The sequence below is a fragment of the Stegostoma tigrinum genome, chromosome 14, assembly GCF_030684315.1.
Source record: "Stegostoma tigrinum isolate sSteTig4 chromosome 14, sSteTig4.hap1, whole genome shotgun sequence".
Lineage (NCBI taxonomy): Eukaryota > Metazoa > Chordata > Chondrichthyes > Orectolobiformes > Stegostomatidae > Stegostoma > Stegostoma tigrinum.
The window spans coordinates 59,879,347-59,940,294 of NC_081367.1; the positions used below are offsets into that span (position 1 = coordinate 59,879,347).

General features: G+C 42.3%; 1 protein-coding gene across 1 annotated transcript; it reads right to left on the minus strand.

Moving 5' to 3' along the window:
• Positions 1 to 38,787: 38,787 nt before the first annotated feature.
• LOC132210495 (membrane-spanning 4-domains subfamily A member 8-like) lies at positions 38,788 to 57,788 on the minus strand. The gene is made up of 7 exons (XM_059650839.1): positions 57,719 to 57,788; positions 52,904 to 53,113; positions 50,263 to 50,391; positions 43,261 to 43,317; positions 40,493 to 40,597; positions 39,963 to 40,076; positions 38,788 to 38,901 (listed from the first exon to the last, which is right to left on the minus strand). Exons 2-7 carry the CDS (start codon positions 53,096 to 53,098, stop codon positions 38,788 to 38,790), a joined length of 714 nt encoding a protein of 237 aa, XP_059506822.1. The 5' UTR covers positions 53,099 to 53,113; positions 57,719 to 57,788.
• Positions 57,789 to 60,948: the final 3,160 nt, after the last annotated feature.

Below are 60,948 nucleotides of genomic sequence, written 5' to 3' on the forward strand. Positions count from 1 at the left end.
CCCTTTCCATCTTTATTCTGTGACCTCTCCCTCCTGTCATCACCACTCAATTATGTGTTGGAAACATAAATACAACAGTGGTCCTTGAATGGGCATTGTGTTGTCAATGACCACTGCCTGTTGAATGATTCTGCTGCTAAACGAGGCTTCTAACCTCTGAGTAACTGATAGTTCTTAGAAGTTTGGGCTTGTGCTCGCAAAATCCTGGAGTAGGCTCACCAGCATCCAGGGTCTGAGTAGTGCTTAATTTGGAAAGTTTTTCTTATGGGAGGCGACATGAAAGTTCAGACCTCTGCCCAGCAGGAAGTTAAGAGCCACATTGATTCCATTCAATGCAGCCTTTTGTATCCACTTCACATGTAGCTCTCTAGCTTTGTATTATCAGCAATTCTGGCTACAATGCAATCAGTCTGTCTCCTCATTCAAGTCATTAAAATAAATGATAAATATTTGAGGCTACAGCACAGTTTGCTATGATACTCCACTAGTTGTTATTTACTGCACTAAAACAATTGATTTGTTCAAAATTTCCGCTTCCTAATCATGCTTACTAACATATTACCAAAAGGCTGTACTCTTATCTTGTGTATTAAAATTTTATGTGGCACCTGATCAATCACCTTTTGGAAATACTGATAAACTAAATCTATCAGTTCCCGTTTGTGCGCCCCGTACTCTACATCCTCACAGAACTCTCATCAATATGTGAAAGTAATCATGCTTCCCCTCTGCATCTGTTTGATTGCCATCTATAAACCTTCAGAAGTACAAAATGTACGTGTTATAATGCAATTTTAGTGATTATATATTTATAATCTAAAATCACAATTAACTTCTAGTATTATTCTCTAGTTTATAATTTCAGGAGTCACATCGATAATTTCGGAAAGGAAACCAAAGAAAGCCATTGTAAGTTACTCAATGCATGATACATTCTCAAACTCTGGAGGCTTTGGGTGGGAGTGGTGTGTGAAATTTTAACCCTAATTCCCCAGATGGGTAATTATGTTGCCAGTATGACACCTTGTTCAATGTTACTTTTGTCAAACATGACAGGAGAATTTACATGGAATAGGTTGTGCAGCAAGCATTTCAAACAATCCCATCAGACTTCCCAAGGAGGCTGGATGTGTGCTCAAATCTTTGCCGACTTGAACCTACACTTTTCTGATTCAGAAGTGAAAGTGTTACTATTTGAGCCACTGTTAGTGCCCAACATTGTCCTATCCATTTATTTGATACTTTGCAGCTCCACAGTTGACATAAAACTGGCATTAATAAGATAGGAAATTAACTTTTCTTCCCAGCAGCAGGAGATTCAGTTGACATGGAGATATGTGTATTGATATTTCATGATGGGTGATGGGAGGTTACTGGAATGCAGCTAGGCCAAGCACTTGGCATAAATGCCCTTTGCTGAAATAATACAACAATGGGGTCTGGTGGATCTTGTTCTGCTTTGCCATCAGGCCTGCTTTACCCTCCTCCTATATCCCATTATTCACTGATTTAGTGATTCACAGCATCATTGCAGATGAATTGTGTATGTGCTGGAAATGGAGATGAGATTCTTTTTTGTTACATTCTCTGTCAACATGTCCACTGTCCCCATACCCCTTTGGGGCTGTTTGTTCTTTCCAGCCTGGCAGTTAGACACACCACTGCTCTGTCATCCTCACATTCCACTCACTGAATCTGAACTATCAATATCTTTTCTCCCCCAGCACTCCAACACGCCCACCCGCCAATATTGCATTAATGCTACTCCCGCCACGCTTCACTTCAGCTCCGAGGAAGAGTCATCTAGACTTGAAACATTAGCTTGCACTCTTTCCATGGATGCTGCCGGACCTGCAGTGATCTTCAGTATTTTTTGTTTTCTTAAGTCTCTTTCAGTTTGCTTTCTATTCATTTCTAAACCTGCGCACATGAAGTGGCTGCTCGTTTATGGTGCTTATCTTGTACCATTGCACAATAAAAATTTTATCTCATTTATATCTTTAAACTGTTTCTCTTTCTAGTGGGTATACTTTTTATTGTCTGTCACTGCAGTCATTTAAAACCATCCCTTTTTCCGTTACACTCTTTATAGTTCATTCTGCACTCCCACAATCACATGCATAAGTCTCTAACCTTTTCGTTGCCTTATGTTTATTTTTAAAACTGCTCAGTTTCCTTTTTTTTAGATCTGATGAAAGATTGTGATTGTTCTTGGAAACTCTGCTTCATTGCCTTTTCCCATGCTTGTGGAGTGGTGCCTCTCCAACGATCTCTCTAATAGAAGGAGATGCCCATGGCCTTTCGTGCACTAAAGCTGAAATTGTTGGCAAAGGGTTAGACATAAAATGGTCTTCTTAGCCTGATGGCAGATCAAACTCTGAACAAATAGGACAAGGAGGCATGTTTTGAATCCACCCCCATTGGGAACAGGGATGAAGCCCTTTGATGTTAGCACCAGTCTGATTCACATGGTTGTCTTGTCAACTGAATCAGCCAGATACCAAGGAGTCTAAGTCGTTGCAACAACACACACTTTTACATAAATATTGTAACCTGGATGTCTGGATAGTGATGGCAGACACCGCAATTTCTTTCCATCATATGGCTGACCAGGAATCTGTCCCACTCTCACCACCTGCCATTTGATGAAAGGTGTTACAAGTTGGTTCCCCAGCATGCCCAGGTTTTGACTGTACTTTTCTTGGCCATTGAGTGAAATTCAACCCCTGGGCTTCTGGCTCAGGAGCTATCATTATGCCACAACACCCTTTAAACGTTAAAGATTCATGTTTTGCAGTCCTCGCCACTGACCTCAAATTAAGCTGTGGACTTACCCAATGTGATGGTGTGAGTGAATGTTGAATCACCAGGGCAGGGATGTTTGGCTTGCAGAGTGACCCTCTGTTCTCTGCAATGTGGACAGACGGCATGGTTCATGTGGTGCAGTAATTCGAAACTCTAACCACTGATTCTGACAGAACTGACCTGCTGTAGTAGCTGTCATGTCAAAACTTAATTGGAACAAAAGTTAAAATAAATTAATTTGGTTATCATAATTTTAATAAATCGTAACATGTTTATATAAATGTATTTATTTGCTTAAAAGTTATATGAATCATTTTAAAATACAATATACTCTAAACATTTATACAGTTTGATAAATGACACAAAAATGCGTATACACCACAGCAATTAATATCAGATACATTTTGCTAAATCCATTTGAACATTTGATAAGTTGTATAACTTAGACCCAGAGAGTTGTAAAATCTGTTGGTCTTTGACAGCCATTTTCATGTTTCAGTTTTAGTGCTGGCGGCTCATTAAGTATTTGTGTATTAATAGGAAGCTGTTAATGCCTTAAAACACCAGCCTTAGATATCTTGGTCAGAATATTTATTTGTTGGTGGTAAATCAGTGAAGATTCTTGCTATTACCATATCATTCGTTTTACTCTGCAGATTACTGATGCTGCAAGTTTCACCGTTATAGCTTACTCAAAATCAGGATCATTATGTTTGTATTATCCTGTGTACTCAATCATTCCTAAATAGTTAGACTGGCTGCAATAACAAACGTGCAACAATCAAATAGCGTATTTAGTACTTATTATTAGCTACGTAGCTACACTTTCCCATTTCACAACAATCTCAGTCAAAAGTGATAATTCATGTGTTTTCAGTTGTTCAATTGCATACTGGATATGACAAAGGGGATCTCTGTTTGATCTGTTGCCTCACTAATGAAGAAAAGCTCAGTAGCACAGCTCTCTTCTGATGCTGCACTGTACTGTGGAAACAGGTTATGACCTCAGCTTCTGGAAAAAAGCCTGAATGTTATTTACTGAGTAAATTGTTACACATTGTTATTTGCTCTTGTACCTTATTGTTTGCTGGACAATTTCAGAGGGCACTTAAAAGTGAACTACATTGTTGTGAGTCTGGAGTCACATAGATGTGCCTGGCTCAGTGACGACAACAGATTTCCTTTCCAAATAGGGATTCGTGTAAAGAAAGGGGCTTTTATAAAACTCGCCTTGCGACTTACTTTCAATTCCAAATTATTTAATTAAATTCATACCCTCACCATCAGCAATGATGGGGTTTGAACCTGGGCTCTTATCCTCCCAGTCGCGAACCATTTTAACTCCCCATCCTACTCCTCAGATGACATGTCCGTCATGGGCCTCCTGCAGTGCCACAATGATGCCACCCGAAGGTTGCAGGAACAGCAACTCATATTCCGCTTGGGAACCCTGCAGCCCAATGGTATCAATGTGGACTTCACCAGCTTCAAAATCTCCCCTTCCCCTACCGCATCCCAAAACCAGCCCAGTTCTTCCCCTCCCCCCACTGTATCCCAAAACCAGCCCAGCCTGTCTCTGCCTCCCTAACCTGTTCTTCCTCTCACCCATCCCTTCCTCCCGCCTTATGATATATCATAAGCAAACTTTTAAAATGCGAAATAAAAATAATGCTTTGTTGCTTTAAAAATCAAAAAAGTTACTTATTTTTCTGAGAAAATGACTTTGCACACTTGCAAAATTAATTTTTAGGAACAGCAAAGTTTTTCATCAATAATTTCAAATTAGAGCCCCACTAAAAGTCCCATTACTCCTGATTGAAAAGGGTTAGCATTTTAGTGCTTTTTCAGTAAAAAATGTTTCATTGTAAACTATCAATTATATGTTGATTGCATCTATGAAAGCTGCAGCAGGGAGGGCCAATGAGGAACGAGGTATTGGTAAAATTCTGGATTTTTGCCCTTAACTGTGCATGCATAGATGCCAGAATCATCTGCTGATTTTGTACAGCAAGATGGCAAACCATCATTGCAATTGCAAATTCCAGACTCGGATGCCTTATTAGAATGGTGCATAATATATAATGAGGAGGGTAGCCATCAATTGCAGGAGGCTATCAATGGACTTGTTCGGTAGACAGAGCAGTAGTAAATGGAATGCTGTTCCTAAAAATTAATTTTGCAAGTGTGCCAAGTCATTTTCTCAGAAAAATAAGTAACTTTTTTTGATTTTTAAAGCAACAAAGCATTATTTTTATTTCGTATTTTAAAAGTTTGCTTATGATATATCAGCTTCTCCCTTAATCCTATGTGTATGTCTCAGTTTTTATTTAACTTCATGGAATTCACAGAAAGGAGTGAGGTAACGCACTTGAGGAGAGCCCACAAGGTAAGGCATTACATCATGAATGGTAGGATCTTGGAAAACAGATCTGGAAGATTAGAAGGTACACAGATCCCTGAGAATAGCAAGCCAGGCCGCTACATAGAAACGTAGAAAATACTGAAGCAGGAGTAGGCCATGAGGGACATTGAGCCTGCTCCACCAATCATTATGATCCTGGTTGATCATCTAATTCTGTTCCCATCTTTAAAACTACACCTCCGCAGAGGATTCTGATCTTAAGTATGAGCATTCTTAAGTCAGACATTTGTACTGGAGACCCCTCTATAAAATGAAACCATAGAAAGTAGGAGCAGACCATTTGGTCCTTCTGCTCTGCTCTGCCCTTTACTTTGATCATGGCTGATCATCCAACTCTGTACCCTGCCCCCCCTTTCATACCATTTCCTTTCATTCCTTCAGCCCTAAGAATTATATCTATTTCTTTTTTAAAAGCATTCAATGTTTTGCCCTCAACTGCTTTCTGTGGCAGGGAATTCCACATAAGATTATGACGGGCTCAGATAGAATGGATAGGAAGGTAACATTCTCCCTTAGTAGAGGGATAAATAACTGAGGGGCATAAATTTAAGATAAGAGGCACAAGGTTAAAAGGAGAGTTGCAGAGAAACTTTTTCATGTAGAAGGTGGTATGAGTCTGGAACTCATTGTTTGAATTAATGTTTCATGGAATCAGAGTCATGCAGTACAGGAAAGGCCTTTTGGCCCATCAAATCTATTCCACCAAAAGTAAACTACTATCTATGCTAGTCCCACTTTTCCACACAAAGCTCATAGCCTGAATACTATGATGCTTCAAGTGCTCATCCAAGTATTTTTTAGAGGTGAAATCATTTCCTACCTCTATTACTCTGCCACTCAGTGCCTTCCAGGCAAATCATGTACTCTTGTTATTGTTGCTGAGTCATAAGCTCTCTTAATATTTAAGTAGAGTTCGGATAGTTACTTGCATTGCCACAACCTCCAAGGTATGGGCTAAAAGCTGGAAAATGGGATAGGTGTAGTCAGATCTTTGTTGATGTGGTTCTGATGGGTCGAATAGCCTCCTTCCATGCTGTAAATCTCTAAGAGTCTATGTATCTATGATATGTTCAGTATCACTCCAAAATGATTTCAATGTATAATAACAGGCTTGTTCTTTCAACTTTATTAATAGTTCAGGACTTCTGCGATTATGAATCTATTCAGTGCTGGAGCAGCCTTCGCTGTCTCTCTGTTGTTTTCCATTGATCTGCGGCAGTGGGTACCCTTCCTGGATCCTAAGAATGAAAAGTCTTGCAGCAAAGATTATTATGGCCTTTCTGTAAGTAAAGACCATAATTTCTCTGAAACATAATAATATTTGGACGATAGTTATAGGTAGGCATGAGGAGTGGAAAGTCCTTTGAATTGATAACATATCTCCCTCAAAGCTGTTTGAATGATGACCACAGGCTCGAGAAATCTGCACCTGAATTTCTAGGCTACACAGTCTATCTAACAGTCAAATTCTGCTTTGTTCTGTTTGGATTTGGTGGGCTTGGACATCTGAAACAAAGGCCTTTTAAAAAAATTTACGCTATATTGATTAATGCTAATTTAAATTGCAGATTCTCTCTTTCTCGTTGAAATTTATTCTTAGTTATGGAATTAAATATTTTTGCCTTCACCATGCACCTTAGGGACAAACGCTTGAACAATCCTGTCCTGTTATATTTCCCAAATATTAGCTGGCCAATTATTTTAGAATTGGGCTCAATGTGTTGAAGCTGTACAGTCCGAGTCATTTTTTAAAATCTTTATTTGTTAGCGGGATGTGGGAGCACTGGCTAGGCCACCAATTATTGTACATCCCTAACTGTCAGAAAGCAGTTAAAAGTCAATCACACTGTTGTGGGTCTGGGGTTACATATAGGCCAGACCAGGTAAGGACAAACTGGATGGGGTTATTTTTAGAGACCAAAAGACATAGAAGCAGAAATTAGGTCATTCAGCCCATTGAGTCTGCTCTGATCAATCAACAATGGTTATGTGATTGCCATTAAATCATTTATTTTTTAATTTCAGATTCTTAATAAGTTCAAGTTCTGCCAGTTACCAGGGTGTGATTTTGACCCATGTACTCAGAATGTCAGTCTGAGGCCCTGGATTACTGGACCACTGATCTTACACTATGTTGCTTCCTCCCCATTTTGGTTCATCTGACTGGATTTCCATCCAAACAACAGTCTCAAAATTACCAGAAATTGGCTGGCTCAATTTTGACGACTTTCTTATAGAATTTCTCCACATGAGCAAGTTTTCTCATGCTTTCTCTGTAGATCAAATCATTAGCCAGAATGTCACTACAGTGCCATTATTGGAGCTATTATTTGCCCACCAGGAGTGGCAGTGTTCACCAATGTGACATTATATCTACAATGCAGCTGTTTGGCAGGTCAAGCCCTGAGAGGTCACATATGTACAGTTCCTGTTTCTCAAGAATTCTCCCAGAGATGGCAGGTCAAGGCATGTTGGTTTCATGCTTTGTTGACAGGGATCTGGAGTTTCTGGTGGATGGGACTGCATAGAGGAGGCCATCTTCTTTCATCAGGACCACCAGAGAAGATGCTGGTAGCTTAGTCTAAGTTGCCATCCAGGCTGTGCCATTTCCACAGTCCAGAGCAGTGCCACAACAACATCAGTGGCTTAGTGACAGTAAGAACTGTCAATGCTGGAGTCAGAGATAACACTGTGTGGAGTTGGAGGAACTGAGCAGGCCAGGCAGCATCAGAGGAGCGGGAACATAGAACATAGAACATAGAACATTACAGCACAGTACAGGCCCTTCGGCCCTCGATGTTGTGCCGACCTGTCATACCGATCTCAAGCCCATCTAACCTACGCTATTCCATGTACGTCCATATGCTTATCCAATGACGACTTAAATGTACCTAAAGTTGGCGAATCTACTACCGTTGCAGGCAAAGCATTCCATTCCCTTACTACTCTCTGAGTAAAGAAACTACCTCTGACATCTGTCCTATATCTTTCACCCCTCAATTTAAAGCTATGCCCCCTCGTGCTTGCCGTCACCATCCTAGGAAAAAGGCTCTCCCTTTCCAACCTATCCAACCCTCTGATTATTTTGTATGTTTCAATTAAGTCACCTCTCAACCTTCTTCTCTCTAACGAAAACAGCCTCAAGTCCCTTTCCTTGTAAGACCTTCCCTCCATACCAGGCAACATCCTAGTAAATCTCCTCTGCACCCTTTTCAAAGCTTCCACATCCTTTTTATAATGCGGTGACCAGAAGTGTACACAATACTCCAAGTGCGGCTGCACCAGAGTTTTGTACAGCTTCACCATAACCTCTTGGTTCTGGAACTCGATCCCTCCATTAATAAAAGCTAAGACACTGTATGCCTTCTTAACAGCCCTGTCAACCTGGGTGGCAACTTTCAAGGATCTGTGTACATGGACACCGAGATCTCTCTGCTCATCTACACTACTAAGAATCTTACCATTTGCCCTGTACTTTGCCATCCGGTTACTCCTACCAAAGTGCATCACCGCACACTTGTCTGCATAAAACTCCATTTTCCACCTCTCAGCCCAGCTCTGCAGCTTATCTATGTCTCTCTGCAACCTACAGCATCCTTTGTCACTATCCACAACTCCACCGACCTTAGTGTCATCTGCAAATTTACTAACCCATCCTCTACGCCCTCATCCAGGTCATTTATAAAAATGACAATCAGCAGTGGACCCAACACCGACGCTTGCAGTACCCCACTAGTAACTGGTCTCCAGGATGAACATTTCCCATCAACTACCACCCTCTGTCTTCTTTCAGCAAGCCAATTTCCGATCCAAACTGTTATATCTCCCACAATTCCATTCTTCTGCATTTTGTACAATAGTCTACTGTGGGAACCTTATCGAATGCCTTGCTGAAATCCATATACACCACATCAACTGGTTTACTCTCATCTACCTGTTTGGTCACCTTCTCAAAGAACTCAATAAGGTTTTGAGGCACGACCTTTCCTTCACAAAACCGTGCTGACTATCCCTAATCAATTTATTCTTTTCCAGATGATTATAAATCCTATCCCTTATAACCTTTTCCAACACTTTACCAATAACTGAGGTAAGGCTCACTGGCCTATAATTACCAGGGTTGTCTCTACTCCCATTCTTGAACAGGGGAACCACATTTGCTATCCTCCAGTCATCTGGCACTATTCCTGTAGACAATGACGAGTTAAATATCAATGCCAAAGGCTCGGCAATCTCCTCCCTGTCTTCCCAGAGGATCTGAGGATAAATCCCATCCGGCCCAGGGGACTTATCTATCTTCCCCCTCTGAAGGATTTCTAATACCTCTTCCTTGTGAACCTCAATCCCACCTAGTCTAGCAGCCTGTATCTCAGTATTCTCCTCGCCAACATTGTCGTTTTCTAGAGTGAATACTGTTGAAAAATATTCATTTAGTGCTTCCCCTATCTCATCTGACTCCACACACAACTTACCACTACTATCCTTGATTGGGCCTAATCTTACTTTCGTCATTCTTTTATTCCTTAAATACCTATAGAAAGCCTTAAGGTTTGCCCTGATCCTATCCGCCAACAACTTCTCATGTCTCCTCCTGGCTCTTCTGAGCTCTCTCTTTAAGTCTTTCCTGGCTACCTCGTAGCCCTCAAGTGCCCTAACTGAGCCTTCACATCTCATCCTAACATAAGCCTTCTTCTTCCTCTTGACCAGAGATTCCACCTCCTTCGTAAACCACGGCTCCCGCACTCTATAGCTTCCTCCCTGCCTGACAGGTACCTACTTGTCTCGGATACACAGGAGCTTTTCCTTGAATAAGCTCCACATTTCTAATGTGCCCATCCCCTGCAGTTTCCTTCCCCATTCTATGCTCCCTAAATCTTGCCTCATCTCATCGTAATTGCCTTTCCCCCAGCTATAACTCTTGCCCAGTGGTATACACCTATTCCTTTCCATCACTAAACTATACGTAACAGAATTGTGATCGCTATCACCAAAGTGCTCACCTACTTCCAAATCTAACACCTGGCCAGGCTCATTACCCAGTACCAAATCTAATGTGGCTTCGCTCCTTGTTGGCCTATCTACATACTGTGTCAGGAAGCCCTCCTGCACACTCTGGACAAAAACTGACCCATCTATAGTACTCGAACTATAGTGTTCCCAGTCAATATTTGGAAAGTTGAAGTCCCCCATGACAGCTACCCTGTCTCTCTCACTCCTATCGAGAATCATCTTTGCTATCCTTTCCTCTACATCTCTGGAACTATTCGGAGGCCTATAGAAAACTTCCAACAGAGTGACCTCTCCTTTCCTGTTTCGAACCTCAGCCCATACTACCTCAGTTGACGAGTCACCAAACATCCTTTCTGCAACTGTTATACTGGCCTTGACTAACAACGCCACACCGCCACCCCTTTTACCATCTTCTCTGTTCTTACTGAAACATCTAAGTCCCGGTATCTGCAACAACCATTCCTGTCCCTGCTCTATCCATGTCTCCGAAATGGCCACAACATCGAAGTCCCAGGGACTAACCCATGCTGCAAGTTCACCCACCTTATTCCAGACACTCCTGGCATTGAAGTAGACACACTTCAATCCAACTTCTTGCTTGCCGGTGCCATCTTGCTTCCCTGAAAATTTATTTCGGACCACCCTACTCTCAACCTTTTCTATACTTGAACTACAATTTTGGTGCCCATCCCCCTGCTGAATTAGTTTAAACCCACACGAATAGCCTTAGCAAATTTCCCCCCCAGGATATCGGTACCCCTCTGGTTCAGGTGAAGACCATCTTGCTTGTAGAGGTCCCACCTACCCCAGAATGAGCCCAAATTATCCAAGAATCCAAATCCCTCCCTCCTGCACCATCCCTGTAGCCATGTGTTCAACTCCTCTCTCTCCCTATTTCTCACCTCACTAGCACGTGGCACGGGCAACAAACCAGAGACAACAACTCTGTTCGTCCTAGCTCTCAGCTTCCATCCTAGCTCCCTGAATTTCTGCCTTAAATCCCCGTCTCTCTTCCTACCTATGTCGTTGGTGCCAATGTGGACCACAACTTGGGGCTGCTCGCCCTCCCACTTAAGGATCCCAAAAACACGATCAGAGACATCACGCACCCTGGCACCTGGGAGGCAACACACCAATCGTGAGTCTCTCTCGTCCCCACAGAACCTCCTATCTGTCCCCCTAACTATGGAGTCCCCAATGACTACTGCTCTGCTCCTCTTCCCCCTTCCCTTCTGAGCAGCAGGGACAGACTTTGTACCAGAGACCTGTGCCCACTGCTTTCCCCTAGTAAGTCATCCCCCCCAACAGTATCCAAAACGGTATACTTATTGTTGAGGGGAATGGCCACAGGGGATCCCTGCACTGCCTGCTGGTTCCCTTTCCGTCCCCTGACCGTAACCCATCTGCCTCTTTCCTGTACTTGAGGAGTGACTACCTCCCTGTAACTCCTGTCAATAACCCCCTCTGCCTCCCGAATGATCCGAAGTTCATCCAGCTCCAGCTCCAGTTCCCTAACACGGTTTTCAATGAGCTGGAGTTGGGTGCACTTCCCGCAGATGCAGTCAGCAGGGACACTAGCGGTGACCCTTACCTCCCACATTCTGCAGGAGGAACATTCAACTGCCCTGACCTCCGTTCCCATTATTCTAAATTCCCAAAGACTTAAAAAATAAAGAATAAAAAATAAACTTGTTACCTTACCAATCAGGCACACAGAAACTTTTTTTTTGGTTCGAGGAGGAGGATAGGTGGGAGACACTACCCGGGTAGTGTTTTGGGTAACGTAACCACACAAATTTATTACCTCACTCACTCACCAGTCCCGTGTCCGCTTCTGCTCAGCTTACCCCTGCCTATTCACGAGGTAAGCTTTTTAACGATTCAAAAACCGTGACTCACCGGCTTCCCGACAGGCTCCTGCTCCAAGCTCCCGCTCGCGCTGCTGCTCAACCAGAAATGGAAAGCAGAAAATTTTCTGAAGAAGGGCCCTGACCCGAAACATTAGCTTTCATGCTCCTCTGATGCTGCCTGGCCTGCTGTGTTCCTCCAGCTCCACACTGTGTTATCAGTGATTTTAAGCTCTTCATGAGGGTAAGTGCTACCATCTTCTCTCTGCTACCTCACACTCACTCTTTCTCTGACCCTAAACCCACCTCCTATTATGGCTGATGCTTTACCACTTTCATTACAGCCTGAAACATTTTCTGGCAATTGCTGTTGCATGCACTGACCCTCCCAAACGATTTTAACTATGTACACTCTCTGCACTGTCTCCTTAAACTCTCAGGACACCTACCTTTTCTCCATCAGCACCCAAACGGCTGTGCCAGCCACCACTGTTCCCTTTAATTGTTTTCTTTACGTGCAGAGCTCTGAAGTCCATGCACAGCAGTGACATCTGAATTGGAAGTTAACACTAAGATCTGCATCAGCCAGCCGATCGACATGCATAGAGTGTCGGAGTGGCTGTAAGCAGCCACTTAGCTTAGAGAGAATGTTGCCAGCCACTTCCATCTCATCCAGTCCCAGCCCTTATCTCAATCCAGGAGAAACTATCCCACAGTTAGCCTAAAAGAGGCAAGACGGATCCATCTCCTGACATCCTACAAGGAGAGGATCCTCGCCTTAGTGAGAGAGGATCATGATTGTTCTTCTGGTGATGCCAAACTACATGTCCTGGCAACCAGGTAAGACTCAATGCCCATTGATGGGTTACTCTGTCATTACTCCCACTGTAAATATCCTTTTCACATGCCTGAACTTTGACTCACATGATGCAGCTCATTCTCTCTTTTCTCTCCTGCAGGTATGAGTGGCAGTTGTTTATGCAAATCTCTGCCTTCAAGAGGGGGTCTCCACAAGACATCTCCTCCTCCACCTCTGGGGAAGAGACACAGATCCCTCAGAGGATGCATTATCAAAGGTGCCTCCTGCATCCTCTACCAGCTGAGATACCAGCTCAGCATCTTGGTGGGCGCTTTAGCCAGACTAAATTTGAGGGCAGCTCCTGGTGAGCACATTAGTGTTACATCTCTGCAGCTGGTCAAGGAAGAAACACCGCAGGCTACTGGAACTTGGAGGACAGCCAAAGACCTGGCAATTGCTCAGCCTCAGAGAGGAGAGGATCGCATGATGTCAGGCATTAATTCACAGCGAGACACAAGAGCAGCAGGCTGGTTGGTTAGAAGTACTATGCAAACCAACTTGAAGGTTGTCTCATCTCAGGATATTCCGGAAGTGTTACTCTACCTGCCAACCTCAGCCCTGTGGGAGTTCAAACTGAGGATGAGGAATGTGCATCTAGGCAGGAGATATTTCAGATGCCTCATCTCTCCAGTACAAGTGTCCCTAGGGCTCAAATCTTCAACACTAACAGGGTTCACCCTCGGGCTGTGCCCGGATTGCACCTAATGTAGTGATAGGGAAAGGAAAAAGACTTCTAAGAGCACATGGATTGCATGGGTGGCCATCTTTGTAAATACATTCTTATGTTTGTAAATATATGCTCACTTTTCATCATCAGCTGTGAGCAAATGTCATTTTAGCTGCAACTTCAAGAATAGAGATCAAGAGGTTGGTCATCTTTGGTGCCTGATGATATTCTGAGTAATAGTTGACCTTTCCTAGACTCCATACCATGATGAAACTTTGTCAGGGCTGAATGAGGAAGCATCAGAGGTTGTGAAGACCATTTTCCTTTTGCAATTTTAACTTTTATAAAAAAAATTTAGTGTAGGATTCTGGTTAATCCAAGGTGGAGGACAGAAAGAAGTTGTGGCTGTAAAAGCGGCTCCTTTTTTGAGGTACTTTCAGTATTAGAACTGATTTCCTCAAATTCTAGGAGCAGTAATTACTGTTTTACAGGATGCTGCATTGTTTTGGAATTTTGGGAAAGAAAAAATCAAGACACTAGCACTCTAAATTAGGAGGAAGACAAACAAAAGTAGTGACCAAATGGCAAGTGAATCAAACAGAGAAATAAACCTGCACTGCTGTCTGACCTAGCAGTCAATCTGCACAGCTGGCTGTTCTGCCGTTTGGCTTCAGGTATCTGTGGAAATTGGAGTTTGTATAGGAAAAAGTAACAAACAGCAAAATTCACAGTTGACCTTAGAGAAACCTATGTGAGAGAGATCACAGCAAGGGGGGAGATAAGTGGCTCTTTAAAACTTAACATATACTTTTTTTTTGAAAATCTAGAATAGTAGGTAGAGTGGGCTCTTTTTTAATTTTATGTTTCATTGAGATCTGTGTCTTGATTAAATTTTAAAAATATAAATCATTGGTAGTAAGTTAGCCTGGAGCTGTGTCTTTTAGAGCAGTAAGACTGTCCTATTTGCTGGGTATGTGAATTGTTAAGGCGCAAAGTAGAGTAGAGTAATGTGTTCTGCCTGTTGGGTGTGGGAGACTGCGGAGAGTTTCCACGTACTGATGATTGTGCCTACAGCAAATGTGTTTGGCTGTGAGTCCTTTCAGATTGCATGGATTGGTTGTAGCAGCAGTTAGAGTCAATGAGGAATTTGCAGGAGTTAGGGATGCGATGGATGGCAGTTTTAGGAAGATACAGGCAGGTAGATGGGTTACCTCCAGGAAAGGAATAAGAGAGAGAGATACAGATCGTGCAGGAGTCTTCTGTGGCTATCCCCATCTCAAACAAGTATGCTGTTTTAGAAAATGTAGGGGATGATGGACTCTCAGGAGAATGTCATACTGACAGTCAGACTCCTGAAACCGAGACTTGGCTCTAACATGACGAGGGGTATGTCAGGATCCAAGGGATCGATTATGATAAGGGACTCTCTGGCCAGAGGCACAGACAGACATTCCTGAGGCCAACAGCGAGACATCAGAATTGCGTATTGCTTCCCTGATGCAAGGATCAAGGATATCTCGGAGAAGGTGCAGAATATTCACAAAGGGAAAGGGAATGCCAGGAAGTTGTTGTGCACATTGGAAATAATGACATAGGAAGAGAAATGAATGAGATTCTGAGGACAGAATGTGGGAAGTTAGGCAGGAATTTAAAAAGAAGGCCCTTGAGGCTAGTAATGTCTGAAATTCTCCTGATGGCCATGAGCTAATGACGGAAGGAATAGGTGGATAAGACGGATGAATGCAAGGCTGTGGAGCTGGCGTAGGGACGGATTCACATTTTTGGATCAATGGAATCTCTTCTGGGGTAGAATTTACCTGAATAAGAAGGATGGATTGCATTTGAATTGGAAGGCGATTAACACTGACAGGGAGATTTTCTAAAGGTGCTCGGGAGGATTTAAACTAGTAAGTGGGGAGGTGGGAACCAGGGAGATAATGAGGAAAAGATCGGTCCGAGACTGGTGCAGTTGGGAAAAGGAGCGAGAGGAACAGTCAGGGCAGGCAGGATAAAGCATAGAACAAGATAGGACTGAAAAATTAAACTGCATTTATTCCAGTGCAAGAGCTCAACAGGTAAGGCAGATGAACTCAGATTATGGCTGGCAACATTTGGCTGGGATATCATAGCAATTACAGAGACATGGCTCAGGGATGGACAGAGCTTGCAGCTTAATGTTCCAGAGTTAGATGCTATGTGAAGGATAGAAAGGGGTCAAGAGATGAGGGGGAGTGGTGTTTTTATGGTTGCATCCAGGGAGGATATTTTTGGGAATATGTCTAGGCAAGTTATTTGGTTGGAACTGAGAAATAAGAAAGGGATGATCATGTTCTTGGGATTGACGTATAGATCCCCCAGGAGTAAAAAGAAATGGAGAAACAAATTTGTCAAGTACTAAATAAGAACCAAAAGAACTGTGGATGCTGTCAATCAGGAAAAATAACAACAAAGTTGCTGGAAAAGCTCAACAGGTCTGACAGCACCTGTGGAGGAGAAAAACAAGTTAACGTTTCGGGCCCAGTGACCCGTCCTCAGACCCTCCTGAGGAAGGTTCACCAGACCCAAAATGTTGACTCTTTTTTCCCCCTACACAGATGCTGCCAGAACTGCTGAGCTTTTCCAGCAACTTTGTTTTTATTTCCTTTTAAACAAATTAGTCAGCTGATCTCAGTTATCTGCAAGAATAATAGGGTGGTTACGGTAAGGGATTTTAGCTTTCCAAACATAGACTGAGACTGCCATAGTGTTATGGTCTTAGATGGAGAGGAATTTGTGAAGTGTGGGCAAGAAAATTTCCTGATTTAGAATATGCATGTACCTACAAGGGAAGATGAAAAGCCTGATCTTCTCTAGGGAAGTAAGGTAGGTCAGGTGACAGAGGTGTCAGAAGGAGGGTACTTTGGGGCCAGCAGCCACAATTCTATTTGTGTTAAAATAGTGATGGAAAAGGATAGACTGAATCAAAAACTTAAAGTTATAAGTTGGAGGAAGGCCAATTTAGATGATATTAGGCAAGAACTTTCAAAAGTTGATTGGAGACAGATGTTAGCAGGTAAAGGGATGGCTGGAAAATGGGAAGCATTCGAAAATGAGGCATGAGATAGCCTTTGCAAATAGGGTTAAAGAGAATCCAAAGGGATTCTACAAATATATTAAGGACAAAGGAATAACTAGGGACAGTATAGGGCCCCTTTAAAGTCAACAAGGCTATCTATGTGTGGAACTTCAAGAGATGTGGTAAGTATTTTGCACAGGTGTTTACTGTGGAGAAGGAAAAGAAGATATAGAATGTGGGGAAATAAATTGTAACCTCTTGAAAAGTGTCCATATAACAGAGAAGGTGGTGCTGGACAGCTTAAAATGTACAAGGGAGGATAAATCCCTGGAACCTGATCGGGTGAACTCTAGAACTCTATGGGAAGCAAGGGAAGTGATTTCTGGGCCCCTTGCTGAGATACTTGTACCATCGATAGCTACAGGGAAGGTGCTGGAAGACTGGAGGTTGGCTGACATTGTACCTTGATTTAAGAAAGGTTGTAAGGAAAAGCCGGGGAACTATAGACCAGTCAGCGCCTCATCGATATTGGGTAAGTTGTTGGAGGGAATCCTCAGGGACAGGATTTACGTGTATTTGGAAAGGCAAGGACTGATTAGTGATAGTCAACATGGCTTTGTGCATGGGAAACCGTGTCTCACTAATTTAATTGAGAATTTAGAGAAAAAACTAACAAAGAGGACTGATGAGAGCAGAACAGTGGATGTGATCTTTATGGACTTCAGTAAGGTGTTCAACAAGGCTCCTCATGACAGTCTGGTTAGAAAGGTTAGATCACATGGAATAGAGGGAGAGGCAGCTCTTTGGATACAGAACTGGCCCAAAGGCGGAAGAGAGAAGGTGGTGGTGGAGGGTTGCTTTTCAGACTGGAGGCCTGTGAACACTTGTGTACCACAAGGATCAGTTCTGGGTCCACTGCTTTTTGTCACTTATACAAATGATTTAGATGTGAACATAGGAGGTATGGTCAGTAAATTTGAAGATGACACCAAAATTGGAGATGTAGTGGGGAACAAAGAGGGTTAGCTCAGAGTACCACGAGATGTTGATCAGATGGGCCTCGGAGTGGCAGATGGAATTTAATTTAGATAACTGTGACATGCTGCATTTTGGAAAGGCAAATCAGGGCAGACTTCTACATTTAATAATAAAGTCCTGGGGAGTATTGCTGAACAAAGAGATCTTGAAGTGCAGGTTCATAGTTCCTTGAAAGTGGAGTCTCAGGTAGAAAGGATAGTGAGGAAGGCATTTGGTATGCTTGCCTTTATTGGTCAGTGAATTGAGTATAGGAGTTGAAGCTCATGTTGCAGCTAAATAGGACATTGGTTCAGCCACTTTTGGAATACTGCGTGCAATTCTGGTATCCTTACTGAAGGGAAGATGTTATGAAAACTTGAAGTGATTCAGAGAAGATTTACATGGATGTTGCCAGGGTTGGAGGGTTTGAGCTATCGGGAGAGGCTGAATAGGCTCAGGCTATTTTCCCAGTAGCGTCAATGGCTCAGGGGTGACCTCATAGAGGCTTACAAAATCATGACGGGCATGGATAGAGTAAATAGACAAGGTTTTTTCCCTGGGACAGGGGTATCTAAAACTTGAGGCCATAAATTTAAGGTGAGATGGGAAAGGTTTAAGAGGGACCTGAGGGCAAAATTTTCATGCAGAGGATGGTGTGTGTAAGGGAAGAACTGCTGAGGAAAATGGCAGACGCTGGTACAATTACAACTTTTAAAAGATATCTGGATGGGTATATAAATAAGAAGGGCTTAGAAGGATATGAGGTAAATTCTAGCAAATGGGACTAAACTTATTTAGGATGTCCAGTCAGCTGGACTGAAGGGTCTGTTTCTATGCTGTACATTTCTGCGACTCTATGCATCTATAACATGAACCACATTGGAAGATCAAAGCATTAAGCTGCAATTGCCATTGGGAATGTTCAGAGAATGTGCCCATTGCAACATCAAACTATGAAAGATGATTTCTCTCAATTTAGTTCCATTGAGTGAGGTGCATTACTTTAGTTGGTGTGCGATGCTATACAGTGCTGAAGGTTCACTTCCGCTTGAAGTATACCACAAGGTTATTGCTAGGCACATTACTGTGCCTGTCATGGATCACTGCCATCCACTGCATAGCCTCAGTGCATCCTTTGTTGTTCAGAGCAGAGAGTTTAAGGATCCATTAGCATCCCCTGTCTGGATAGTACCAGTCTAAATCCCAGACTTGCATGGAAACCTGATATGCAGGGATCATCCAATGGCCCTCTGTGATCCAAGTGGAAGAAGGCATTGCATTGCAGCTATGTTGGACAGCATGACATGGTCTTCTGATCTCTACCACTGCCGCTCTCTCACATTCACAGTATTCATTGAAGATGAGTGAATAAGACTTTCCTGTAACTTCGCCACATCATGAGAGCACCTATTGCTGCAAGCTTCTCAGTATGGATCCATTCAGTCACATCAGCTGGGCATTGATTCTGATCGTGGGTTTGCAGACATATATGTTGCTGATGCATTCATATAGCAAGCCCTAATGCAGTGGTCACATAGATGACTATAGTGTGTGTGCCTGGATCCACTGGGGAGTGTTCCAATGGGCATCAGGATGCAAAATCAGAAACAAAGCAGCTTCTCAGAACTGTGATCATTCAGCAGTCACAGCACTCACGAATAATGTTTGAGCAGCATCCTCCAATCATTGGAACACAGGTTCCCTCAACAATAAGGCAGTGAGATGCTGAATATGGATGTTACACATTGGTGCCTTGATTCAGACATATTGTTGTAGGTTGTACATGTGGCATCAATAATAATGACCTGTTGCCCTCAATGCGCTAATCTCCATAATATTCAAGAAAGGCAGCATTACATGCAGGATAATGGTGATAGTTGTCCAGGATGTGAAGTCAGCAGCTCCCACAACGTTTGCAGGCTATGGGATGTTAAACGTGGTTGTTAATTTAGAAACAAGGATAAATCTTCCCAGCCCACAAGACTTGTATCTCACAGCCATTAATGGTATTGATTTGCAATATTGAATGGATAAGAATACTAGGGACCTGATTTTTAATCAACACAGTCTGTCAATGTTTGAGGTCCAAATACAGTACATTGTGATAAAAGAGATCTTTCTCCTGTACCTGTTAATACTGTTGTCTTTTGAAGGGCCTCACAAAGATTGAAAATACAGCCTCATTCTTTTGTGAATAAAACACTTCCCCTGACCACACTAGATGTGGTGGCAGCTATTTCCATTCCACTGTTCATTTCTAATTTGTATGAGGACTGAGGCAAAAGGAATCGTGCTTCAGGGAGTGAATCACTGGCTCAGTCTCTGTGACCCATTGCAAATTTTCATTTTTCATTCTCCCTTGGCTTCTCTGACAATCTAGCAGCCTTGATCATACCCACATCCTATCGAACACATTTATTTACTGCTCAACTATCCATGTTACCCCTCCCCCGTATGCATTACGCATTGTCATGCAAAACATTGTCGTACACTGTCCCCAAGTCGAAACCAGAGTGGTGCTGAACCTTGATGATTACCTCCATACCCTTGCAGTGCCCCTTGCCCTCCCATGGTCCATCATCTCCCATCCTTAAATGTTGAAGTTGCCCATCTTCACAATTATTAACCCCTCTGCATCTCAGCAAGCTGCCTTCAATTGCCACAATTGGGTTCCCTCGCATCTCCACCTCAGCACTGGCACCTCTTAACTCCTTTTGACTTTTAGTAACAGACCTCCTGAACTAATTATAGCTGATCCCCCGACAGACTGTGAGCATCCATGTAGGTTCAAAATGAGTGTGCGGCAGGAGAATAAGTGAGGAGCCCTGTGATGCTATCTGGTCCATGAGATGCATGCTTGTCCCTTTGTGAAAGGTGTTCTTTCAGCATTGCAATGAAAAGAGTCAGTGCACTCTGAAGTGCACTTTTGAAGTTGAGAACTGCATTGTAAGAAGATTGGAGATGTGCCATCATGAGGTGGCGAGTCTGGCGTGTATCCGATGCCAACATCCATAGACCGGAAGTGGAACATAACCTGAGATACTGGGGACTGCTGCCCAAGGTGGAAGCTGGAGGATCAAGCAATGAATTGGAGTCACTATGTATCTATACTGACTTTATCGGCAGTGCCCAGTTTTTCTGTCCAGTGCGTGGGACAATAGAAATTGCATGTCAATGAGGTGAGATTAGCTACTTATAAAATGCTGATGCATGCAATAAATCAGTCGCTGCTCATCTTGCCATTCAAGCCTTGGTTGAAGAATCAGACTTTTTCTCAAAGGGAAAATTGTATTGTTTCAGACTTGCCATAATTTCCAAACTGAATTGTCATTGCCCATTTAGTCCAGGAAAAATTCTGTACGCCGACACACAAAAAGATGCTTCAATCAGTCATCTTAATCTACAGTATCTGGCTTTTTAAAGTATTAGACAAATCTGATCATTGCAGGTTTCTGCCAACGTTATTCGTCTGGAACACAGGTAAAAGTGCATATGTTAGGGGCAAAGATGTGTTAATCACAAAGCAGTTGTCACATTGTTTTACATTTAGTTTTAAATAATAGTAAATGTTGTGAAAGAAAAAAGGAACAGAGAGGACATGGTTAGATCCTTGGCCCAGGGAGTGACTGAGATATTTCCAATTTGCAAACAGAGTATCAAACATTCAAATTTGAATGTTCATGTTGAATTCAGCTGAAACTATCTACAGGGCCAGTTTAAAACCCTGAAGCAAATTGAAAATTTGAGTAGGAGAAGGTGTGAAGAGTCTTACCTTGTTGCCACCAATTTGGTTGTGACTGGAGGAAGACAGTGCAGATGTTAAAGGGTTCAGAATTCAGCAGCCAGGAATGAATTTAATAATGTGGATTAAAATTAATTTCATTTAATTCAGTTCATTTAGTACAATTATAATTGAAAAAGAAGTTCTGACTTTGAAACTATTAGGATGTTGTAAACACCTATCTGTTCACAATACCCTGAGGACAAGGAAACATGCGTGTCTATAAATGACCCAAGGCCCTCAGCAATGTGATTGATACTCAGCTGCTCTTTGAAATTTCCTATCAAGTCATTAAGTTGTTAAAAAAAACAATTTACAAGCACCTTCTTATGTGCAGTAGATCTCTTCCTAGTAATGAATAAAAAGAAAGTTCTGTCTTGTGTGGAGTTTCATCTCATGATCTTTTATAATGGAATATTCAACAGTGCCAGCTTTTATTTGAATCTTCACTTGCTTGACAAGTACTTGCCATCTATTTGTAGGAATCTCACTTCGCCCTGAGGATTATTCTTCTCACTTTTTCACTGATGCAGCTGGCAATATCAACCGCAGTTGCAACCATTGGATGGAAAGAAATATGGAACTGTTCTGGAACAAGTCAAAATGAAGTAGGTAAAAACTGTTTAATTCATGAATTGTTTTTGCTGTCATCTGTGATTGTCAGGCAGAGACTGTCAGTGTTGGACGGTGAGGGAATTGTATCCTCTCTCCCAAGATAGAAAACAAATAGATGTTATATAAAATAACTTTCCTCTACAGCTCTCTACAGAGTCAATAGGTGAATAGCCTGGGTTGCTAGAAAACTGTCTTCTAGCCTGCCCTGGCGAATCATCTACAATAAACCAAGGTTTAGCTAAATTGTAAAGTACATCTCACAATGCCTACTCATGAATTTTTATGTGTAGTTTTATTCTTTCATGGGATGTGAGTGGTGCTGATGAGATCAGCATTTGCTGTCGATTCCTAATTGACCTTGAACTGAACGGCTGGCTAGAGGAATTTCAAAGAGCAGTTAAGAATCAATTACCTTTTGCTGAGTCTGGAATCACAAGAAGGCAATGCCAGGTAAGGATGGCAGATTTCTTTCCCTAAAGGATGTTAGTAAACCAGATTAGTTTTTACAGTTGAAGATAATTTTGTGGTCATCATAACTGAGACTAGCTTTCAACTTCAAATCTTTAGCAAACATAATTTAAATTCCCCCAGATAGTAGAATGGGATTTAAATCCATGTTCCCACAGCATGAGCCTGATTCTCTGGATTGCTAACTGACAGCATCATCATCATTGCCGTCCCATAGATTAAACACAGATAAAACTTGCTCTCCACTGTCCCGTCAGGAAATCGCCTGTTCCACAGCTTCCACCAAACACTTTGCCTTGATAGACTTACAGACCAGGTAGATAATAACTATACATATGTACCATCAAACAGTCCCAGCTAAGTTACAGAATAAGTTGGATGATAAAGAACAGTCTGTCTACATGCTCCAATAAGTAATAATCACCAAATTCAGGATGAAACCACCCTCTGCCAAGGCAATACAGCATTCTTACCAATGGCCCACTCTGTGGAGTCTCAAAGAATGACTATTAATGTCTAACAAGGTATAGTTTTGATAGACACCACTTTTGTTTAGGGGATACATAGTGAAGGGAACAGGAAGATGTAAAGGGAGGGAGACAAAAAAATTGAAAGAGGAAAACTATAACAAGTAGAATTCAAAGATGGAAAATTTGTTGTTGTCCATTTTGGCTGTGAGAAAAATGGATCAGAATGACTTCTTCCTGGTGACAGACCAAGGACTGTAGAGGAGCAAATTACATATATGGCTAAAAGCTAGTGCACTGACAGCAAAAATAATCCAATGCAAAATACTGAGAACAGAATAAGTGATCAAAAACAAAAAAAAGGTTGATCTTTTTCTCAAGGGAGCCAGGTTTCAAAATGAGGAAAATAGCCTCAGTTGTGTAGAACCTGAATCAGACTTCATCTGGATGGTGGTATGGTTATGCAATAAACCTAAGAGAGATCTCTTGGCCTTGGAGGTGGTAAAGTGTCGATTCATACACTTATCCCATAGCTATAGGAGTCAAATCATGAGGCCAGGCTGCACAACCTATTACCATGAATTTAAAAAGATGCAATGATATAATTGTTTAATGGCTGAATTGTTTGAGGTGTTTAAATAATGAAAAATTTAAGCAGGTTAAATAGAGATAAATTATTTTGTAACATCAAAAGAGAAAGTAATGGCAGAAATCAGGAAATACATTTGCCATGCAAAGAGTGATTTGTGCAAATTTGAAATTTGCTTCCAGATCAGCCTGTCGACCCTGGTCTAAATGAAATGTTCTAGACCGAGATGGACAGTGTTTTGTTGGGTAAGGGTACATGGGGCAAAGGTGAAAAATAGAATTGAGAAATAGATCAGCAAGTTGTTGTACAATGGTAGAACAAGAACAATGAGTTGAATGGCCTCCTTCTGCTGCTATGCCCCTACATTTTATATAAGGAATGTGTTATTTGAAAGAGTTATTTTGATTACTTGTCCTTTATACAGGAACGTGCAAAGTCTTTGACAAGGGACCCTCCGAAATGTTCACCTTCTTCCTCAACCGAGGATTCCCCAGCTCCATTGTCGACAGAACCCTTAACCAAGTCTGACCCATCTCCCACACTTCAGCCCTCATCCCTTCGCTTCCCTCCCGCAACAGCGATAGGGTTCTCCTTATCCTCACTTACCATCCTACCAGCATCCACATCCAGATCATCAGAAGCCATTTTCGCCACCTCCAGTGAGATGCCACCACCAGAAACATATTTCCCCCACTGCCCACCCCCCGCCATTGTTCACCTTCCACAAGGACTGTTCCCTTTGGGACACCCTGGCCCACACTTCCCTCACCCCCAGCACCTCCCAACAGTCCTACGGCACCTTCCCCTGCAACCAGCAAAGGTGCAACACCTACTCATTTACCTCCTCCCTCCCCAGTATCAAAGGGTCCAAACATACCTTGCAGGTGAAGCAACACTTCACGTGTACTTCCCAGAATCTAGTCTGTTGCATTCACTGCTCACAATGTGGTCTCCTCTACACTGGGGAAATGAAGCATAGACTTGGCAACCGCTTCGCAGAACATCTACGTTCTGCTCGCAAAAAAGACCTTGAACTACCTGTTGCCTGCCACTTCAACACACCACCCTGCTCCCTGGCCAACATCTCTATCTCTGGCTTGCTGCAGTGTTCCAGTGAAGCTCAACTCAAGCTGGAGGAACAACATATCAATTTCCACTTGGGGTCTCTAGAACTCTCCGAGCTCAATACTGAGTTCAATAATTTTAGGGCCTAACCTCTCCCATGTCCCAGACCCCACCCCACACACCAGGCCGTGTTACCACATAGCCTGCCATTACACACCCCCTGTTCTTAGTCACTAACAGTCCCCATTAACAACTATTCACTCTCCCAACCTGATCATTAGCAACTCCTTTGTCTGTCCAACTGGCTTTCTCTCTCTTTGGGCTCTATCCTATTGTTTACTCCCTACCCCAGCTACCTCCCTATTTCTGCATATTAACTGACATTCATTCGGGAGGCTGAGGGGGTGATAGAGAGGAGTTATAAAGAGGTGGTCGCACCCAAGGTGCAGGAAAAATGTAGCTACTTGACTGCCAGGAAGGGGAAAGGGGGTAGGCAGACAGTGCAGGGATCCCCTGTGGACGTTCCTCTCAATAACAAGTATACCGTTTTGGATACTTTTGCGGGGGATGACTTACCAGGGGAAGGCCATAGCGGACAGGTCTCTGGCACGGAGCCATACCCTGTGGCAAAGAAGGGAACTGGGGAGAATAGGAGAGCAATTGTAGTGGGGGATTTGATAGTAAGAGGCACAGACAGGTGAGATGTACGTTGCCTCCCGGGTGCCAGGGTCTGTGATGTCTCGGATCGTGCCTTCAAGACCCTTAAGGGGGAGGGTGAGCAACCAGCAGTCATGGTATACATCGGTACCAATGACAGAGGTAGGAAGAGGGCTGAGATTGTGAAAAAAGAGTACAGGGAGTAATTTTGGAAGCTGGAGTCCAGGACAAACAGGGTAGTTATCTCTGGATTACCACCAGTGCCACGTGATAACGAGGTAAGAAATAGGGAGAGAGTGCAGCTAAACACGTGGCTACAGGGCTGGTGTAGGACGGAGGACCTCCATTATGTGGATAACTGGAGAACATTCTGGGGAAGGTGGGACCTGTACAGTAAGGACGGGTTGCACCTGAACTAGAAACGCACAAATATCCTTGGAAGGAGCTTTGCTCGAGCTATGCGGGATGGTTTAAACTAGATTGGCAGGGGGTAGGGAACACGGATTTATAATTCAGAGAATGAGGTATTCGGCCTTCCAACAGACACAACAGGGAGTGAGGTTGAGCTGTAAAGGAGCTGAAGAAAGGGTTTAGGACAGTTGTAAGGGGGCATGAGAAAACCTTGGCAGATAGGACCAAGGAAAACTCCAAGGCTGTTTACACGTATTTGAGGAATAAGAGAGTGACCAGAGAAAGGGTAGGGCCGATCAAGGATTGTAAAGGGAATTTGTGCATGGAGCCTAAAGAGATAGGTCCTTAATGAATACTTTTCTTTGGTATTCACAACTGAGAGGGACCAAGTTGTTGAGGAGGATAGTGTGAAACAGGCTGGTATGCTAGAGGAGTTCAATGTCAGTAAGGAAGATGTGCTAGGAATTTTGAGGAAGTTGAAGATAGATAAGTCCCCTGGGCCTGATGGGATTTTTCCAAGGGTTCTATGGGAAGCAAGGGAAGAGATCACGGGGCCTTTGGCGATGATCTTTTCATCCTCACTGTCCACAGGTATGGTGCCGGAAGATTGGAGAGAGGCAAACTTCATTCCCTTGTTCAAAAAAGGGAGTAGGGATAACCCTGGAAATTACATGCCAGTTAGTCTTACATCAGTGGTGGGCAAATTATTGGAAAGGGTTCTAAGAGATAGGATTTATGATCACTTAGAAAGGCACAGTTTGATTCGTGATAGTCAGCATGGATTTGTGAGGGGTAGATCATGCCTCACAAACCTTATTGAATTCTTTGAAGACGTGACCAAACACATGGATGAAGGTGGAGCAGTGGATGTGGTATACATGGATTTAAGTAAGGTATTTGATAAGGTTCCCCATGGTAGGCTCATGCAGAAGATTAGGAGGCATGGGATCGGGGGGAATGTGGCAGATCGGATTCAGAATTGGCTGACTCTTAGAAGACAAAAGGTGGTAGTGGACGGACAATATTCAACATGGTGCTCAGCTACGAGTGGTGTACTACAAGGATCTGTTCTGGATCCTCTTTTATTTGTGATTTTGTAAATGATTTGGATGTAGGACTGAAATGGTGGATTAGTAAGTTCGCAGACGATACGAAAGTGGGTCAAGTTGTAGATAGTGCGGATGGCTGTTCTAGGTTACAAAGGAACATTGACTGGATGCAGGGCTGGGCTGACAAGTGGCAGATGGAATTTAACCCTGAAAAGTGTGAGGTGATTCATTTTGAAAGGACAACCTTGAAAGCAGAATTCAGGGTTAACGGACAGATTCTTGGCAGTGTAGAGGAGCAGAGGGATCTTGGGGTTCATGTCCACAGTTCCCTGAAAGCTTCCCCCAGGTGGATAGAGTTGTTAAGATGATGTATGGTGTGTTAGTTTTCATTAACAGAGGGATTGAGTGCAAGAGCCATGAAATTATGCTCCAGCTATACGAAAGCCTGTTTTGGCCACATCCGGAGTATTGTGTCCAGTTCTGGTTGCCTCATTCCAGGAAAGATGTGGAAGCATTGGAAAAGGTGCAGAGGAGATTTATCAGGATGATTTTCTGATGAAGGGTCTAGGCCCAAAACGTCAGCCTTCCTGCTCTGATGATACTGCTTGGCCTGCTGTGTTCATCCAGCTCTACACCTTGTTTTATCAGATTCTCTAGCATCTGCAGTTCCTATTATCTCTGATACAAGATTTACCAGGATGTTGCCTGGAACAGAGGGAAGGTCTTATGAGGAAAGGCTGAGAGAGCTAGGGCTTTTCTCTTTAGAACAACGAAGGATGAGAGGTGACTTGATAGAGGTGTACAAAATGATCACAGGTATACGTATTGTGGACAGCCAGAGACTTTTTCCAAGGGTAGACGTAGCTATTATGAGGAGGCATAGTTTTAAAGTGAGTGGAGGTAGATATAGGGGAGACATCAGAGGTCGGTGCTTTACTCAGAGAGTGGTCAGGGCGTGGAATGCATTGCTGGAAAGGGTAGTGGAGTCAACCTCATTAGTGGCATTTAGGTGGCTACTAGATAGGCATATGGATGATAGTATAAGGTAGGAGTGAAGGTTAGATAGACCTTAGGATTGGGGTAAATGTTCAGCACAACATTGTGGGCCAAAGGGCCTGTACTGTGCTGTACTGTTTTATGTTCTATGCTCCCCAGACACCATCAGTTCTGAGGAAGGGTCACCAGACCCGAAACGTTAACTGTGTTTTTCCCTTCACAGATGCTGCCAGACCTGCTGAGCTTTTCCAGCAACTTTGTTTTTCTTCCTGATTTACAGCATCCGCAGTTTTTTTGGTTCTTTTTAACATGCAAAATCTAGTGGCCATGCCCAAGTCTGTGCTTTTGAATTCTCTTTAATAGTTAATTATGATTCCATACCAGGCAAGGATCAGTTGTTCCAACAAATATCAGAAAGTTTCCAATCTTTGAGGGTGATAATTGGATTGTTTGGCATTCAATGAGAACCAAAAAGTGAATTCAAAATATCAAGACTGGCCTCAGCTTGGCCAGTTTAACAGAGGTGGATGAAGAGAGCAGGCAGCCAATTATCTACAAGAAAGTGGGTTGTCAATTTGAATGTTATATTAAGCCTTGGAGTCTCACATTTTGTCTTACAGGTTTATCTTGAGCCTGGGCTTCAGAAAACTCGGCAACTTGAGCAAGGTGAGAACACAGTAAGCGAAAAGGTAAGTGCCTCATTCAGCATTGCTTTTCAGTCAGCGAGAAACAAGGCTGCTCCCTGCCAGCCCACTAAGTTCACCTGCTGGCCTGCTACCACCAGTTTCACTTCCCCAACCTTCAGTTCATCCAAGATCCACCTCGGATCAGGTATAGAGTCCCTCCTCCACCTGCATAATTGGACCTGCTCCAGGTTGCAAACACTTTGTCCTCCTGGATCCACAGATTATGGGGCATTTCAGAATTCCAAAACTTCTCTCCATCCCTCCATTCACACTATCAACACCAAAAAATGAGAGTCATGGTCTATGATTTTCAGGTGCTGATTTTCTTTTGAGATCTCAGTTGATAATGGAAATATTCCTCAGTAGAGATAGAACTTCGGGGAGATCTTTTCCACAGACTTCTGAATTTAGGCAGAATTGAACTTTGCCAATACTGACATGATTTATTGTTCCAGCAATTACAATAATTATAGCAAAATGCTTATGACATTTTTATGCTAAATCCTGCAAAAGTATTGCCTTCTCACAGTTGTGATATTACTTTTCAGCTTAAAGAGGACCTTTCAGATCCAGAACGAACTTATGAAAGTCTGATTCTCCATGAACCAATCTACACGCCCATGAGTGCTTTAAGAAATTGGAAATCACTTCGTTGGCAAAAGAATGCTTAAAAAAAACTCAAATTTATAAACTGCTTTTCATGGACACCCATAGTCCAGAATAATTTAGGGATCTCCCATGCTCTTCTTTCAAATGATAACATGGGATCTTTTCTGTTCAGCTGACAGAGCAGAAGACAAGTTGGGGTGGGGTGCTGTATGCAGAATAGGGAGAGGATAAAATGCTGGTTTAAGTCTTGCTTTAGGAGATGACATGTAGAGTCATAGATATGTACAGACTCTTCAGTCCAATTCATCAATGCTGAACAGATATCCTAATTTAATCTTGTCCCATTGTCCAGCATTTGGTCCATATCCCTCTAAACCCTTCCCATACATGTACCAATGAGATGCCGTTTAAATATTGTAATTGTACCAACCTCTACCACCTCCTCTGGCAGTTCATTCCATGCATGCACTACACTCTGCATGAAAATGCTATCCCTTAGGTGCCGTTTAAATCTTTCCCTCTCACCTCAAACCTATGCCCTCTAGTTTTGGGTGCCTCCACTCTAGGAAAAAAATCCTTGGCTATTCATCCTATTCAGTGCCTCTCACGATTTTAGAAACCTCTGCAAGTTTATCGCTTGGCCTTCAATTCTCCACAAAAAGTAATCCTAGCCCATTCAGCCCAGTCCTATAGCTAAACCCTCCAAACGTGGCAACATCCTTGTAAATCTGAATCCTTTCAAGCTTCACAACATCTTTTCTATAGTAAGAGGACCAGAATTGAATGCAATATTCCAAAAGTGGTCTACTCTAACAGTTTAATTTACTTCCACTACAACACAAGAGTGATATTATCAAGTCTAAATATTATCTCATGGAGTTTACAATCTGGACCCATGACATTCTGCCCCTATAGTCAGAATGATATCCACTGTTCTATGCTGACAGCAAATTTGTTGGTTCTTTGGTTATTCACATTGCTTACTCCAATTAGCTGAACCATGCAATTCTGAAAGAAATAGAATTAAACTTAACCAATAAGCAACTCCTCTCAGAAAATGAAAATGATCTGAATTTTTTTATCGTTCATTATTCATGTTTATCCTTCATAAATTAAGCTAGCTAAATAATGGGACTTAATTATTTTGCTTATCAAAGAATAGTGATTGCTAAGGTTGCAGTCCTACAAGGTGTAGTTGAGCTGAATAACACAGGAAGTTGCATCTTTACACAAGCAAGAAAGGGGTAGAGACATGTGCAGCTGGAGTTTGATGGAGTAAGATAGGAGGCAGCTTCAGTGCAGTTAAAACACCAAAAACCACAGATGAATTGAATGATCTGATGACTTTGGTATAAAGTGCTGTGCAGGTAGATTGAAAATAAGTAAGTTTCTCATGTCAAATCATACACCATTAATGCAGCCTGTTTAAATTTTCCATCCTGTTAAATTAGATGAACGGCAATGGTTTGTTCACATTGCAGAACTCTGATCTGCTCTGTTTGATTTTCAGATATGCATTTCATCCATGGGACATTATGCACATGAACACAAATGAAAAAATGTCAAAGAGTTCTAGATGGCGTATGTGAGCAATCATTAATCCTGGAGTTGAATATAATAATATACGAACATAGGAAATTTACTGCATAGAAAGAAGCCATTCACTCCAACTTGTCTGTGCTAGATGAAAAATATCCAATCAGAATGATCCCAATTTAGTCTGTTCCTCAACTCCCTTCAATTCCCCTGCTAATTACCTTCAGTTTTTGCACCCTGATTATTGACCTCTGTGATATCAGAAACATTAATGAGGCCCCTCGTAATTTGATACATCACAACTAAACTTCCCCTTATTCTCCTGTGAACTGAACGAAACAGGCCCAGCTTAGTCACTCTTCCTTTGTAGCTCATAAGTTCTGATCCTGCCAGCATCCTCACAAGTCTTATTTTTAACCTCTCTGATGTAATCAATTTCTTTCTATAATATGATGACCAGTATTTGATACAATGGAGTGCATCCCTGCTTTGTAATCAAGTAAGAGTATCAAATATGCTATTGTGAATATCTTATCTAACCTTGCCTTCAGAAATACACCTCCACGATTTCTCAGTTTCTCTGTGCTTCTCAGTAGTTTCCTATTTATTGTGCCTCCCTCTCCCCATCGTACCTTCACCATGTCATTGCCTGCCCTTACCCGATTAAATTTAATTTACCACTTTTCCGGCCAGTTGACCTGTGCATTGATCTCTTCCTGAGTATTTTCCTCACAATCAACCACATCACATCCACTACATTTAAGCCTAAATCAACGATATATACAACAAACAGCAAGGATGCCGGCCTGCCTTTGCAGTTTGCCACAGGAAACAAACTGTTAGTTAAAAATATACTTGGACATTACTCTTTGCTTCCTCCCAGTGAGCCAGCTTTTTACCTTTCTTTTATCTAAACTAGTAGTGAGCAGGTTATGGACCTACATTGTTTTGTGGAGTTGTTTAACTTTTGTTTACTTTTATGAATATTTAGATTTCTGAATAAATTTTGAAAGTTATTGTTAATTGTGTAGCATGATTGATATTATTAACCATCGGAATTTATGTGAAAGCTGCTAGAATTCTCAACAATATTCAGTAAGCGTTCAATGTAAAGAGAACATTTTCTTTTGTTTTGAGGATTACTTAATATACTTGGGGATTGATTAGCTCAATTGGTTGGAAAGCTGGTTTGTGAGTATGGATTGACACCAACAGAATGTGTTTAGGTCTGCCAATAGCTGAGGTTACCATAAAGGTTTCTCCTTGTCTGAGGAGTGACAATCCTTGAGTTAAGCCATCATCAGTCATCTCCTGTCATGAAAGAGCAGTCCTTGGGAACTTTAACTTCATAAACAACTAGATTTCACACCAGAGATACTGGGAACTGCAGATGCTGGAGAATCCAAGATAATAAAGTGTGAAGCTGGTGTGCTCCTGAGGTGCGGCCTGGCCTGCTGTGTTCATCCAGCTTCACACTTTATTATCTTAGATTTCACACCATAACGTTCAACCACTGAGCTGATCTTGGCAATAAGAGGGTGAAAGAAGTTTTGGAACCTAACCCGAACTGTAGCAAAACAGTCACCAAGAATGTTAAATGGAGATCGTAAGCGACAAGTTTGAATTTTAAAGGAGGTAACATGGAGCGCATATCAAAGAAGAGTATTTGGCAAGGTCCATATGGATTTTGGCAAAGCTTTTGATGAACTCCCACATAGCAAAATAGTCAGGAATTTAAAAGCCTTGTGCTCCCTGCTTGAAGACAGACCGCAGAAATATTGAGTAGAAATGCATAAGAATCGTATGCTTTGTGACTGATATGTTACAGGTAATTTTGTCCTTTGAAATAATTGAAATTTTCCCCTAAATTTCTGACTAAATGCTATAATCCTAAATTAACTAAACAATTATAATTTTCTTTGCCAGAATCTTCAACCGTCACTTCATGGTTATCTCAATGCTTTCAGATCGCCTACATGATACACTATAATCGATGAGTCAAAATTCAAATGTTTAAACACTTGATGAACCAAAATCATTTTATTTAGCTCCTACCTAAATCTCCATTCACATACATGCACTGTGCCCTTTTCTTACTGCTCACTCAGCCTAAACCAGTGATATGTAAGTGAGTCAGAGATAGTAAGAACTGCAGATGCTGGAGTCAGAGATAATACAGTGTAGAGCTGGAGGAACACAGCAGGCCTGGCAGCATCAGGGGAGTAGGAAAGTTGATGTTTCCATCAACTTTCCTACTTCTCCAATGCTGCCTGGCCTGATGTGTTCCTCCAGCTCCACACTGTTATATATGTAAGTGAGTGCCTTGTTGAATCCTGAATGAAATTCAAAGCATATATACCTTCCACATTCCACCCCATTGTGTTTGTATATGGATTTGTGTGTATTTAGGTTTAAAAGGGAAATAATTTAAGTTCTACAGTGGTAGTTAATAATCTTATTTTATGTGTAATCTTAAAATAAAATAATCTTATTTTATGTGTAACTTATTACATTCACATCAGTGTGAGAAATCTGGTTTCTGTCTGCTGTACCCTCTAACAGTTACTGTTCAAAAAGAAGTTCATTCATAATAAGTAACTTGTGTCTATCAAAGGACCTGGCACCAGTCTTTTTTTTGTCAAGATAACAGTCAAAGCAATGCAAATTAGCCGTCAATTAGCCATCTTGGTGATTCAATTGAATATTTATGCTTTCAGGATGTTTCATGAAGTGATAGGGCTTGATTAGCAGTACATCCTTCCTTGCAGAGTCACAACAACATCTGGGGGCTCAGTGCAGGATTCTTGAATATGGACAATATGAGATTGGATGTTGTTAAGTAACTGTTAGAGGGTACAGCAGACAGAAACCAGATTTCTCACACTGATGAGAATGTAATAAGTTACACATAAAATAAGATGACATTGAAGGTGGCTAAAACCAGCTTACTGATGGAAAAGGTATCCCAGGCTCATTTACAAGAAGAAACTAAGGCTAACATAACAGAATTGGCAAAGGAATGAAGGGTGAAATTTCTTGCAAAAGCAAGGAGAGCAGAGATAACTAATACATCGGCACAGCATTTGAGATCAGTGGAAATGCAACAGAGGCCAGAAACTCCAAACAGTGAGTCATCAGAAGTAAGAGATAACAAGGTGTAGAGCTGGATGAACACAGCAGGCCAAGATTTTCTGAAGAAGGGTCTAGGCCTGAAACGTTAGCTTTCCTGCTCCTCTGATGCTGCTTGGCCTGTTGTGTTCATCCAGCTCTACACCTTGTTATCTCAGATTGTCCAGCATCTGCAGTTCTTACTATTTCAGTCATCAGAAGTAGTTTTGATTGACTTATAGTTCAAGAAGATTGAACATGAAAGAGAAAGAAGACAGCTTTTGATAAGGATGGAATTAATAAATGGTGCTGAAGAGACTTAAATTTAGGGCAAAAGAGAGAAAGAGCATCACAGAGGCTGGAACTAGACATTAAGGAGAGAGAAAAGCAGAGACAATTGAAAAAATTAATACGAGCTTAAAAGTTAAAACAAAGATGTCCCACATTCAGTGATAATGGGAACTGCAGATGCTGGAGAATCCAAGATAACAAAGTGTGAAGCTGGATGAACACAGCAGGCCAAGCAGCATCTCAGGAGCACAAAAGCTGACGTTTCAGGCCTAGACCCTTCATCAGAGAGGGGGATGGGGAGAGGGAACTGGAATAAACAGGGAGAGAGGGGGAGGCGGGCCGAAGATGGATAGAGGAGAAGATAGGTGGAGAGGAGAGTATAGGTGGGGAGGTGGGGAGGGCAGAGGTCAGTCCGGGGAGGACGGACAGGTTAAGGAGGTGGGATGAGGTTAGTAGGTGGGAAATGGAGGTGCAGCTTGAGGTGGGAGGAGGGATAGGTGAGAGGAAGAACAGGTTAGGGAGGCGGGGACGAGCTAGGCTGGTTTTGGGATGCAGTGGGGGAAGGGGAGATTTTGAAGCTTGTGAAGTCCCTTGTCCACTCCACACTCCCCTCCAACCCCACCACACCCGGCACCTTCCCCTGCAACCGCAGGAAGTGCTACACTTGTCCCCACACCTTGTCCCTCACCCCATCCTAGGCCCCAAGATGTCTTTCCATATCAAGCAGATGTTCACCTGCACATCTGCCAATGTGGTATACTGTACCCATTGTGCCTTCCTCTACATTGGGGAAACCAAGCAGAGGCTTGGGGACCGCTTTGCAGAACACCTCCGCTCGGTTCGCAATAAACAACTGCATCTCCCAGTTGTGAACCATTTTAACTCCCCCTCCCATTCCTTAAATGACATGTCCATCTTGGGCCTCCTGCAGTGTCACAATGATGCTACCCCAAGGTTGCAGGAACAGCAACTCATATTCCGCTTGGGAACCCTGCAGCCCAATGGTATCAATGTGGACTTCACAAGCTTCAAAATCTCCCCTTCCCCCACTGCATCCCAAAACCAGCCCAGCTCGTCCCCTCTCCCCACTGCATCCCAAAGCCAGCCCAGCTAGTCCCGGCCTCCCTAACCTGTTCTTCCTCTCACCTATCTGCACCTCCATTTCCCACCTACTAGCCTCATCCTGCCTCCTTAACCTGTCTGTCCTCCCCGGGCTGACCTATCCCCTCCCCACTTCCCCAACTATACTCTCCTTTCCACCTATCTTCTCTTCTATCCATCTTCGGCCCGCCTCCCCCTCTCTCCCTATTTATTTCAGAACCCTCTCCCCATCCCCCTCTCTGATGAAGGGTCTAGGCCCGAAATGTCAGCTTTTGTGTTCCGGAGATGCTGCTTGGCCTGCTGTGTTCATCCAGCTTCACACTTTGTTGTCCCACATTCGGTGGTAGGTTTTGATAAGGGAAACCTTAGCCATAATCTAAAGTCTAGTCTGGAAATATTAAAATATGCACAGGACCTACCAATGGTGGAGTCATTGTTACAGCTTAACTGGAAAGACTGCAATCATAATCGAACTCTATTATTCCACAAGCCATCATACATTTGTGAATAGCTAATTAAGTTACCAACATGGTCAATTTGCTTGACTGACTGCTATTCAGGACAAAAGCAATTTACACCAAGTTTCATTATTTTGCGAAAAAGAATCACAATGTGATGAATGAACACTTATTCTTTAACAAATAGCAAAGAAGGAAAAAGTTACTAAATTATTTCGATGTACTTTAAGGTATTCTCATTTAAAACCCAAATATGCACACATATTTACAAATAATAAAAACATAACAGATGGTTTGACATAAATATTGTGGTTGGAAAAATATTGACAGGGAAAATAAAATTCCAAAGAACTAAATTCTACCTCTCAAAGGTGGCCTGAATTACCTCACATAGTTCTTCTGATTTTGGCAATGATAAGATGCAGCTCTCTACAAAGTGATGTTTGGTTTAAATTACTGAGATTTAATTACTGATCAGGTGGAGTCCAAGCCCAGGGGTTTAAGAACACAAGGCTAGGCCATTTAGCATTGAGATGAGGAGAAATTTCTTCACTCAGAGAGTGGTAAGCCTGTCGAAATTTCTGCCTTTGAAAATAGTTCAGGTCAAAACATTGAATGTTTTCAAGAAGGAGTTAGAATTGGTTCTTAGGTTTAAAGGGAACAAAAGATTCGGGGAGAAAGTGGGAACTGTGTACTGAATTGGATATTTAGCCATGATCATATTGAATGGCACAGCATGTTGGAAGGGCCAAATAGCCCTACTCCTGCTCCTATTTTATGTGTTTATATCATTCTATTGTTCCAGCTGAATCATCAGAACAGGTTGAGATAATCTAGAATTGACACCTTAACTAAGGGATAGCTTTGTCAACGGTGCCACATTCTCTCCTGGTGGCAGTGCCATGTTGTCTTAGATTATACTTAAATTGAGGCAAGATCTGTAAACCAACAACAGCAAATGGATGCGTTAAACAGATTTCAGGTGGTGACGTTGCTTAATGTTGAAATAAGTAATAAACATTTCAAAGTATAAAGAAATGCTCAGATACAAGAAAGTACTGGTACGCTCTGTGAATAGATGTTTCAGTGCAAGGATCAAGTTAACAGCATGGCAATGTACACCTGGGTGGCCTTTTTTCATTTGAAGGCCAATAAACAAATTTCAGAAATGTAAAATTTGATGTAGCACTAAACATGACTTTCAAACTAAAATTTGTGGAATGAAGACAACATAAACAACTTACTGAGAAGAATGAAGTGTCATAGCAATAAATTGATAATGTTAACAAAAAGGAAGCAAGTAGTTCGTCATTAAAAAGTGCCAAGTAACAGCAAACAAATAAATAAATTTTGGCACACACAACAATAGAAAGCTCAGCAGTTCTGGCAGCATCTGTGGAGAGAAATCAAAGTTACTGTTTCGGGTTGAGTGACTCTTCCTCAAATAAATTTTGGCATGTGAAGACGCAGAACAAGAGATAGAGGGACAGATTAGGCCACAGGTCCTGCTCACCAGGAAGGGGGAAAACTGTTTTCTGGTTCCTGAATATAAGCCAAACATATGTTCAAATCAAATCAATTGTGCCTCACAACTTGTCGCGAGTCTGTTACTTTATTCACTTATTTCAAGATTCAACAAATAAAATTTCACTTTTACATTGATTAATTGTACACAGAAATTGATATATTATATATGTAGCTAACAGTATGGGGTTGTGTGTGTACATTGCTTTGTACAATATAATATAGGTATTACTTTTCATACCACTGTCTCCCTATTTATGTTATTCCTCAATCTAAATCATTTTAATATAAGTACCACTTCTCTGACAAGTAATCCTGATGAATACGGACAACCCCCTAAAGCAGAAATGAAAATTCTACAATGAGCAGCTAAAAGAAAAACATGTTTATGTGTAGGAGAAAAGCTGATAGTCTACAAATTCCAACCAACCAGGATTGGGCTTCAATTTATAGGAATTGACAAACAATCTGCAGGGCACCACTGCAAGTAACCTTGGAGAAAACCCAAAGGAACTTCTTCAAAAAATCTTTTTTTAAACATTTCTTTTTACCAAGTTTTAAGATATTGAAGTGGAGGAAAAGGGTAATTTATTTTTTGTTTTAGAATTATTGTAGGAAGGCACTGTGCTATAAGGGTAGATGTATTGGCTGACAATCAGCTGGAGCATTGGGGTAAATCATGTGATAAGATGTCCAGGAATAGATTTACTTACAGTTGATAACCCAACTTGCATTTGTCAATATGTTTGACCGATGATGATAAACTGAAACAGATTAACAATGCGCCTAAGATGAAAAATGAGTTTAAAGATTCCAGTAGACTCTCTTTGGATGATCCACTTAACTTGATATGTAATAACATGAAATAATGTGGCAACATCAAAATGGCAAACTGTCACTACTCTGCCAATTTTTATTTTCATTGATTGCAGATAGAGAGATGGATGCAAAAGGCATTAAAATTGAAAATACTGGAGAAATCCAGCAGGTCTGGCAGCATCAGCGGAGAGAGAAACAGAGCTGAAATGTTAAACTGTGTTTATATCTCCACTAATGCCGCCAGTTCAGCTTAGTTTCTCTAGCACTTTCTGTTTTAATTTCAAGTTTCCAGTATCTGCAGTTTTTGCTTTTATTTAAGTGCAATATATTTTGCTGACTTGTCATCTCCAGTTGCACGCCATTGGACAAAATCAATTGCAAGTCCTTAGAGTCAATGCTCAAGACATGGAGTTTTAATTATCTGCAGCATACCAGTAACAACTATTTATGTTTATGAGCAATACGTTGGTTATGGCCATGAAATCATCCTAAGTTATGAAACTGAATTAGATACATGTAGCAACTGGAGGACAGCCACTAAAGTAAATCACTATTAAAGGTTTAAAAGATTGGAACAGTGCAACAGATTCATAACTTTCTTACAAGGTAGCAAGCCTGCCTTTATCGAGCCTGCAATATTGTACTGCCCACATGGGACCCTACGGTACCATAAATTCATCCCCTCTGAAGCAACACTGTGTAGAAATTTTACTGTTGCCATCCTAGCTTACTTGGATATGGGTAATAAATGTCACTTTGGCGGAATCATATGCAGCCCAAGAACAAAATAAACAGAATCCTAAATCTTTACATGCAAATTAATAATGATGCATCAAGTTCAGTAAATTGAATTAACTTTTCCGGAGTTGAATTTCTTATCCAGCATATACATTTTCTGTCACTATCACGTTGTAAGGAGGAGGACTCTCCTGAAACTGTGGAGGGGGAATTGGTTGTGCAGATGCATTACTGTAGACCACAATAACCGGCTGAAAAACAAAACAGCACAAATTAATAGAATTTGAAAGGTTTAAGCACAGGAAGACACAGCCAGTTCATTATGCCTCAACCATTTCTCCCACTCTGCTAGAAGCTATTGTGTCTGCCACTTTCCCCATGGAGCAACAGTGATTGTGCTGGCTCTCAGTCAGAGCAATGAACCAAACTGCATTTATGGTGTGATAATGGGAACTGCAGACGATGGAGAATCCAAGATAATAAAATGTGAGGCTGGATGAACACAGCAGGCCCAGCAGCATCTCAGGAGCACAAAAGCTTTTGTGCTCCTGAGATGCTGCTGGGCCTGCTGTGTTCATCCAGCCTCACATTTTATTATCTTGCATTTATGGTGTAGTACTCTAGAGGGAGCTGAAATAAATAGGGAGAGAGGAGGAGGCGGATCGAAGATGGATAGAGAAGAAGGTATTTCAGAACCCTCTCCCCTTCGCCCATTTCTGATGATGGGTCTAGCCCGAAACGTCAGCTTTTGTGCTCCTGAGATGCTGCTTGGCCTGCTGTGTTCATCCAGCTTCACACTTTGTTATCTTGGATTCTCCAGCATCTGCAGTTCCCATTATCTCTGATCACAATTTATGGACAGTTGTTTATGTGGCATTTTATAAATTGCTATTGTAGAAATAAAAGCAGTCTGGCTTCAAACCAAAACACAAACAGATTCTAAGCAACCCTCACACCTAACATGTATTGTCGCACCTAAAATGTCACCTCTTCTTTACACTTATAAAATCTCTAGTTCTCTCAGGGCAGTGACTTAAAAAAAATTCAAGTTAACCCTTCCAGCTGATTACAAATTTCGTGATCAAATCTTTGCATTACATTGGACTCGATCCGAAGTGAAACACATTGGCTGTTTGGTTTATGCTCTGCATGCCTTGCCTTTTCCAGTGACTTCCTTGTAGTGGGAAAGAACACAAGTGATTTATCTGCTGGCATCCAGTAATTGTCATTGATAAGGGAATGAAGGCTAACTGACAAATGAATGTATACAATTAATCAATTAATTATATCAATTTGTTATTTAACTTACTACAGCTGGTGTCTCGCAGCAAGAAGTCATAGTTTTACAGTTGAAGCTTGAAATTGCAATAGCTATTGCTGCATTAAGCAGTGTCAACAGGAGAAGTATGACGACACATGCTGTACCCTGTAATGTGTTAAAGACAAATAAATTAAGTTGGAGCAAAAGCATTTTGTAGAAAACAAGTTGGCAAGAAAACACGGGTGGCACAGTGGCTCAGTCGTTAGCACCGCTGCCTCATTATGCCAGGGGCCTGTGCTCAATTCCGCACTTGAGTGCCTGTCTGTGTGGGGTTTGCACCTTTTGCCCGTCCTTGTGGGGTTTCCTCCCACAGTCCAACGACGTGCAGTTAGGTGGTTTGGCCAAGGCTGGATTGCTCATAGTCTCCCTTGATGTACAGGCAAGCTGGGTTAGACATGGGAAATGCAGGGTTATTGAGTGGGATACTCTTTGGAGGGCCTTCTTCCACACAGCAGAGATTCTATGATGATTTTTAAAAAGTACTTATAAATGGCTTAATATCAATGAAGTTTAATACTCACCCCATAAAAAGAAATGCTGGCAAATGTAAGGTTTAAAGCATAAATTATTGTAGCTGGTAAGCAGGAAATGGCACTGATGATGTTCAATGCCAAACAACCTCTGACCTGGAAGTAAAAATGATGTTAAGAGTGTATGAGAAAACAAGGAAGGAGGAAAATATCAAACAGCTCATCAAGCCCATTCTAATCCATTCTGTCTGCAATCTGCCCATTCTATTGAGTGAGCTTGGAAAGATTCAACTTCATTCATTAGGCAGGATGTTTGGACCTCAGAAAGAATGTAGCAGAGATTTACTAGAACGGCACTGGGAATGGACAACTTCATTTACATGGATAGCTGAAGAATCTGAATTTATTTGTCTGATATTTTTAATAGGATGAATTGGTTTGATGCAGTAAAGAAGGATACACTTCTCAGGAGCAGGAGCAGAGGGGTCAGTAAGCAGAGAGCAAAGATTTAAGCTAGTATGGAAAAGAACCAGAGGCAATATAAGGAAATGTTCTATTTCAAGTAGTGTTGTCATGACCTAGGTGTCTCAGCTTGAAAAGTATGGAACCAGATTCAATAAGGATAGTCCAATGATCTGAAATATTTACAGGCTTTTGGAAAAAACAGAGAGTGAGATTAATTAGATAGCTCTAGCAATGTGTGAGCATTGACAGAAAAGGCTAAATGGCTTCCTGCAAATAAAAATTGCTGGAAATCATAGCAGGTCAGGCAGCATCCATGGAGAGAGAGAAGGCTAATGTTTTGAGTTTAGATGACTCTCCATCAGAGATTCCAGCATCTGCAGTGATTTGCTCCTAAATGGCCTTTTTTCTTGCTGGGTCATTTTAATTCCGGGGGCTGACTGTCAACCATGTACCCCTGTAAACAATGGCAATCAAATAGAATTCCACATTATTCATTCATTGTACACTCTATACTTTTGTCCACATAATTAATCAGTAGAATTTGTGGAGCTTGCAGGAGCAGGCATGATGGTCATTGGGCTGTGCAGAGAATTGGATCTGAATACTCACATCTGACTCTTAGCATCTGGAAAGGTGTGCCCCAGTAAATTGGGAATGGGAAAGCCTCAATTCTGGAATACTGCTCATTGTCAGCAGGATGTCAATTAGGCTCACTAATGAGTCACTTGACCACAATTATTCCCTGATTTCACTTGAATTTAATGGACCCTCTTAGATTTAGATATTTTCAAATCTAACTGTTCAGAAACATTATTACATGCTTCTTGAGCAGATGGAAATTTAACCCAGCCACCTGGCTCAGAGTTAGGGATACTACCACATGATCCCTGGATTTCTTAAGGATGCCTAGGAAACCCTGTCTATTTCATGTGCAAATAAGATGCAGCAGAGTGAGCTTTGCAGGTAGAATGCACTAAACCAATCCTGTAAGTAAATCCTTTCCAATCCATTTGCCTTTCATTCAACAGACCAAACAGTCTAAAATGCATGTGAAAAATCAGAAATCGCTGAAAAATCTCAGCAAGACTGGCAGTATCGCTGAAGAGAAAACAGAGTTAATACTTCAAGTTCAGTGAGCCCTCATGGGAACTGGACCAACAATCTAGTTGGATCATAACTTCATTAGGGTAAGGGAAATGACTGTTAGGCAATATTTGACTCTTATTCCATCAGTGCAGCATCAACAAGTACTCGTGGTAGGTACAGTCCTGAGTTAGATACAGAATAAAGTTTCTTCTATATGTCTCTATCAAATACTCCCAGGACACATAAATCATGGAGTTAGATACAGATTAAAGCTTCCACTACATGCTCCCCATCAAGCACTCCTAGGACAGGTCCTAGCACAAGGTTAGCTACAGAGTACAGCCACACACTGTCGCCATCAAACGTTCCTGGGGCAGGTAAAATATTGAATTAGATACAGAGTAAAGGTCCCTCTTGACTATCCACATTAATCACTCCCAGGACAGATTTCACACAGGAATAGATACTGCATAAAACTACCTATAAACTGTCCCCATCAAACACTCCCAGGACAGGTATAGCATTGATGATAAAATGTGAGGCTGGATGAACACAGCAGGCCCAGCAGCATCTCAGGAGCACAAAAGCTGACGTTTCGGGCCTAGATCTAGCTGTGTTCATCCAGCCTCACATTTTATTATCTTGGATTCTCCAGCATCTGCAGTTCCCATTATCACTAGTATAGCATTGAGTTAGATAGAGCACAAAACTACCTCCTACACCGAGCCCAACAAACACTGCCAGGACAGGTATAGAACAGGGTTAGATACAGGGTAAAGCTACCTTTGCACAGCCCCAACAAACACTCCCAGTGTAGTATAGTTCTGGGTTAGACAGAGAGTAAAACAGCACCCACAGTGATACATTGAACACATCCATGTTAGGCAAAAAACCTTTCAGATACATGACCTAATTTGCCACCAGAAATAATTGTACCCATCCTCTAGCTGTATGCATTTGTAAGCGGATTACAGAGGTGGAAGCCAGTCATCTTGTTTCTCGCATTTAGATACCATGAGGGAGAGGTGACTTCTGTCCACTGTGATGGTCTGCATTTGAACCAAAGAGCAGATGTGGAAGTGGAGCATTTTACTCACTCCACCATATTATCCCTTTAATCAAGTCTGTGATGTTTACTTTCTGAATGCTACAAGAAGGGATTCAGTGTGACAATAATCAGTGACAAGATCTTGCTGGTTTGCCACCTTGAATGTTGAAACCATTTACAATCCAACCACAACAAAACCATTCTTTGACCAACTACTTACCATGCAATGAGTTGGCATCTTTTCAACAACTACAGCAAATGATCCTGCAACAATAAACTTTAAAAATATATTTCATATCAGAGAAGAATTGCATAACAATTGAACAATGAGATTCTGCCTTTTCTAAGTGTCATACTCCACTAGCGAAACACCCTGAAATCAAACCCTGCTGTTCCAGAAGTCATCACAGAAGATAAAGATTTTAAAACCATGCAGAATTCCCCAATTTACCTGCCTTCTGGAACCAGGTTGACTGAAATCATGGACAAGCTATCTTTGCTCAACAAACTTGTTACTTATATAAATAAATAGTTTCTAAGTGCTGATAAACAATAATAAATAATTGACATATAGTTCTCCTATTAAAAACACTAACTTCGCCTTTTACATTCATACCAACAGATGTAGACAGATGAAAAGAAATTTCACAATCGAAAGAAAAGACTGGGAAGGCAGTTCAATGGTGCCTCTCAGCAGGGTTTGTTGAGATAACCTTTTAGCTTGTAAGACATTTGCTCCACAATCTTCTTTCTCCATGTATTTTCTCTTGATTACAGGAAGTACAGGATGACTGATTTATACTGGGAAGTTAATGTTTTAAATAGAAAAACTATATGCCAATGATACATTATTGTTTATCTGCGGTTACTTGTTTATTCACATGAATAATAATTTCTTCGAGTAAAGTCTCTGACTTACTGGTTAAGAGACACAGCTTATTGTAACCAATAAGGGCAAATAAATTAGCATTCACCAGGCTTGAGGTTTGTTTTTACTGCTGAGAGAGGACAGCTCCTTTTTTTTTAGAGGTCAATTCAATTGTCATCAAATATTCACACCTACAAACTGGATCATAAAATGTGAGGCTGGATGAACACAGCAGGCCAAGCAGCATCTCAGGAGCACAAAAGCTGACGTTTCCGGCCTAGACCCTTCATCAGAGAGGGGGATGGGGAGAGGGAACTGGAATAAATAGGGAGAGAGGGGGAGGCGGACCGAAGATGGAGGAAAAAAGAAGATAGGTGGAGAGAGTATAGGTGGGGAGGTAGGGAGGGGATAGGTCAGTCCAGGGGAGACGGACAGGTCAAGGAGGTGGGATGAGGTTAGTAGGTAGATGGGGATGCGGCTTGGGGTGGGAGGAAGGGATGGGTGAGAGGAAGAACCGGTTAGGGAGGCAGAGACAGGTTGGACTGGTTTTGGGATGCAGTGGGTGGGGGGGGAAGAGCTGGGCTGGTTGTGTGGTGCAGTGGGGGGAGGGGACGAACTGGGCTGGTTTAGGGATGCAGTAGGGGAAGGGGAGATTTTGAAACTGGTGAAGTCCACATTGATACCATATGGCTGCAGGGTTCCCAGGCGGAATATGAGTTGCTGTTCCTGCAACCTTCGGGTGGCATCATTGTGGCACTGCAGGAGGCCCATGACAGACATGTCATCTAGAGAATGGGAGGGGGAGTGGAAATGGTTTGCGACTGGGAGGTGCAGTTGTTTGTTGCGAACTGAGCGGAGGTGTTCTGCAAAGCGGTCTCCAAGCCTCCGCTTGGTTTCCCCAATGTAGAGGAAGCCACACTGGGTAGAGTGGATGCAGTATACCACATTGGCAGATGTGCAGGTGAACCTCTGCTTAATGTGGAATGTCATCTTGGGGCCTGGGATAGGGGTGAGGGAGGAGGTGTGGGGGCAAGTGTAGCATTTCCTGCGGTTGCAGGGGAAGGTGCCGGGTGTGGTGGGGTTGGAGGGCAGTGTGGAGCGAACAAGGGAGTCATGGAGAGAGTGGTCTCTCCGGAAAGCAGACAGGGGTGGGGATGGAAAAATGTCTTGGGTGGTTGGGTCGGATTGTAAATGGCGGAAGTGTCGGAGGATGATGCGTTGTATCCGGAGGTTGGTAGGGTGGTGTGTGAGAACGAGGGGGAACTGGTGTCTTTGGGTGGTTGTGGGGGGGCGGGGTGTGAGGGATGTGTTGCGGGAAATACGGGAGATGCTGTCAAGGGTGTTCTCGATCACTGTGGGGGGAAAGTTGCGGTCCTTGAAGAACTTGGACATCTGGGATGTGCGGGAGTGGAATGTCTTATCGTGGGAGCAGATGCGGCGGAGGCAGAGGAATTGGGAATAGGGGATGGAATTTTTGCAGGATGTTGGGTGGGAGGAGGTGTATTCTAGGTAGCTGTGGGAGTCGGTGGGCTTGAAATGGACATCAGTTACAAGCTGGTTGCCTGAGATGGAGACTGAGAGGTCCAGAAAGGTGAGGGATGTGCTGGAGATGGCCCAGGTGAACTGAAGGTTTGGGTGGAAGGTGTTGGTGAAGTGGATGAACTGGTCGAGCTCCTCTGGGGAGCAAGAGGCGGCGCCGATACAGTCATCAATGTACCGGAGGAAGAGGTGGGGTTTGGGGCCTGTGTAGGTGCGGAAGAGGGACTGTTCCACGTAACCTACAAAGAGGCAGGCATAGCTGGGGCCCATGCGGGTGCCCATGGCCACCCCCTTAGTCTGTAGGAAGTGGGAGGGGTCAAAAGAGAAGTTGTTGAGGGTGAGGACGTGTTCAGCTAGGCGGATGAGGGTGTCGGTGGAGGGGGACTGGTCGGGCCTGCGGGACAGGAAGAAGCGGAGGGCCTTGAGGCCATCTGCATGCGGAATGCAGGTGTATAGGGACTGGACGTCCATGGTGAAGATGAGGTGTTGGGGGCCAGGGAATTGGAAGTCCTGGAGGAGGTGGAGGGCGTGGGTGGTGTCACGGACGTAGGTGGGGAGTTCCTGGACCAAAGGGGAGAAAATGGAGTCCAGATAGGTGGAGATGAGTTCGGTGGGGCAGGAGCAGGCTGAGTCGATGGGTCGACCAGGGCAGGCAGGTTTGTGGATTTTGGGAAGGAGATAGAAACGGGCCGTGCGGGGTTGGGGAACAATGAGGTTGGAGGCTGTGGGTGGGAGGTCCCCTGAGGTGATGAGGTCATAAATGGTGTTGGAGATGATGGTTTGGTGCTCGGGTGTGGGGTCATGATCGAGGGGGCGGTAGGAGGTGGTGTCGGAGAGTTGGCGTTTGGCCTTGGCGATGTAGAGGTCAGTGCGCCATACTACCACTGCGCCACCCTTGTCTGCGGGTTTGATGGTGAGGTTGGGGTTGGAGCGGAGGGAGCGGAGGGCTGCCCGTTCTGCGGGTGAGAGGTTGGAGTGGGTGAGAGGGGTGGAGAGGTTGAGGCGGTTAATGTCTCGACGGCAGTTGGAGATAAAGAGGTCAAGGGAGGGTAGGAGGCCTGGGGGTGATGTCCAGGAGGAGGACTTGTGTTGGAAGCGGGTGAAGGGGTCAGTGGAGGGAGGGTTAGGCTCCCGGTTGAAGAAGTAGGCACGGAGGCGAAAACGGCGGAAAAACTACTCTATGTCCAACCGTGACTGGTATTCGTTGATGTGTGGTTGTAGGGGGACAAAGGTGAGCACCTTCTTAAGGACTGACCGTTCGTACAAACTGGTTAGCTACCTTGCAGACAATCACATCATTGTTGGTAAGCAGAAGGCCTTTGTCATCAATCACTGGTCACTAATGAGTTACTTGTTGCTAGCCAAATCTCCACTCATACTCATCTCTTGGTTCCCTCTAATCTGCAACTAGATTTCTGCCTCTTCCTGAACAGCAGTGCAAGCAGCACTGACAATGAGTATCAGGTAACTTGCTTTTAAGAAATGCAGAAATCATTTCCACAATCCTTAGCTCGGACAATAATCCTGTTCTCATTTGAGTCCACAATCAAAAACACAGAAAAATAAATGGAAGCATTTTTTCATAAGTCTTTCTCCCCTCAAGCTAGAGACTTATGTTAGACATTGGTTCCATATACTCCCTGTCTCAGTTTGTTTTCTTACTCAGTCAGCCATTCTTCTTGCTTAACACTGAAGGAAGAGTAAATGAATGAAGTTCAATGAGCCAGTGGGGTGGAGAGCATCACAACTTTGACTGACGCATTGTAACTTCATCAAATCACTATTGCCTTTGGACAATAGCGTGGAATCATTAGGAGGATTAGTAATCAACAATGCAGCAACGCACCTAGGTTCTTTTGACAGCACCTTCCAAAACTCCTCCCTCTTACAATCTACAAGGACAAGGCAATAGCCAAATAGAAACTAACCCCACTAGATTGTCCTTTAGCCCACATACCATCAAGATTTCAGACTGCACTATCAGTGCCTCATGGTTACTGGTTCATTCTTCCCATCAACACTACAGATTTTACTATGCAACATGGACTTGAACAGTTCAAAATGGCAGCTCACCACCAGCATCTCCAAGGCAATCGAAGATGGGCAATACAATCTGGCATTGCCAACAATATCACAATCCATTAACAAACTAAAAAGGAAAGGAACCCAGAAAAATCTTAGCTTTTCTTCTGCAGGGGATTGCAAACTGTCATAAACACTGCATTATAGCTGCTCCTGAATTCAGGTAGCTTGTTACAGTAGTAGGATAGAGTTTTATGGAAAATCATTTTCAGGCATGTAGCCAATGGACATTGTGTCTGTTTTTAAAATACATTTGATGAACTACAGGCACCTGCATTTGCCTCTCCAAATTCTATTTCAAGCAGCTTTGGAGAACTTTAGTAAGGCCGAACTTGGAATATTGTGTACAGTTCTGGTCACCACACTACGAGAAGGATGTGGATGCTTTAGCGAGGGTACAGAAAAGGTTTACCAGGATGTTGCCTGGTATGGGGGATTTTAGGTAAGAAGAAAGTTTGGATGGACTGGGTTGTTTTGCTGAAACGCAGGAGGCTGAGGGTGACCTGATAGAAGTTTATAAGATTATGAATGGCATGGACAGAGTGGAAGGTATGAGGCTTTTTCCCAGGGTAGAGGGGCAATTACTCGGGGACATAGGTTCAAGGTGCAAGGGGGAGGGGAAGTTTAAAAGAGACATGCGAGGAAAATTTTTCACTTAAAAGGTGGTGAGTGCCAGGAATGTGCTGCCAGAGCAGGCAGTGGAAGCAGGCACAATGCCAGAATTCAAGTAACACCTGGACAAATAAACAAATAGGAGGGGAGAAGAGGGATACAGCTCCTGTAAGTGAAAACAGTTTTCGTATACAAGGACAAAAATGTGTTGGTGCAGGCTTGGAGGTCCAAAGGGCCTGTTCCTGTGTTGTATTGTTCTTTGTTCTTTCAGGTTGCTGTGCAGGTACAGGTACGCAGATAAACCTTGGGTGCTGTGAAATTTTTTGGCAGTGTGGTGTATTACATCTTGCCAGCATAGCACACTCGAAAATCAAGCCCTGCTATTCATAAAGTTGTCACAAAAGTTGAAGATTTCTAAAAGTACACAAAATTCTGCAATTGGTGCGTCTTTTACATGCAGGTTGACAACCAGGTGTCTGAACTAAGCAAGAGTTACTATTTATTACAAATAATAGTCTCTAACTACAGATAAACAACCATGAACAATCAACGTATGGCTCTACGAGTTAAAACTCTAACCTTGTGATAAAAACTCCCCTCTACACATACATACAGATAGACACAAAAATGTTGGTGTTAGCCTGGAAGGAAAGGCTGGGAAGGCAGTTCAATGGCTCCCATCTATTAGTGTGAGGCTAGAAAAGCACATCAATTCAAACAGCATCAGAAGAACAGGAAATTCAACATTTCAGCCTGCTGTGCTTTTCCAGCCTCACACCTATAGACTCTGGCTTCCAGCATCTGCAGTCCATATTGTCTCCAGTGATTCCTGTCCACAGGTTTCTCTGAGATGATCTTTTGGTTTTTTCAGAGGGGAGTGTACAGAGTGATTTGTTCACACTTGTATAGTTTTTGACATTGGTTAGAAGCCACAGCTTACAGAAACTCATGTGGGGGAATAAACTGCCTTTCATAAGGCTTGAGATATCTTTCACTGCAGGAAAAGGACAGACCTTCATTTTCAGATGTTCAATGACTTCTGGCCAAACATTTAAGCCTAAAAAAAAGTGTATGTTGGAGATCTGAAGCCAAAACATGAAGCACTGGAAAAATTCAGCAGGTCTGGAAGCATGCTGCCAGACGTGCTGAGTTTCTTAAACATTTTCTGTCCTTGTTTCATATCCACAAGCTGTCCATCAACCTGGCAGCCAATCACATCATTGTTGGCAGGCCGAAGGCCTTTGGCATCAACAACTGGTCAATATGCCACAGACTAATCAGTTACTTGTTTTAAGCTGAAATTCCATTCACACACAGTCTTGGCTCCAACTTGTCTGTAACTCAGTATTACCACCAGTGCTGGATCAAGCAGCTGTGTAAACTGCACTTACAATGAGCATCTGTTAGTTTACTTTTAAAACGCACAGTGATCCTTCCCCACAATCCTTAGTACAATAACAGTCCTTTTTTCATTTGAGTCTGCCATCAAAAATAAAGACAAAAATTGTTAAAAGACCGGAGTAGGTAGTGTGCAACAATTGTCCTCTGGAATGCTCTTGGAGCCAATGGAAACACTGCAGCTTCTACTGACTCTATCCCCACATTCTTATTGGCATTCTATTTGAGAGGATGCTTCTACAACAGGCTCAACTGAGAGGGAGAGACTTCTCAAGTAAACCCTAATAGGCTAATGGCACGATCTGATCTATCACATTGGCTTAAATGAGAAGTACATGGTATGACTATGAGTGCACAGAGCATTCTAAGTGGAGTATGTACCAATGTATGGTTATTGTCATATATACCTGAAGAATTGGTAGCTATAATTTTGATGTAAAACAATAGAAAGGGTACAGCACAGAAATAAGCCATTCAGCCTGCCATAGTGTGTTTTGCTGAGTAGAGTAGCTACTCATTTTAATTCCATTTATCAGTTCCTGGTCCAGAGTCATACAGGTTACAGCACCTCAGATGTAGATGCAGGTTGCTATTAAATGACTTGAGCGCTTCTGCCTCAACAGCCAAGCTGGGCAGAAAATTCCAGACATCCACAACCCTCTACATGAAAAGGCTTTTATTTTTGTGCTCATTTACATTCTTGTATTCACTGTTAGTACTCACTAGAGCTCCAGTCCACCAGGGTGTGCCAACTATTAGGGAAAAGATGATGGAGAAAAATTGACCTGGTGCAATGCCGAATGGTACAATTCCAATGATTATTACAAGTATACCCGTCACAATCTCTGTGATCTGTAAGAAGCAGAAAATTGTATTAAATTGAGAAAAGAGTTTCAGTTTCCTTCTGTGATGTAAAGTTTACACTGAAGATCAACAGCCTTTCCATGGCAAAGGTCTAATTTTTACCTCAATTGATTTCTACCCTGTGTGATGTACCCAATAAATGTTATCTTGAATTCTTGAATTTGAACTGGCATTTATCTTTTGAATTGTTTTTGTAGATAATGGGAGGAACCATCAAAAAGAAGACTTCAATTGAATCTGTTCCTTATTTTTAAATTATTAATATAATATCAATATTGTGGCACATCCAGAATTACCTTGGAATGTGGGGTGGAACATACCTTTTGAAAGAAAGACATTTTGTTTATTATTTGATACTGTGGTATAGGATTATTTGGGTGGTACATATAAATTGTGCTACCATGACTCTACTGAAAAGATTATGTCGACAGTCAAGCCCCACAATTTCATGAATCATCACAAATGCATAAATAACCAATTCAATAACTAAAAATTGACCGTAGTGTTCAGGGGTGTGTGGGTTATAGGGGGATGGGTCTGGGTGGGATGCTGCAAGGGGCAGTGTGGGCTTGTTGGGCCGAAGGGCCTGTTTTCACACTGTAGAGAATCTAATCTAATCTAATCTAATCTAATATAATCTAATCTAATGTGGTTAATTTACCTGACTTTGACTACAATCTAAGATAAAAGAAGCTTACATTAGGTTTCATCTACCAACAAAAAAAAACACATTTATTGTAAACAATCTTATCTTTAACTAGTGGAAAAATGAATTATTAGTTACCCATTTGCAAACTTAGAATATACACACTTTAAATCCCAATATATACACATTTATTCACAAATTGGATGCACACCCCAGAAGTACAAAGGTGGATCTGTGGATCAAGAGTTTTGAACAACAAGATTGAAATTAGATGATTGTCTCAGGTGCCATGTTTCTGGAAATATTGACACATTACAGCCAACTTCAGCAAACCTAAATTTAATAGTCAGTCAGTTGGACTTAGGTTTTTGTTTATGTTAGACGTTCCTATGTCTGGAGTTTTCAACCACTCGCTGTCTCTCTCAAGAGAAATTTAACTTTGCTTGCAGGGCTTCTGGAGAAACTTTTCTCATCTTTGTTCTGTGACAAGCTGTAACTTCTTTATAAAAGGTTTTGCTAAACTTTTTTTTAAATCCAAAGACACTTGGTGCCATTATGTGTCACACAAATATAAAGTCCAGCTTAACCAAAAGTTATAGATCTTTGTGTAACCAGTAAGTGAATGATACACAATGTTTTCTTTTGAGTTGTTAAAAACTAAACATGTTTGTTTGCTTTGAAACCAAAGTGACCAAACTTCTTTGCTTTCAGTTTATGTTTCTATAGATTATATTTGTAGAAATTACAATATATTCAACTAGAACCCGATGGATTCCTCATCATATTATTGCAAGGAAATGTGTGATGTCCTTCAGCATTTCCCTTAGATTAATGCTTAATCTAAGGTAATAAAGATGAATTTTAATACAGAAGTGTGGAACTAAAGAGCAACTGAAGAATATCACTCTGCTCAGCATTCATATACCAGCTCTATAAAATTGTTATCCTATTATTCCAATTGCCCAGTTATTCCACTCTACTTTCCCTCATAACCTTGCATGTTTTGTCAAGTACTTTTGATAATGCCCTTCAAAAGCAACTATTTCCACTATCTTTGAAGTAGCAGATTTGAAATGGTAACAACTCAGAATGTAAATGCAGTGTATTAGAGGTGAAAAAAATTGAAACAAAAGACGTGGATGCTGACCTTCTGATATTAAAACAGAGAATACTAGAAACGCATATTGGATACAGCAACATCTTGGGAAAGAGATATGCTAAATGTTTTGGAGGAGTTAAGAAATTCCTTCCCCCAAAGATCCCCACCCAGACAGTGGTATTCGAGGATGGTATTTTACAGATATTAGAGGTGCAGAAATTTTTTTCTGGTGTCAATCCTTCTATCCTTTGTTGTTGGTGGGCCTTCCATATGCCAGGGTTTAATGAGCAGGTGCCAGGGTTTAATACACTAAGCAGCTTTCTCAACTATTTGAGGACGCAGTTAAAACTCAACCACATTGCAATGGGTTTGGAGTTACATGTAGGCCATCAGGTAAGATTGAATGATTTCCTTTCCCATCGGATATTAATGAACCGATTGACTTTAATGATCTTAAACTAATTTTATGAAACCATTATTGATTCCAGAGATATCTGGTTGAATTTTATTTCCCCAATGAATGGAGTTGCATTTAATTCCCTGTTTCCAGATCATTGGTACAAGCTTCTGAATTGCTTGTCTTTTTTCTGAATTAATACACCTCTATTCGGTGCTCTCCTTCAATTGTGCCAAAGCAACACCACACAATCCATGTTGATACCATTTTAAATTGTTACTTTACATCTTAGTGTTTCTCTAACCTGTTTTTGGCTAAAAATATAAACGATATTTCCCACTTTGTAAAGCGCACTTACGCCCAGGGCTTTGAACTTTCCTTTGAGCATCTGTGGCACATGAGAATTATTTTGAGCACGCGCCGCAGTTGTGATTTGGTTCAGTTGAACATTATCCACAAATTGCTCCAGTTGTGAGCCATTGGGCAGTGGCTGTGAAGGTGGAAGCTGGTTTGGTGCAAGACTATTCTCAACATTCTTTGGCAAGTCAGTCATTTTCACAACAATTGTCTGAAAGATAAAGTGTAACAAATGATGTTTTTTGATTTGGAAACCAATGACTCAAACATATTTGTCATTAACAATTGTAATGCCTTGTTATAATAATGTACCGTATACACAATTATGAATGAAACAAATGCACAGTAATAAAAAAATTCTATTTATTTTGGAGAAGTGAGGTCCAGGAAAATCCTCAGTCAGTCTCAGGATTGTAGTGGTGGATATGGTTATGAGCTTTGTGTGTCAACAGAAAATGAATCGAAGCAAAATTTTGTATCAGTATGAGCAAGATAGAACTTGAAACAGATTATTAGTGGAATATGAATAATTCAGCAATTTCCGCAATGATTATCATAGCACAATAGCCTAGTCGTATTATTGCTGTACTATTAATCCAGAGACCAAGATAACATTCTGCATTTGAATCTCACCACAGCAGATAGTGGAATTTGAATTCAATTAAAAATATCTGGAATTAAAGAATCTTAAGCATGAAGCCATTGTCAGAAAAACCCACCTGGTTCACTAACGTCCTTTAGGGAAAGCAACTGTCATCCTTACCGGTCTGGCCTACATGTGATTCCAGGCATGCAGCAATGTGGTTGACTCTCAACTGCCTGCTGGGCAATTAGAGATGGGCAATAAATGTTGCCTAAAAAAGCGATGCCCTCACCCCATGAATGAATACAGAAAAAAAAAACAATTAAAGCATTGATTTATTCGACATCACTGTATTTAAATTGGCTTAAGAAAATTGTCTTGAATTAGCAGCAAAAGCTATTTTTGAAAGTAACTGATGTGCACTTTTACTCACAAAATACCAGTGTTCCTAAATATGCCTTCCAAAGACTGGCGAAGTCATAGCTCATGTTTTTATATTGCAAATGTGCAAATTTGGCAAATTTTAGCAAGACATTTACCACAGTTTCTACTGTAACCCAGATTTAATATTGGCAGTTGTCACAATATTCATTATAACAGCATGCACAGCATCTTCCCCAGATAGCAGCGACTTAGCGTATCCAGCTTTAAGCTGCAGTCCCACATTTATCTCCAAGAAATTGATTGTCTAAATGGTTCCAAGTTTTACTGACTCCCAGTCAGCTGAATGTTCCTTTTGTTTGTTCATGGGGTTAAAACTGTTCATTTTTTTAGCGCCCCTTCTTGAATTTTCCTGGACCCTAGTTTGCCATCTTGCAGGGTTACTGAGCCTCAGCATCTTTTGTTGTCCTTTATTGAAGCCGTGTCTGTGCAGCGGGAAGCTCTGTCAATGTTGGAGTACTTCATCCAGAATACAGAGCAATTAGCTGTGTCTGCACCAGGACAATCAGATGTCAATCACTGAAACTTTAACCCAAGGCAGATGCTTGTTTGAGAGCATTTTGAGGTCATTGCGACAAGCTGTGCTTCTTCCCTTGTGAAGACATGGGCCTTAGTGATTAGCAGATATATGCCTGGCTACACCCACAATGCTGGTTGGAAGGTTATCCCAGGACTTTGACACAGTGACCCTAAATGATTGGTGATATAGTCCCAAGTTTGGATAGTGTGTGGCTTGGAGAAATTGCAGATGATGGTGTTCCCATGCATCTGCTACCCCTATCTTTCTATGCAGTAAAAGCCATTAGCTGGAAGATGCTGTCAGAGGAGATTTGACTCCTGCTTTTCATCTCATAAATGGTGCAAATTACAGCCATTATTCATTGCGTCTGAAGGGAAAGAATTTTGAAGTCAATGAGTGGGATGTTAATCGGGTGGGCTGCTTTGTCCTGAATGGCGTTCAGCTCCTTGCTGTTTTGCAGTTGTACCCATCTGGATAAGGTGACAGTATGTTTATCAGGCCCCGGACTTTTGCCTTTTGGTGGTAGACAGGGATTGGGGATCAAGGAAGTGAGTAATTCACCGCAGAATTCTGAAGCTCTTACCTGCTCTCGTAGTGACAGGATTTCCATGTCTGGTGTTGTTGATTGTTACTGGCAGGATGTTCAGAGTGAGAGATTCAGAGATGGTATTGGCACTGAATGTCAAGAGGAGACGGTTAGTTCCTTGTGGAGATACTTATTGCCTGGTACTTGAATATAACAAATTTTAATTGCCATATATTAGCTCAAGTCTGTATTTTGTCTAGATTTTGTGTATGGACAAAGACTGTTTCAATAGCTGAGAAGTCACAAATCATTCTGAGCATTGTGCTGTCAGAGGGAAATATTCCCACCTCAGTCTTAACGATGGATGACCTTTCGAGCCAGACAAAGATGGTTGGGCTGAGGGTATTACACCAAGGAGCTCCTGCAGTGATGTCCTGGGATTGAGATGGTTGACTTCCAGCAACGACCATCATCTTTCATTTTGTAGGTTAGATCCAAACCAGTGGAGAGCTTTTCCCCACCTCCCACTGACTCTAGTTTTACTAAAGTTGCTTGAAATTATTTTCTGTCAAATGTAGCCTGAATATCAAAGGTATTCATTCCTCACGTCTGGAACTCAGATCCTTTGTCTATGTTTGTATCAAGGCTGTAATAAAAATCAGGAGCTGTGTGACTCACACAACACAAGTGGGCGACAGTGAGCAGTTTATTACTCACCAAGTGCTGCTTGATATCACTGTTGATTACATTTTCCATGATTTAACTAATGATTAAGAATAGACAGATGAGTGATAATTGCTGGATTGGATTTGTTTTGCTTTGTGCACACAGGATATACCTGGGTAATTTTCCAGATTGCAGGTAGATGCCAGTGTTGTTGCTATACTGGAACAGCTTGGCTAAGGATAAGGCCTTCTGGAGCACAAGTGTTCAGAGCGTATAAACTTTTCACTCTCCAGTGGCTTCAATCATTTCTTGACATCATGTAGTTTGAATTTAATTGCATGAAAACTAGCATCTGCAATGCTAGGGACTTCTGAATGAGACCAAAATGGATTATCCAACAGAAATAACACAGTGTGGAGTTGGAGGAGCACAGCAGGCCAGGCAGCATCAGAGAAGCAGTTAAGTTGACGTTTCAGGTTGGGAGCCTTCTTCAGAAATGGTGTGGATCCTGCTAAGACTGAAACACAGAAGAGGTCCTTTGTAGGTCTCAGAGAGGGAGACTCTGAACTGGGGTATGCTTGATTGTAGCGCTAGAAGATACTGGTGCATTGCTGAGAGTGTGTGCTTGAGGAGCCGCAAAGAAAACCATTTTTGGAGGATCTGGATGTTTTGTATGTAGAGATTGTTGCAGTCAGGGCCAAATTGGGATGGCCTGATTGTAGGTTGGAGTCCATTTGGGATGATCTGGTAGCATAGGCAGGTACTGAGAAAGGCAATGTGGCTGTAGAGCCTGGTTTGCTTCAGTATGTGGGTGGACAGTTTCAAGCCTGAAGGGATTACCAGAGGGATGCAGTCAGAGAAAGACCCACTGAGGTCTTTCTGGAGGGAGGAGGATAACTTCTTCAAGGTAGGCATTGCTAGAAGGGGCTTTGCAGTGGAGTTATACCTCACTTGGAGATAGTAGGATATGCAGATGCTGGAGCCAGAGATAACAGTGTGGAGCTGGAGGAACAAAGCAGGCCATGCAGCATCAGAGGAGCAGGAAAGTTGACGTTTCAGGTTGGGACACTCCAACAGAATATCTGGCTGTAAATAGATACAAATGTTTCAGCCTTTTCTGTTGTATTGGTGTGCTGGGCTTCCCCATCATTAAGGATGAAGATATTTTCATACTCCTACTATTTGCTGTTTAGTTGTTCACCCGCATTCATGATTGAATGCGAAAGGATTACAGAGCTTAGATCTAATCTGTTGGTTGTGGGAACGCTACGCCCTGACTACCTCTTGCAGGCTTCATTGCTTAGAATGCAAGGAAGCCTGTGTTATAGCTTCACCAGACTGACACCTAAATTATAGATATGAATCTGTTGCTCCAGGGAAGCACTTATGCATACTTCACTGACCCAGGAACACTCTTAACAAACCTTCCATTTCAGGCAGGGGTTCACCTTTTCATCCATCAACTTGGTCTACTGTATCTGCACTCTGTGTGCGAAAACGACAACACCTTCTGGTCACCAACCATTTTAACTGCGCCTCCCAATCCCTGGGTAAAATGTCCATCCTGGGCCTCCTCCAGTGTCACAATGACGCCATCTGCAAACTGGAGGCACAACACCTCATATTTCACCTCGGAAGCCTGCAGCCTGATGGATTAAACATGGTATTCACCTGTTTTAAAATCTCCCCACCCCAACCTCATTCCATGTCTAATCCTCCCTCTTGCTCCCGTTACCTTGAACTGAAACAACCTGTCCATCGTCTCTCCCACCTATCTGCCCCACCCATCTGACTGACCAATCCCGACCACTTCCAACCTGCACTGACCTATCACCATCCCACCTACATTACCTAACCCCAGCCCTCCTCTCTCTATTTATTTCTGAGCTCCCTTCCCCTTCCCCATTTCTGAAGAAGCATCCTGATCTGGAATGTCAACTTTCCTGTTCCTCTAATGCTGCCAGGCCTGCTGTATTTCTCCAGCTCCACACTGTGTCAATGCAAATTGATTTGCTTCTGTCAGCAATACAGGAATGTGAATGAAAAATGAGAGTTCCCGTCTGATGGGAGAGCTCCTTACCTTAAATTTAATGCAAACTGTTCCAACTAAAATCAGTGGTTGTTTGATAATTTGTCAAAATTAAATGACAAGTTAATTCATTGTGATTTAATACATTAATGTGAAGGATTCATTTCATAGTATCTCTACAATGTGGAAGCAGGCCTATCGAGTCCACCCGACCTTCCAGACAGCATTCCACCCAGACCTACAATCCCCTAACCTATCCCTGTAATTCCTATGAATGAACCACCTAACCTGCACATCTTTGGACTGTGGGAAGAAACCAGAGCACCTGAAAGAAACCCCTACAGACACAAGAATGTGCAAACTCCACACTGACAGTCACCCAAGGGTGGAAACAAACCCAGGTCCCTGGTCTTGTGAGGGGGCAGAGCCAACCACTGAGACACCATGCTGACCCACATGATACCCAAGTACTAATTAATTAGTATAAATTGAGGGAAAATCTACATAGTTGCAGAGATAGTAGGAAGTGCCGGTGCTGGAGAATCTGAGACAACAAGGCGTAGAGCTGGATGAACGCAGCATCAAGCAGCATCAGAAAAGCAGGAAATCTGACTTTTCGGGTCTGGATCCTTCAGAAAAGAAGAAGGATCCAGACCCGACGTATCAGTTTTCTGGCTCCTCTGATTCTGCTTGACCTGCTGTGTTCATCCAGCTCTACACCTTGTTGTTTCAAAATCTACATAGTATCAGGGTAACTTTAAGACAGTGATAACCAGTTCAGGATCTGGACATTGATCCAACCAGTAGCTGAGCCGTGTGGAAATACACAAGGTCAATCCCAAACTGTTGAAATAGCTTAATTTAAGAACGTGAAGCATGGGGTTGCTAACACTGGACTGACTGCCTCTCACTGAGGGAGATCACTCTGTTGCTGACCAATTAGTGACATTTGATGACTAGTTGATGTTGGATAAAATCAGTCCTAATCCACACTGAGGAGAGGCCAGGGGTTTGGTGCCAATGGTAGGCATGACTAGCACATAGCACTTGTGGGGATGGCATTCTGTGTTCACATCCTTCTGTTATTTTGTATGGCACAAGCACTGTGCTAAATGGGTTAGAATTCAAACTGGAGATTAGGTTAGAGACCTAGTCACTCAAAATCGAGCATTGATGAGACACTGTGGGCCATGAGCAACAAAAAGTTATAATCCAACACAACCTGCAACTCATGGCCTGGCATATCCCTTACTCTACCATTAACATCAAACAAAGTGATCAAGATAGCTAGCAAGAACTGCAGATCCCATTTCAGAGACAACACAGTATAGAGCTGGAGGAACACAGCAGGTCAGGGACCATCAGATGAACAGGAACATTAATGTTTCAGGTCGGGACCCTTCTTCAGAAATGGGGACGGGGATGGGAGCTCAGAAATACATAGGGAGAAGAGGAATGGGTCTGGGGAATGTAGGTGGGCTGGTGATAGGTGAGTGCAGGTAGGGAGTGGCAGGGATTGGTCAGTGGGATGGGAAGGGCGGATAGGTGGGAGAGAAGGTGGACAGGTTGTGCCAGGTCAAGGAGGCGGGGATGAGAGGGAGATTTGAAACTGGTAAAAATCCACGTTTAGGCCATTGGGCTGTAGGCTCCCAAGGCGGAATATGAGGTACTGCCTTTCTAGTTTGCGTGTGGCATCATTGTTACACTGGAGGAGGCCAGGATGGACATTATACCCAGGGAGTGGCAGGGGGAGTTAAAATGGTTCGCCACCAGAAGGTGTTGTCGTTTCTCACAAAGAGAATGCAGATGGTCTACAAAATGGTGTCCAAGCCATCGCTTGTTCTCACTGATGAAGGGGAAGTCATGTCAGGAGCAGTGGATGCAGTAGGCCAGATTGATCATTGTGCAGGTGGACCCTGGTGTAATGTGAAAGGTTCTGTTCTCGACAAAAGATAACACCTTCCAGTCCCTGTCATTCCCTGGGTGACATGTCCATCCTGGGCCTCCTCCAGTGTCACAATGAAGCCACCTGCAAACTGGAGGTGCAACACCTCATATTGCACCTTGGGAGCCTACAGCCCTTTGGCTTAAACGTGGATTTTACCAGGTTCAAAATCTCCCCATCCCCATCCTCATCACATGACCTCCCTCTCATCCCTGCCTCTTTGACCTGACACAATTTGTCCATCTTCTCGCCCACCTAACTGCCCCACCCATCCCACTGACCAATCCCCACCACTCCCTACCTGCAGTCACTTATCACTATCCCACCTACCTTCCCCAGCCCCATCCCTCCTCTATTTCTGAGCTCCCTTCCACCTCACAATTTTTGAAGAAGGATCCCAATCTGAAACGTCAATTTTCCTTCTCCTCTGATGCTGCCTGGCCTGCTCTGTTCCTCCAGCTCCACACTGTGTTATCCTTGACTCCAGCTTCCAAAATCTCAATTTTCTTTGACAACTCTTTATCCTCTGTATGGAAAGTTCAATGACAATTTAGTCAAGCACGCTGACAGATGAATAAAATCCATGTGACATTCTTGACTGTGATCAACTCATAAACATCCATTGAAACAAATTAAAAACGAAATACTGTGGAAGCTGAAATCCAACATACAACAGAACATGCTGGAAATTGTTATAGACATTCGGCAGAAGACAGATCACCTTCTTTCCTGTGAAGACAAGTTTGTCCAAAGTCCCTCTTTAACATAATGCCTAAATCCTAAATTTGTAATTCTCCCTCTAATTATAAGTTAGATATCAGAAAAATTCCAGCATTGAAAGTGTTACTTTTTCAATTGTTAAACTATTTATATTGTGTCATAAGACTGAATATAATTAGAGATATAAAAATTCCCTACCTTGTGTTGCTTAACCTTGCCCTGCACTTCCTGATACAGGAATGTATCCCCTTTTAAGATTCTGTTGACAGATTGGGAGTTTCCTGACTTCAGCAAAGTTGAAAGCTGGGATGATACATTTTACAACACATACAGTTCACATTAAGCCATGTGGCCTCTTTACCTGTACTTGCTGTTCAAAAGAGGGGAAATAGCACTTTGGCAGTAATGTTTCTGAGCTATTAATCCAAAGTGCCAAGTTTATGATCTGGGAACATGGGTTAAAATCCCACACAGCAACTGGCAGGATTTAATTTCAGTTAATGATAAAGCAAATGTGGAATTAAAGGCCAGGCTTGAGAATCATGACCATGAAACCATCATTAATTTTCAAGAAAATCCCAGTCGATTTATGAGGCTGTTATCATGTGGTTTCCAG

What these genes read in the sequence shown, in the direction of transcription:
- LOC132210495 (XM_059650839.1), bottom strand. Translation starts at nt 53,098, where the DNA reads ATGACTGACTTGCCAAAGAATGTTGAGAATAGTCTTGCACCAAACCAG. An exon ending in GAAAGTTCAAAGCCCTGGGC is followed by an intron (nt 50,392 to 52,903) that starts GTAAGTGCGCTT and finishes TGCTTCTTACAG; the next exon opens with ATCACAGAGATTGTGACGGG. An exon ending in CCTGGTGGACTGGAGCTCTA is followed by an intron (nt 43,318 to 50,262) that starts GTGAGTACTAAC and finishes ATATTTTTAAAG; the next exon opens with TTTATTGTTGCAGGATCATT.